The sequence below is a fragment of the Ruditapes philippinarum genome, unplaced genomic scaffold, assembly GCF_026571515.1.
Source record: "Ruditapes philippinarum isolate M1 unplaced genomic scaffold, ASM2657151v2 ctg232_1_1_1_1, whole genome shotgun sequence".
Lineage (NCBI taxonomy): Eukaryota > Metazoa > Mollusca > Bivalvia > Venerida > Veneridae > Ruditapes > Ruditapes philippinarum.
Window position 1 is genome coordinate 52,840 of NW_026854319.1, and position 60,948 is coordinate 113,787.

At 32.8% G+C, this 60,948-nt stretch overlaps 3 protein-coding genes across 3 annotated transcripts; 1 reads left to right on the top strand and 2 right to left on the bottom strand.

Annotated features, from left to right (window-relative positions):
- Nucleotides 1-8,087: 8,087 nt before the first annotated feature.
- LOC132739795 (roundabout homolog 1-like) lies at nt 8,088-16,917 on the bottom strand. Its single transcript, XM_060727589.1, has 7 exons — nt 16,758-16,917; nt 14,837-15,076; nt 14,095-14,358; nt 13,257-13,526; nt 12,932-13,057; nt 11,992-12,147; nt 8,088-9,276 (listed from the first exon to the last, which is right to left on the bottom strand). The coding sequence occupies exons 1-7, from the start codon at nt 16,804-16,806 to the stop codon at nt 9,089-9,091; spliced, it is 1,293 nt and encodes a 430-aa protein (XP_060583572.1). The 5' UTR covers nt 16,807-16,917; the 3' UTR covers nt 8,088-9,088.
- Nucleotides 16,918-17,973: 1,056 nt separating this feature from the next.
- On the top strand, nt 17,974-50,537 carry LOC132739796 (roundabout homolog 3-like). The gene is made up of 10 exons (XM_060727590.1): nt 17,974-18,209; nt 21,543-21,773; nt 22,304-22,576; nt 39,962-40,231; nt 41,058-41,186; nt 42,209-42,367; nt 43,023-43,124; nt 43,573-43,626; nt 49,418-49,486; nt 49,965-50,537. Exons 1-10 carry the CDS (start codon nt 18,134-18,136, stop codon nt 50,042-50,044), a joined length of 1,443 nt encoding a protein of 480 aa, XP_060583573.1. The 5' UTR covers nt 17,974-18,133; the 3' UTR covers nt 50,045-50,537.
- A 4,556-nt stretch (nt 50,538-55,093) lies between these two features.
- On the bottom strand, nt 55,094-60,133 carry LOC132739797 (homeobox protein engrailed-1-B-like). Its single transcript, XM_060727591.1, has 2 exons — nt 59,461-60,133; nt 55,094-56,561 (listed from the first exon to the last, which is right to left on the bottom strand). Exons 1-2 carry the CDS (start codon nt 60,035-60,037, stop codon nt 56,254-56,256), a joined length of 885 nt encoding a protein of 294 aa, XP_060583574.1. The 5' UTR covers nt 60,038-60,133; the 3' UTR covers nt 55,094-56,253.
- Nucleotides 60,134-60,948: the final 815 nt, after the last annotated feature.

The following is a 60,948-nucleotide window of genomic DNA, read 5'->3' on the forward strand; positions in this document are numbered from 1 at the left end:
CAGTTTTTTGCATTAATCATTGGACAATGTGTCATAAAGTTTGTCATTTTTATCTGAAACTTCACTGGAGGATAGATATACCACAAGCAGAATGACAACTTTCCAGTTTTGAGTTATTGCCCTTTGTATTCACTATGATTAGTTTGTAAGGACCATACCTCTAAAGGTATTTTGAGATATAAACTTGAAACTTTATATTGAACAAAACTTCCGTATGATGTTTTTAATTTTAAGAAAACAACACTGAGACAGTGCAGATAGAAGTGAATAGCAGAGCATAAGCCCAGAAGTGTTTCACTTAATGCTTTTTTGTTGTTTTTTTTATTTTGTTTTTTTTTCATGGGAGTGTTATTTTTGTCATGATTTATTATTTCTAGGCTATAACTTTTCATTAATTTTCACGAGTGTCATTACTTTGATTTTTACATATAGGTTACTTCCCCTATGAAATGTATTTCCTCCTTTTCGGCGGGGGATTTTACTGTCTATTATTCCTCCTTGTATGATTGTTATTATTTTAACGTCATTTAAATATCCTGAAATCAATTTTGGTTTTATATCATTAATATAATGCTCAAATGAAGATTTATCAATATTGTATGTTCCAAAAAGCATTATTTGTAAAGATAATACCGAATTAATATTTCATAAAGGGAGGTAATTAGAAATATATTTCTTTTAAGTGTAAGTTGAATTCTTAAATAAGAAATGAATGCATACATGTATATTTTAATGATTACATATAATGTGGACAAGCATTTGCAGTACGCTTATTTCACATATTCCTTAATGTTTTGAAAATTGTTTTAGTTAGCATAATTATATACATATATATAAAATTTCAATTGTAAATACCAGATATGGTTATAAACTGTGATAAAGAAAATAACTGTGATCTTTGTTTCTTATTTATTTAATTTTGCTTATTAAGGTAAAAACACGTACATATGATAACTTTCATACTTAAAAATGTCAAAGTTGTCAATAATTGTGATGCATGCTTTATATGCCATGGTATGGCAGTACATTGACTTTTTAAACAGTTCATGACAAAAATGATTCACATGTTGTTCTTTAATAAACTATTCAAATCAACCGATAGATATTGACTTCTTTATGTTCATAAACGTACCATTATGTTGTTATAAAATCTAAAAAACACGCAAATCATTGTGTTTTAAATTATTAACAAGATATTAAAGTCAGCAATTATTGAATAAATGCAGGCCTCTAATATGTGTACGAGTCCAACAGAAACTTAATCCAGTATGGTACTAAACAATGTATAATGACTTCTTTATAAAGCACCACCATTGTTTTAACATCTCAAAAAAACTTTATTCTTGAGATCCAAACTGTCCATTTAAAGTCTTATATTCCTATCTTTGTTGTTGGCAATAATTTTGAATCATCCCTTCGAATCCAGCACAAGCCAAGTGCACCTTTTTGTAAAGTGATCCTGTCAGTTGAAACGTTGCCATGGCACCGGGTCCTGCCCAACGACGTAAGAAGTGATCTTTGTAAAAAGAAGGTAAAAGTTAATGTCGCCAAACACAGTAGTTATTAAAAAAATGGTTTAAAGATTGTAAAAAAAATCCACATCAATGTGCTTTCATAATGTATATATTTGGGTCCGAGTGGGAGCATCTCTGAAATCGAGTCCAAGTGGGAGCATTTCCATTTTTATAAAAAAAAACAACTTAAAAAACTGACTTTTGAATAGAAATATTTGAAACTAATCTAGAAAAATGTGTAAACATGACTCGGTTTATATTCCGGTACGTTAAAAATAATTTTCAAAAAGGTTTTAAACCTTATTTCTTATATGTTTCGGGAAAAGTCCGAGTGGGAGCATTCAGAGAAAAACACTTATCCCGTTTTCAGGCTTAAACCAGGCAATAAATCTAAAAACTTTTTTTACAATTATCTCAAGTACTATAGCCATTCTTTGGTGCGCTACATGATTTTTTAATACTCTTACGTTTTCTTATAATAAAATTGTATTTTACCTTCGAATCGACGAAAAAATGGTCCAAGTGGGAGCATTCAGCAGGTGCGCGATGACGTAGTATCCTACCATTGTGTTGTGGCCTAGTGGATGTTGTTGATGACTGTCACCCAGGAAATCGGAGTTCAAAAACTCACGTGTGACGTTTATTTTTTGTCTTTTTAATCATTCATAATGTACTGGTAATAAATATCAAAACTAAAATAAACTGGAAAAATAAAATGATTAGATCAAAATATTTTTAATTTGGATTGAAATGTAGATATACTGTGTCTGTATACAGTATGTTATTATACAATTATTGACTAGTGAGCCATTGAATATGATGTGATATTCACCGGCAGATGACATATTGACCGAGGCGATAGCCGAGGTCAATATGACTTTCTGCCGGTGAATATCACATCATATTCAATGGTTCACTAGTCAATAATTGTTTTATTATATGAATAGGCTAAGAAATTAAAAAAAAATCACAAAAGTGCAACCTTATAATTATACATGTACAAATTTTGCCTCGTTGAAGCGCAGGAAGAAAGACGCGCGTGTTAGGCGTGCAACGACTACGCGAACGCTGCGCATACAAAAATAATTCAAGTTTATACTCATTATTGCGGTGTAACCCTATAATAGTAAAGTATTGATATTTTAATCGAGAAATATGCCATAAAGAAAAAAAGCAACAATTATTTTTTAATTAACACGTGTAATTAACAGTCTACGGTGTATGATCATTGAATATGAGTCTCAATCTATTTTTAGACTGGGAAAATCCAATTCAGCCAGTAAATATGATACTACACCCAGTAAATATGATTTTATAAAAAGTTCTGTTGACTACTGTTTGGACCAATGAGATTGCAGCTATATTTAGATCATATAATAAATTTAAATATGAAGTTAATCCATTTATAAATAACAAAGTTATAGCCAGATACAGAAGAAAAAAAAAAGAAATTTTAAATAACTTCACCTTCAAGATCAAGGTCATTTATGATTGAAGGTCAAGGTCTTGTCTAGTTAGCTTGCAATTCTATCCTTAAGGATCGTTTTGTTACGGAATGCCGTTAGGGCCATTGCCTATGAATGACGCGATAGTCGATAGTACGATGGTGAAAACGCGAAATAACGAAACTACGATGGTGAAAATGCGAAAGTACGATGATGAAAACGCGAAAGTACGATGATGAAAACGCGACAGTACGATACTACGATGATGAAAACGCGATAAACTATCGTGTTTTCACCATCGTACTGTCGCGTTTTCACCATCGTAATTTCGTGATTTCGAGTTTTCATCATCGTACTGTCGTGTTTTCATCATCGTGCTATCGCGTTTTCACCATCGTACTATCGCGTTTTCATCATCGTACTGTCGTGTTTTCATCATCGTACTATCGCGTTTTCACCATCGTACTGTCGTGTTTTCATCATCGTACTATCGCGTTTTCATCATCGTACTTTCGCGTTTTCATCATCGTACTATCGTGTTTTCACCATCGTAGTTTCGTGATTTCGTGTTTTCACCATCGTACTATCGACTTTCGCGTTTCAGATTAACACATTGATAGGCGATGGCCCTAACGGCATTCCGGAATGCCGTTAGGGCCATCGCCTATGAATGGTTTGATCTGAAACGCGATACTCGACAGTACGATGATGAAAACGCGAAATCACGAAACTACGATGGTGAAAACGCGACAGTACGATGGTGAAAACACGAAAGTTTATCGCGTTTTCATCATCGTAGTATCGTACTGTCGCGTTTTCATCATCGTACTATCGCGTTTTCATCATCGTACTTTCGCGTTTTCACCATCGTAGTTTCGTGATTTCGCGTTTTCACCATCGTACTATCGACTATCGCGTTTCAGATCAACACATTCATAGGCGATGGCCCTAACGGCATTCCGTATTTTGTTCAAGCTACATTTCATTTAAAATTAACAACGGAATAGCCACTTATCGCAAAAATCAGGAAAAGTAAGCAAAATTTAGACAATTGGCATTGAAGGTCAAGGTCATTTATAAATGAAGAACTTGTTTGCAGTGTCAAAAGATATGAAAATTGTCCAATAATTTTTCGTTTATGAATTCATTTAGTGTTTAAATATCAACTCCAACCTTATAGACAGGACTGATTTTAAGAAAATATGAATGCTAGAGGCATTTAATAGTACAAGTAATATCTTGAGTGTTTTAACCTAATATGGGTATGCTGAAAATGATGAGGGTGGATACCAAGAAAATAAAATTGACATTGACCTTCAAAAGGTCAATTCAAAATGGCCGCTTAAAAATACTAAAATAGGTCATTAAAACTATGATACAATTAATTATTCTTGTCAAAATCAAATGATTATTCAATATGACCAGATTTTAATGAGATTGGCCACCAAATATAAGGATTATAAGCCTAATGGCTCAATTAATAGTTATATACAGTACTGTTTTAAAGCGTGTTAATGTATATGGCTTAGATTGGAAAAAAAACACTTTAAATTTATGTTTTGTTAACTTGACTTATATTTAACAATAAACTTAGTTTTAAATCCGTCTTTATATGTACCAAAGAATAAATATTTCGTAATAACAAAATAGTATTTCGTAATTACGGAATAATATTTCGTAATAACGAATCAATATTTCGTAATTTAGATTTTATATTTCGTTAAAACGAAATAATATTTCTAATTGGGAATTATTATCTCGTAAAATCGAATTCGATTCCGGGAGAAAGTGTGGAAAATGTCACTTCATATGTTCCGTAATTTTCAACATTATATGTAGCTATGATTTTTTAATTTGTTCATTTTGTATTCATATATTGAAATTAATATTAAAATATTATTTTGAAATATCAAAAAAATGTCATTTCAATGCCATAAATACAACACAAACCGAGACAAAAAGTGTTTTAAAATATATACTGCAACCACACACACCCCTCCCAAAAATAAAAAAAAAATAAAAATAGGTCTTTAAAAAAGGCAACAGTAGGAATCGAACCATAGACCTCTCACACATCAGTCAATCACTTTACTTTTCCCCAGAAACTAACTAAAAACATAATAATTACATAATTGCACGTATTTAAAAAAAAATGAATTAAGGCAGTACACAATTCTAAGAATATAAGCTCCTACTTAAAACATTATCAGGATCAAAAACTTCTTTTGTAACCCAAATATCTACGACATTATGGCTCTATCTCAATCTATGAAAGTAGTTTTCTGTCTATTTTCTGTACCTGTTTATATATAAAAATGTATAAATTGAGTGTTGAGCAAACTAGGTAAAAAATGTCCAACTTACAAATTTACAAATCCTACTTTTTAAATGGTTACAACAACATTTCTGTCCCATTCTTTTATAAAATGTGTCACTTGCTGAAATGTTGAACTTAATAAAGAACCGTTTTCAGCATTTGTGAACATTACACATGTATGCTGCATGTAAGTTTTTTGTGTGTTGTTTTGTTTGTATTTGCTGTTTTCTGCCGAAAATAATATCTGCATAATTCATTTATACCTGCATTAAGGTATACGATGGATAATCGATAATATTAAAAAGTCATCTTAAACTTAGAAGTGTATCTTAACGAAAATACAGAAAACAACAAATGTTTACCATCTTGTTTAAAAATAAGTGGCGATTTAATTTGAAATTTAAAGTTAAAGCAAAAACAACAACAACAGCAATAATAACAACAGCATATTTTCATCAAGTCATAAAATGTCTGAAACCGGGAGATTGCTACGTGTGCTTGCTTTACCATGGCAGCTCTCGAAAATTTTGGAATTCAGTCATGATTTGATATACATTAGAATTCCGGTACCCTCGAATAAATTTCCAGGATATCTTAAAGTTACAGCAAAGTTATCTATAAAAATATTACTTGTAATAAATCGAGTAATATTTTCTTTGACCATCTATAAAGTCACGTGGGTTGGCTACATAATAGAGGTGTCAAAATATAATTGTAATATACCCTTTGTTAGCCATTGAAATAGTATTTAATGTATAAAATACTTTCAAAAATGGTTATTATTCAGAGCGGGCGCTATGGTGCAGTGGTAACACTGTCTGCCTACAAATCAAGGGGTCGTGAGTTCGATCCCCCGCTACTCCACTGACCGAATAAACGACTACAAGACTGACAAAACCAGGACATCGACACAGAATGACGACAACGATAGATACAAGAGAAGACCTTAACGGATCAGGAAATAAGTACCGAAAGTACAAGACCGAAGACGACGACCGATAACAGAAGGAAGAACGGAGACAAGAACTGACAACAAGCGAACAGACAAGGACCGCTAACAGAAGAACGGAGACGAGGACCGAAAACAGAAAAACAGAGACAGGGATCGATAACAGAAGAACTGACAACAAACGAACAGACAATAACCGATAACAGAAGCACAAAGACAGTGACCGATAACAGAAGAACTGACAACGAACAGACAAGGACCACTAACAAAAGAACAGAGACAGGGACCAATAACAGAAGAACTAACAACAAACAAACAGACAATAACCGATAACAGAAGAACAGAGACACTGACCGATAACAGAAGAACTGACAACAAACGAACAGACAATAACCGCTTACAGTAGAAAACAAAGGCAGGGACCGATAACAGAATAACTGGCAACAAACAAACAGGGACCGATAACAGAAGAACAGGACAGGAACCGATAACAGAAAAACTGACAACAGAGACAGGGACCGATAACAGAAAAACTGACAACAAGCGAACACAGAACAGACAGGGACCGATAACAAAGAACTGACAACAAACGAACAGACAATAACCGATAACAGAAGAACAGAGACAGGGACCGATAATAGAAGAACTGACCACAAACGAGCAGAGACACCAGAACTGACAACAAGACAACGGATACGAAGATTTATAACAGAAAAATAGAGACGAGGACCGACCGATAACAGAGACAGAAGAATTGACAACAGAAACGAGGACCAGGACAGATTACAGAAGAATGAAGATCACTACCAATAACAGAAGAACCTTATAACAAAAGAACTGCGACGAGGACCAATAACAGAAGAACGAAGACGACGACCGACGACCGATAACAGGAAAATGAACACCAACATCCAATAGTAATCAGAGAAAGGTGCCTTTAATAGGAATCTGAGTAGCCACTCAATATGCTTGCATAGAGTGCCAGATAAAATACATGAAAGCTCTAGTGTAATGTTCGCTGCATAAATGCCTTAAAAGAAAATTTTATCTTTAATTTTATTTGTTACTATTATATTGGCCTATAGAAAATGTCCGCCATCTTGGATTTTTCGGCAATATTAAATTATTTTGTTTAATTCTGTTTTGGTGTCTAATTTGTTTTTACCTGAACATGATTTGTGACAAATTTCAGGCTTTTACATTCCTTAAAAGTTTTATTTGCTATATCATCCATTTATGATAAAGAAATTTGGCGGCCATTTTAGTGGTCAATTTAAATGGCCATTTCAATGGTCAAGATCAAGTTTTTCAATTTGGTATCCACCTTTATCGGATTCAGCATACCTTAAATAGGTAAAATACACCAAGATACCACTTGTACTACAAAAAGCCTCTAGCATCTTATAGGGAGCCAAATTCTCAAAATCAGATCTGTCTATTACAAAAGATGGAAGGAAAATAAGTTGGCGTATTTGAGAATTAAAAAAAACAATATTATGAGACCGAAACAGGTTAAAAACTGAATAAAATGCTGAATTGTGCTTGGTTGCTATGGCAAACAAATAAATTAAATAATCGCCAAGTGTGTTCTTGTTTCTGATTAAACACAAAAACATGAACTTTAACCAACATTTTGATGAATTTCTGACACAGGGCAATTTTTTACTCTTGCTTAGCCTAGCCCTTTAGAATTTCCATTTACGGTTTATTATCCTTAATAAGTTCGAGGTATTTTTGTTCATGATAAACCCTGTATTACATAGCGAGTAGTACAGACCATGATGGAGATCTGGATGTGCCACCAACCAGAAACCTATTTCTAACCCTCCATTTCTCTTTTCTCACACAACAAAACAACCACATGGAAAAGCAACAAACTTTATCCTTACATTTCAAATCTTGTTAAATTCAGCAAATCTTAAAAGATGTATTCTTTATATAACCTACAAATATGATTATTTAACACAACAGACACTTTCTATAAAGACATATTGTTTTGGCGAAATAATTATCACATACATTATCATGACAAAATTACAGACATTTTCTAACTGAAACATGTGTACCAGTCTGTAAATATATTGTATTAAGTTATAGCAATGTAGAAGAAGTAAGCGATAAATCATTTTTTCCATTTTTTTATCTTCTCGGTTTATGGTTCATTAAATATTATCTTCCGAACGTATGAAACATATTTAAGTGTAAATTCAAACAAAAGTTTGTTTGTAATGTTACTTTTTGATATCATTTTGATATTCTCATGAAATATAACTTGAAAAGAAATGATAAAGTTAAAAACGATTCAGTATGAACATTTATATGACGTTTAATAACATTGTGATCTTGAACAATTTATTATCTGCTCTATTAAGGTACGTGTGGTAGATATGCATTTGTCCGTATAGCAATGGGGGAAATTTTAGACTTGATTTTGTGCATTCCTTTTTGTTTTAACAAAATTACATTGTTTTCAAATTTTCTAAGAAAAAAAAGCTATTCTGATGTACAACATGTCACAGAGCTTTAATGGCTTAAAATAAACGTTTAACTGAAGTGATAGTGCCATGTTTGAATATCATATTCTTTTTATAATAACATGTATTTTGTTTTGTTTTTGTTTTTACACAATGTTTTTTTATGATGTTTAGACTTATAATCTAAACACAATACTAATACGTCAAATATATATGACCTCTTTTGTCGAAGAACTACATTTTTGTGGCGTAAACCGGAAGTGCTTTCTTATAAGTTTCGTGACTTCCTTTTGAAACAGTTTCAGATTTCAGGTATTCTTTCAAATTACAATAACATTTACATTCATTCAAATGATAAATGGTTGCCGATTATTCTATCGAGAAAAAAGTTATGTAAATGTGATCAGGAGCAGAAGACACGCGACTAGAAGTTTTGATGCGCGGGTTTTTGGTGCACGTGACGGACCTGGTGTTGGCGGTGGTGTTGGCGGATGTGTCGTTGGCGGATGTGTCGTTGGCGGATCTGTCGTTGGCAGATCTGTCGTTGGCGGTGATGTTGGCGGTGGAGTTGGAGAACCTAAAATAAACACACAAATCATAACACTTAACACAGAAAGAAAACTTTGAATATGTTAAAGTAATAAAAGTAGCGTCTCCATCTCCATTTGCGCCGCGTCATAACAAAACCAACATAGTGTGTTTGCGACCAGCATGGATTCAGACCAGCCTGCGCATCTGATCAGGATCCATGCTGTTCGCTTACCAACTCTATTACAAGTAGAGAATCTGATAGCGAACAGCATGGATCCTGATCAGACTGCGCGGATGCTCAGGCTGGTCTGGATCTATGCTGGTCGCAAACCCACTATGTTAGTTTTGTCGTGACGCGGCTCATTTGTCATTACTGTTTACATCATTACAATTAATACACCATTTATTCTTTTTTTATTATATTTTTTTTTTGTCATACAGATTAGTTGTTTGAATATTAATAGAAGCTTTTGATAATTTAAGGAATAGCAACATAACCAGAATAAATAGAAATGACCTAAAGATTTGTGAGTTAAAGAAATCATTTTCGCAACGCACTTTCGGCCAGCCGCCTTTCAAGGAGTAATTTGCATCCCAAAATAACATAATTATCTAGAGCTACATCATCGCAATTGATATTTTACACACTGCTTTTAATAGATGCCAGTTTACTTCGAATCTGCTCACTCTGCGTGGAAAGAATGACTTCTAGCTTATACACTACACTACACTTAACAAATCTTATAAGTGTGCACCTTTTATGTCCTTATACTGTGCCGCTATGATAATGTGAGAGTGACGTTGCATTTTTTGTGTACACAAAAGTTTACAATCTTTGTCTTAATAGGTAAAACAGGGTATTTAGAAGTGAATATGATTCAAAATCAGAAATAGAATTTGAAAAGTCTCGATGGCAAAGTTGGTTAAGTCACTAGGATGCCATACAAATTAAATTGTATCACGAGTACGAGCACAAGCTGTCAAACCTTTTTTTTTCTTTTTCTTTCCCTATTTTTATTTTTACATGAGATGCAAATTAATTGGAATATAAAGGCAGTTTTGTTATAATTTCGAATAATTTATATATACCGAAAATAATAATTTTTATTCTGTGTAGTGTGTAATATATATTAGTAGTACTTTTGCAGAGCATAAGTTTTTCGTGCTTGTGGTATTTTTAGTTTCAACTTTTCGGCATTTTCTAGTTGGGTGGTTCCAATATTCCTACTTGATTAATGTTGAATCACACTTAGGATATGTTGCCTGCTTTTTAAATTTGACTTTTGACGTCTTATCTGTGATACGCAGGCTTCATAACCTCTGATCCCGTTTCAAAATTCCATTTTATTTAGTTCCACCCATTGTTTTCTCGTTTAGGGCACACGCTTTTTATGACTTGGGGACCATACGCCGCTTTTCATGGAATGGCACGGCAGTGTCACATTGAAGGTTCCATGATAACCGCCGTATGAACACATCTGCGGATGTTACTAAATTCAAATTTTTACTATTTCATGTTTAAATGTTGACTTCTGCTTAAGCCGGTGCTAGGGAGCGTGGATGGTAACTTGCACTTTCCAGTACCGTCCATGAACAGGCTCAATCAAACTGAGCCTGCAACATTTTCAATTTTGCCGTGTTGGGCTTTCTTTAGGGATTCTGTATTTATCTATTTTAACTATAGTTGAAACAATTTATGTACATGTGAGCATTCCGTATCAGGTTGCACCAACTTGCTAGATATAGCAACATTTAAAAACAAAAGTGAAATGAGAAATTAATAGAAAATAACACACCGCTAATAATCTTTACAAGAAAAAAAGAAATTCTTAATCGATTGATAATTATACACAAAAAAAATTGGGACCGAACCTGGCTGTCTTGCATTGATCTGTAACTAAAACTTTACCACACAACTTTACCTACTGCGTTACGCCGACAGTTGGTAAATTTGTCGATATTCTAATTTATATGGCAAGCCTGCTTCACTTAAGATATTAAACACAATATGATAACTGTTATACACCGTTAAAGTGGACATGACCACCGCGTCACTAAATAATTATCCTAAAAGCACAGTAACTTTTTTGTTCATCAATATTTCTTTACAAAATTTTGTGTTCTGACTATTGGCTGCATTTCCACACTTTTCCCGTGCTCAAACTTGTCAAATTTAATTATTCGGCGCGTTCAACCATGAACGTACAAAATTCACACAATGCGCGAAAAAATTGTGTGAATGCGTGAAAGAAAATTGCACATGATATTTTCGAATACAACAGAGATTCACATATCAGAAAAAACATAACATACGGGTACATTATCTATTCAACAGCGTGGCATAGCCCTAGGATTGGTCTACGCTGGAGTACACCAAGCAGAGATTGGTAAAAATAATTTGTTTATATAATTATTTAAACTCCATTGCATTGTAAAAGCTCACATTTTTTAGAAATACATCTTAAAATTTATATTGAATGAAAAAAGAAAACGTATAAAAACAATAGCCTGTCTCTTTTCTGTATTTATTGAAAATTTCAGCATGATCGGGCAAATATTGGTCACCATATGAGACCATTTATCCATGCACACTTATAAGATTTGTTAAGTGTACATTGGTATGCAACTAAAATCTATACCTCTTTAAAAACTTAACGAAAGGGCTGCGATTTTATTTCTTATTTACTAAATATTTTAGTAAAACGTTCATAAACCTTTAATAGATAAATTTAATAACAAATATTTAATTTATTTAACTTACCAGTGGTGAATGTAACCGTATTAGAGGGAGCCGCGGCGTTGCCTTTACTGTTACTTGATTTAACGTCCATGCTATAAGTTGAGCTTTGTTGCAGATTATTTAATGTATAATTTACACGATTTAAACTGTGATCCTTCAGTGTAACCGTGTCAATTTCTGTTGAATGTAAAAAAGAAAGAAAAACAGGCAATCGTTTACTTGAATTCCAGGAAATATTATTAGTCTCGAAGACATTGCGGGACGAATCGAAATAAAGTGACATTGGAACGGTTTCTTTTGGTTTCATGTTCAGAAGTATTCGAGACTATTCCGGATAATTATCAGGGTATAAAGCTATATCTTATGAAATTATTTTATCAAATTTATCAACAATAAATGTTTATTGTTTGGATAATCATACGGTTGATCCTCCAAAGAATTGTAACATAAACTGTCTCTATCATTTAACATACATGTACATAGATACTAGTACTATAGTAAATAGAATAAAATGTTCACCGTACATACAGGTATTTTGGTAGCATTTTTTTTTCAAAATTTAATAATTTTTGAAGTAGATACAGTTAATTTTGAAATACCAGTGTCGGTATAATGATGATATACAATATAATTGTACTTTTCTTGAAATACCACGCATTTACATTTACAAAAAACTTCAAATTTCTCAGATGTGCCAGCAATAAGTGACATTGACGCTGTTATTAAGGATTGCGAACTTTCAAGTAGCGCCTTGAAAATTGGCATGTAAGAAGTTGACCATATTTCAGATTAGATTCCTTGGATTCTATTCCAATATTTCAGCCATTTTTGCACGCATGTCGTCATGATATTACTTTACTAGATAACTGTAGACATAGCTGTTGAAATTTCCTTTTTCCAAGAGTTACATGATACTAGTTAAACGGTTTTTTTATAATTATATTTTAGATGGAGATCTTACCTTGTCCTGAACTTTGCACTGTAAAAGTTTGTATGTTGTCATAGTCAAAACCTGGTTGCCATGACAAGGTAGCACTATTGAGAGTAATGTCCCCTACTTGCAGATCTGTAGCACTGTCAGGTGGTCCTGCAGGTGAAAATTGTTTAAAGTTACATTATACATGTACACTTGTAAGCTGCATATATGCAAAGTTATCTATTTATGATTGATTTGCATATTTTGAGTCGACCCCTAATTAATCTTAGTAACTATGAGTCGCCAAAACACAATTAGAATTAAGTAACTTTGAGATTACCCGTACTGTTCCTATAATATTAATACATACCGTCAGCTTCTATGAAATACACGACAGTATTTTCTCCAGCAGAATTACTCATTGTAAGTGAATAATTTCCAAAGTCTTCAACCTTGACCCCTTGGACGTCAACAGTTGACGTATACCCATCATCCACGTGCTGTACTGGAGCCCCACTATGCGTCCACACAAATGTCGGGGCCGGATAACCAGTCGCAAACATTTCCATCTTCAAAAACTCCCCGACTCTCGGCGTTTGTGTGTAAATGATAGTTTGTCCAGGGTCAGGTCTTGGAATACCTTAGATACATGAATTCAATAAGTTTTTTTAATTCTATTTATAGACAAATGTTCCGATTTTATAAATTCCATACCATTTAAAGTAAATTTAAAGTAAATAAATTCAAAATATACTAAATTACGTGCATAAGCATTAAAAATAACAAAGTTGTTGAGTTATGATGAATTATTTGATCTTCTTATTAATTTATCAGTCACACAGATCTGCCATGAAAAAAATATGTTAAAATGGGCGTGGTCTTAAATGAGATGAGGTATTCCAGATAGATAACAATAATCGGTGGTTTCTTTACAGGTTCGTGCTTCCAAAAGAAGCATTGTTCTAACCTTTGTAAAGTGCTGGTACAATAAAACCCCAATTCTGAAGACCGCTACCTAATCCAACCCTTAGGCAAAGGGATAAAGTGAATAGAAATGAAATAAACGAATTAAAAGAAAAAATAATAGATAATTATCTATTATGGAACAAAGGTCAAGGTTCATTTTTATATAACACTGCAATCTTCGGCAATATTTTGAGAATATACGATTTTAAATATAAGATTGGTTGACCTACATTTGAACTTACATAAAACTGTTAAATTTAGGTAAATTTCGTCATAGTTCAACAAATTTGAACACGTAAGTAGATACGTATCCATGCTACTGCATTTGACTTTAAACGTCGCGTTAAATGTGCCCAGTTCATTTGAATGGAACGCAACGGCGCCGTTACTTTTCTGTGTGAGACGTATTTCCGGTTTAGGGTTCCCTTCAACTGTTAATTTGGCAGAAAATGTCTCATTTTCTTTTAATGTGTCCTGATAGCTGTGGCTTAGAATCTTAGCCGGATCTGAAATTCACAACAACATTATTTTATGAAAGACACTTTAGATATGCCAAACTTTTTCCAAACTTATTTAGAGACTGTTTTCATAAAAAGGGGTTTTCATAAGAATAAATAAAGGCTGAAACCGGTAAACTATATTTAAATTCCGATCCACGATTTAGATTTTAGTATTAATATGTCATTTTTAAAACTGTAATCGCTTTGCTGAGTTTTAGCACAGATTCTGAAAAATGAAATTCGGTTAAAAAATACTATATATATTTTAGGCGGCTAGTAAGCTTTTTATCAAAGACCTTTTTTATCTTTTGCAATAATTGTTGTTGTTGTTGTTGTTGTTAAAAGGTATTAGTTGTTGTTTTTAAAATGTATTATTTTCTTGGAGAAATCTTGACTGCCAAAATTCTCGTTTACATTACGTGTGTTGGAGCATACAGAAGGAAAATATTTAGTGGCGTTTAACCTATAACGTTAATATACTTACAAATTACGTCAACATACGCTGCAAATATCTGTTTCGTGCTATTTTTAGAATGGTCAATATCAAAGCACTCGTAGTACTGGGACTTATCCCGGGTTATCTTAGTGATATTTAAAATTGGCCCATCGTAATGATATTGCAAGTTTGAGTTCTCCCAGTATACTGACCCGCCAGGTGACCTCTCGCCATCACAAAATACAAACAAATCATTGCCTTCCAAAACCGATTGCTTGATGCTTTGGGCTAAAAATTTAATAAAAATTAATAAATGGTTTAATTATAAAGGTAGATAGACAGCTTCTAAATTAAAGGCACATTATGCCTTAGAAATCCATATTTTTATTCTTTTCTTAATTTTCAAATATGTGTTTAATCATGTTTTAATAAAGGATTTAGATATTATAAGATGTGTTGCAAATGTGGCAAAAAGTAAACAAAGTAGTATTTGAACTTCCATACAAAATTTAGTATGATTATGGCCATTGCAAACAGAGCAAAAGAAGTAAAAGATGGTCCATGACAAAAAGGGTATTTTTTGTAAACTGTAACAAGATACCAAAAATTGGACTTTTTGATAGCATTTCTGACTCAGAGGCATTATAAACCTTTAACGAATGTGTATAGAGGAATAAAACGGGTGGCAAAACTTAATAATCAATTCACTGTCAAAGCATTCAACAATCTCAAATACATGTACATGTACTATTTTGTAACTGTTTAGAGTTGTAAAAGAAATCAATTACTGATATGTCGAATTCCAAATCAATTACCAGACGACTTTGATATAGCAATGTTCGAGATATCAGATTTCATTGTTTTCCTTAAGACTCGATATCTATGATTGAAATTCAAAATCTCTCATTGTGGAATTCATCTCGATCAATTGCATTTCAAGCCAGCCACCACCGCATTTTTAATAGGTAACGCGACAAGACATGGTACACAATATAACATTATATTTACATATCATAACGTAATATTAACATTACAAAAATGACATAACATAAATTAATACATTATTGGCATTAAATAACATATAGTAACGTTTTACATTGTATTAAAAAGGAAGATATAATTTACATAATATTAACAAAAAATAATGTTAACATAACAATATTTACATAACATAATATTAGCAAAAAATAATATTAACATAACAATATTAACATAACATAATATCAACATGACTTACATGTATTATTAACAAAACGTAAAACTTACGTTACATAATATTTACATAACATAATATTGACATAGAATAATATTAACATGACGTAATATTGACATAAAATGATATACGATAACGTATCGTTACGCGTCAAACCATTTTTTTACAAGATTTAAATTACATTGACAACGTTCAGAGGAGAATTTTACTACCTGCAAAACCCATGACCCCCGGGACGGGCTATTTTTAACCGCAGGGTAAAATTGTTGCCCAACTAATGTTTTATGCCAAATTACTAAGCTTTAGCCTCTGTGGCCTTTGAGGAGAGGTTTTTCTACATAATTGTCAGAAAAGCCCATGACCCCCAGAGCGGGGTCAATTTTGATTTGGCTAATACCTTGGTTGCAGTCCACTAGAAAATGCTTCATGACAAATATCTAAGGTGTTTTACTATGTATATATATAGTAAAATATCTGAGATCTAGTCGCTGTGGGTTTACCGCCCGTTGTGTTCCGGTGAGCTAAAACTATTTGTAGAATTTGCTACCCTTTATTACTTTAAACAGGTTGTGTGGTATTTAAAGGTAACATTACCTGCACGGTAAATATTACATGCACCGTAGTTAACCGACATTGTAACAATGGACGAACACATTTTCAATGGAAAAGTCTCCCAGCTATGACACGAAGACGAATCATCGCATAAATTATTATTTGTGCATGTACAACACATAATTGTTTTAGTAAATTACTTACCGCTTGCTGAAATAAATACGGTTGTTAAAAAAGCAATTTCCACTTGCATTATTAAATAAGATAATCACAATAGTTATAATATTGGTAATATAAACATGTTTCCGAATAAACTCCGAAATCTAATCACAAATCTACGCATATCTATATCTATTTTGCTTTTCATATACTGGTCATATAAGAAAACGGGACAAGCAATTAATATAGATATATAACAATGAACTGTCTAACACGATAACGACACTCGTAATCGAGTCCAAATATATCCCGTATTGTACAGAACAATGTTAAACAACATATTCATTCTCATCTCTCATCTCCAAATCATAATGAGAAAACGCAAAATGTTACTAGATTAAACATTGTAATAAAAAACCTATATTTGCCATATTTGTTAGTGTATTTTCATGTTTTTTAAACCTTCATATATTCTGGTACCCTGCCTATTATGCTGCAATTGCCTAGTAACAGGGACTAAACTCTATCACAACTATCATTCCATACGGAGCACCTCGTCGATTATTCAAAATCATCTCGGAACTAAAACGGATTTGGAAGTAGTTATACCATGTGATGTTTGATTTGATATAGAATGTATAATCTTTAAATAATGAGTAACGATATCTATAATTTTTATTCGACATACAATGGAAAATAAAGTCTATTTCGGTAATTTATCATTAAAACAATATATGTCAGAATCAATTTAGGAATAACCATTGGCATACATTTATAACCAAATACGATATGTCATAAACAGATACATATTTTGTATTATACATAAGAATTAGTATGAAAATACTTTTTACTATAAAACTATGAATTAAAAACTATGAATTAACTTACTTTTACTTAATTTTTACACATTATAATCACGGAAACCCCAGCATTTTACATACAATTTGTTTAAATGTTTACATTTGGTACTGTAGAATTCGTACGACTGTGCTCGAGATAGTTATCCAAAGAGTGACGGAAAGGGCCGAAAAGATACAACTGGCAGATATGTTAACAACGTAATGTTGTGTCTTTCATTGGAGTATCGGCGTGACGTCAACTGTTAACACAAACGTGGCGTAATGACGTGACGTCTTTTAATGTTAACGGTAGTCAATTCTCTACAAATGCGTAACTTTAGTATTTCAAATTTTCAACATACACAGTTTCGTAATCAAATTCGTGAAGAATATTTTGTCATGGTATCAGGTGACGTATATAATCTACATAAACATTGATAGTTATACAAACAACTAGTAGTTCACTTTCATTTTCGGAAAATAGAAGATAATTAAGTTTATTCAAAATCAGTGAATGTGTTAATAAGACAATTATGGTTAAAAAGACAAATATGGTCACAGTTTTGTAGCGTCTTGTAAAACATGTTTCAAGGAGGAGTTTTAAGATTCATTATCTATATTTGCATCGTGTACAATACAAACTGCTTAAAAGATAAAGGTATGTTCCCTTTATTTAAACATTTAATAGTTTAACTTCATTTATATAATTCAGTATTGTATAATAAGATGTATGCGTGACATATGTAAACATGTACATGTATTTTCTAGCTATGTTTACGGTGGACAGCGTATTTATTGTGGTACAAATCGCACCGTATTACCGGCGCCAGTTATGTCAGATTGCTGAAAAAAGTATTCAATTTTCAAATAGTTTTTTGCCAAATTACTTTTACCTTACATTTTCGTCAAATTAGAACATCTAAATTATATTTTGTTCTGAACTCTATTTCGCACACCATGAATTCTACATGGATAAAAAGACATTAATGAAAATGGAAAGTAAAAAACATGATTTAGCAACTTTTATTTTAAATAGTCCTACGGTTTATGAAGTCCTAATTAGAAGTTAGTTCTACTAACTAGGTCTTTCTAAACAAAGTTCTAATCAAAAGTATTAAATGTCATAATAGAATAAAGAGTGTATGAATTTCTTAATCAAATTTTATTATGTTTTGCACTGATGAAGGCATATAGCCGAAACGTATGCAATAAATAATTACTGTCTGTCTATTTATTTTAATCATATTAAGGAATTTATAAACTCCTACTTATACATTAGTTTCCTAATTAATAGATATAAATTTGTTCTATGAAAAACATAATTTCTAATTAGAAGTTATAAAAGCCTTTGTAACTTCTAATAAATAGCGATAAATAAATTAGTTAAAAAGACGTATTAAGAGAAATTGGGATTTTTAACTTCTTATTACTAAGGAGAAAAAAGCCTAACGAGAAAACAGACTTGTTATTTCTTATTAGGAGAAATAAAATTCTAATGAGCAAAAGCTAATAAGTAGTTACATAGATCAAATTAGGATTTTTTATCTTTTAGTTTCTAATTAGGAATTACAAAAGCGTACTCCCTAATCATGACTTAAAGTACTTAATTTGATAAAGTGTAAATTAAAATTATATTTCTCAAATTCTAATTAGGAGGTACAAAGTCCTAATTTTAATTCTATTTAATTTATCCTAATTACGCTTTTAAATCTTATTATGAGTTGCAAAGTCAACGTTGAAATAATGTGTTTTCCCTTATAGTTGTTACTAGGAGTAACAAAGTTCTATTTAATAACAAAGTCCTAATTAGACTTTTAAAACTCCTAATTAAAAGTAACAAACAGACTGACGGAATTCAGATTTTTCCATAGAAATACTAAAACATTTATGAAAACGCTGTCATTTTTTAGAGATTTTCGACCGTGCGACCACATACACGCATCGAGGACATGTTGGTATGAAAATGACCGTGCGACCTCACACACGCATCACAGGATTCCCTTTCTCGTACGAGAAAGGGACAAAGAATTGTCCGACCCTTTATCAAAGAGCAGACTTAAAAAAAAACATGCCGTTTCCTTATTGTTATTCATAAGGAGGCTAATATCCACATATATGTCTTGAATTAATATATATACAACTATAGTTATGCAAACCAAATGGGTATCAGTTTTCGTCATTTTAAGCTCGTTATAAAGAAATTTAAGCCAGCGTATATAATTTCTTGGAAAATCTTGAGTTGTTCTTTTTCTCTTCTTTTTATTTTATGTATATTAAAGAATTATTTTATTTCTGCAAAACATGAACGTTTCCGAAACGTTTTATATGCGTTAATGGGGGAGATAATTTTCACGCTTTGTCCGCAATATTATTGGTGGGGGACAAATTACGTTGAATTTGTATACTCGACTTGTAATACTTGTAATAAAAAAAGATTAAGTGATGGGCTGCAAGAAAAAATAGATTAAACTTGAGCAGATGACAGTGCTGGCACTGGTAAAAATATATACTAAAATCCTACCCTGCAGAATTTGTGAAATTGACTTTTCAAGCTTACAATTTTTGGATCTGTCCATTATCAGCTAACAGTACATAACCTGACTGCACGGATGTTCACCAAGGCTCGGCTCTATACTGGTTAAATTATTTCGGTTCCAACAGGGTAAAGCTGCAGTGTTGTTTACAGTTGTCATATTTACACACTTACATTTGATCAAACGCGTCGGACAAGTAATCTAAGTATTGCTGGCTGGCTTGGTTCAGGTCCCGTCAGGGGCAATTCGTGGTTACCTTGAGCAAGAAACTTCATACACATGTTACGAAATACCCCACCGTATATTTCAGTTTTCGCTTAAAATATTTCTGTAATCGTATATTAAAGGGACTCCATTGAGTTTTTTTTTTTGACATGATGGGAATGAAAATATTTTTACAGATAAATGTTCCATTTGATGTAGGTTTAGACCACTAATCTTTGTGCAAAATTTTAATTCATTCGCGCACTTCGTTTTTCCAGAATAATTATTCAAATTGTAAAAAAATGACCAAAATTATAAATCGTTTAAACGCTTTTCACTCAAATCTGGCAAAGAAACGCATAAAAATACGATTTTGCAATTTATTTCAAAGTATATGTCTTAACTATCTTTGTATATATTTCTGTTTAAAGAGTCCCAACTCATTTATGTAAGAATTCAAATGTTATGTTCTAGGCTTTTAAACCTCAGTGGAGCCCTTTTAACCTCATTCAAAGTTTAAACAAATTCGAGTATACTATTTCAATATGCTGACACATGTATGTCAAACTGTAGCTTTCATTTGTAATATTTTTAATAAGTGCGTCGAAGAAACACTTTCAATACATGAGAATATTCACTATATACCTATGCCTACGAACACAACAGTAAGAAACATAATTACAGACCAGGCTTATTAACAAACATTGGAAAATTCATGAGAATTGCTATATATTTATAGCCGTAGTAAATCTTGTTTTGTCCAGTAACTGTGTTTTCAATTAAACGCTTTCTCGATGCACCTAACGCATTAATTAATATATTTTCTGTCATGAGAAAACTATACATGTAACAATTAATAGTTTAAAGTCTAGATAGTGAATAAAGATACAATAATGAAATTAATTATAGATTGATCTTGATTTTCTGTCAGAATGTTAGCCACCTTCAGTGCGCTTCTGTCATCATCGGCAGCCTCGTTCGTTAAAAGCTTAAATTCCAATGTCCTTCAGAATGTCCTGTCTGCTGTCCTGCCAGCAGAACATCAAGTAAATTTTGAATGTCTTAATAAATTTCCTGGCAAGTGTCGTGCCAGCAGAACATTGTGTAAAATTTCCTGTCTATTGTCGTGTCAGGCAGACGTTGACAATTCAAAAACACTAAGATGAAAAGAAAGAAAGAAAGAAATGCGAGAATGATATGTCTAAACAGCGATGGCCCTAATAAAATTCTACCTATTGACATCTTTTTTTCAGATCAGGAAACTGTGCAAATTATTGAAGGGGGCTATATTGATATACTCTGTGACAGTACCGGGTACCAGGGAGATCAGATTTACTGGGAAAGTGATAATAGATTATTTCATGTTGACGGGAACCAGCTGTCTTTAAAAGCAATCACACGGAACCAGTCCGGATCATACGGATGTTATTCACAGACTGGGGAACGTTCTGATGTTATAGAAAAGATTTTTCTTGATGTTCTTTGTAAGTAAGGTGAAAAGTTCGTGCCGTATTCCATTTTTCATCTTCGTTCTGTTGTTGTTGTTGTTGTTGTTGTTGTTGTTGTATTTTCGCCTATATTTTAGACCAATCGAGAACATGTGATCAATGAATCACTACAAGACACCAATGATAACGATCGAATTTCTCTTAACCATATACTTATAGACTTCATGTATTTTCAAACCCATTGAGGGGTTGCCTTTAAGGATTGAGGCATCAGAACTGTAGTCACCGTTTATCTCTGAGTGATCGCAGGAGGCGACTAAATGGGTTCGATTTACTGGAGTCTATACATCTCTTAGCTCCAGCTGGTATGGGGTGGTTCTGACCCCTGGTGTTGCTTAAATTTAAGTTTGTTACACCCGAGGCAAAATATCTTTCCTATTTCGGCGCCATATGACCTAAATTGTATCGGTGCGCTGTAAAAACAAACAAAACAAGTCACGTATGTTCATTCAGGCAAATATAAATGCAATATGGTTCTTTTCACTTTTTTCCACATTTTTTTTCAGATCCTTCAAAGATATTAACCTGGGATTCCCCATACAGCAGACTGGTTCAGAATGACAGTTATGACATGGTGGTTTACATACAAGGGAATCCCCCGCCTGACCAAATACTTCTCATATCAAATCAAACAGGAAAAGTCTTGTTCCGAGATAAAGGCGATGGAAGAAGAAATATAACACTGAAGTCAGTGCAATGTGGAGATAGTGGAACGTATCATCTATACGCTGTAAATGACCTCGACACGGACGTGTTCACTAAGGACATAACAGTGTACTGTAATATGGAAGCATAAACCTGCCCTTTTAACTTGTGTCTTATGACTTGCGACTTATGACTTGTGACTTTTGACTTCTGATTTGTGACTTACCTGTTTGACATAAATCGGCGCGTTTTCGAATGAAATATGGCAGACGAAAACGCTTTATATTCTAGAACAATTTTCCCATTTAATTGAGTCGTTTTATAACACAGTCTCTTTATCATCTGGATTAGCTGCAATTTAAAGGCTGCTGAGCATCTCGTATTGTCGACAGTTGTCCTGACTTATTCAAAATGTAAGTGTTATACAAACCTCTCTCACGTGTAGATTCTCTTAAAATTTATTGTTTTAATGACGGTTGTGGAAGCTGTTCATATCCTGTAAATTATAGTATCTGATAAATTCGAGGGTTGATGGATTTTTTAATTTTAAAATATATATTCACATTAATCTATTTGCTAGCTAGCGCATAGTGTCGCTCAGGGTAGCAGGCTGACTGAGTGGTTCACACAATTGACTTATGATAGGAGGATTTGCTGGCAGTCTAGGTTTTAATCCTGCTAGGTTTGTGCTAGCTGGTGCTTCACTGGGCAAAAAAACTAAACAACCATTGCTGAAGTTCCTATAAGAGATTCTAGAGAGTGTCTGTAAGCTCCAACCTTTCTGCACTATCATACTAAAATAAATTATGTTATGTATTATCCAAAGCAAACCCTTGACATGCGAGTTAAAGATTGAAAAAAAAAACAAAAAAAACACGAACAATTCATGCTAGATTTTTCTTTATACTATGCTAGAACATATAATACCAGATATATTGTTGTTATTTGCACTTATCATCCTAACTGTTAACACTATTTTTCATATACTTTACAGATACTGACAGATACTGATATAGATGAACAGAAATAAAATGAAGATTGGGCTCATAATATCAATGATTTTGGCACTTTTTTATGTGGTGATGTGTGTTGTACCAACCTATTTGCCAAAGCAAACTTTGAAACAGATGTCCGAACTTATTATTGAATATTACAAACTTGGTTTTTCGAATACACCGAGATTCTAGGATTTTTATTAAATAGACATAAAATTTTGTTGTCAATGCGGCAATTATATAGATTCCTAAAGAAGTTTAACATAAAACGTCGGGGATTACAACCCCACAGTTATTAATACCATTCACAAAGAGCTGAATACTTGTGGACAAACTATGGGTTATAGGTTTTTGTGGCAACGGCTTCAAATTAATCATAATGTAAAGACAACTCATCAGGAAGTTATGGAGGTAATGAAGATTTTAGATCCTGAGGGCACTCATCTGATCTGAGAAGAACCTATCGTCTCAAAAGGCGTGTTTATTGTGCGAAAGGTCCCAACTATATTTGGCATTTAGATGGTTATTGCAAGTTAAAACCCTTTGGATTTTGTATCCATGGTATTATTGATAGATTAAGTAGAAGACTGATCTGGCTAGAGGTATCGGATACAAACAATAATCCATACCTCATTCCAAAGTATTTTTTTAAATTCCCTGAAGTCAATTGAAAAGACACTCGTATCATACGTTGTGATGCTAGAACAGAAAACTCTGATGTATACCTTTTACAACAGGTCTTTCGGTACAATGCAATTGACGCTTTTGCAAAACACAGAAGTGTTATAATTGGTAAAAGTACTTCCAATCAGCGAGTTGAACGTTGGTTAGGCTCTTTACGACAAAAAGATTTACAGTGGTGGCTCATCTTTTTTAAAGACTTGCGTGATTCTTGACAATATGATAAACTCGACCCAGTCCACTCTGTTAATCTGAAGTTTTGCTTCATGGATCTAATTCAAACACACCTTGATCGAATTGCTCAAAACTGGAATACTCACGCTATTAGACCCCAAAAGAATAACGAGCTCAATATGGAAAACCTGACGTAATGTTCTATTTACCCGAACTATTTGATAGTCTAGATTTCAGTACAAAAGTTGATATACAAGACGTAATTTGTTGTCAACGGATGTATTCAATTTCGAAGAACAGAAATAAAGACTTTAAAGAATTGGCTAAACTCTTGAAACCGGATTTACAAATGGCACATGACGCTGAAACGGCATTGCAATTGTTTTTCGAGCTCAATAAATTGGTATGGTTAACATACAACCTGCTACTAAAACGTCAATGCAACACGACTAAACAGCTGTAAATATATAAATAGCTACTACAAATGTATGTAATTATGTCTCCACAACACTGTCAAACTGGGTTGAAATAGTTCGTCACCGCTTTGTTCTTTGGATGAAGGATTTTGAAATAATTTAGCACAAATGTTCACCATCATAAGATGTGTCCCAGTATAAGACACATTTCCGCACTGAAGGTCAAAGTCACACTTAGAGGTTAAACGTCTACTTCTATATGAATGAGTGGGTTTTGAAATAACTTGGCACAAATGTCCACCATCACGAGACGAGGTGTCGCTATATACAGCCGCAACCCTGAGTTGAAGGTCAAGGTCACTTGGACAGATTATAACTAATCTGTTATATATTCTTTCTTATTTAAGCCAAAGCCTTGATGTTTTGACAAAATTTCATTTGGACAAAAGCAGCCTTCGTCTGAAATGTCAACATTTGGTGTTGACCCATACTTGACATTGACCTTTATTATTAAAGGTTAGAGATGTGTCTGCATACCGGGTACATCTTCTTACGATGGTGAACGTTTGTGCCAAATTATTTCAAAATCCATCCATCTAATGTACATAGATGATACTACTGAACCTATTCCGGTAACTACCGCTATATCGCACTCAGTGGTGCCGCAGATAACTGCACCGAGCGGTCTGCCATCCAGTGGAGAAACCGGTACTCCTACAAGGCTAGGAAGATAAACAGAGACAGCCTTTTTCTGTGGAACATTAATAGACTATCCTCATTGATAATCGACAGTGGTTTCTTTTCTTTTTTGATCAATTATGATATCATTCTTATGTTGATATATACAACTTTTGTTAATGTCCGCACCTCAAATTCAATAAAATGGCTAAACGTCATAGTAGTAGCGTACTTATATATACACTTGTACATGTATTCGCAATAAATATTTCAATCATGACAATAATGAGCTTGGTGTTTTGGATTAATCACAAGAAACTCAAAACTGGAACAGTCAATGACATTTGTGTTTTGCATATAAAAATACGAGAATTGCAGATATGGCTTATTCCGAGGGATCACTTTGTTTCGAGATTTTTATTACCATGGCGCGCCCACGTATGCTGTTGTAAGATTGTTGATGTAATCTATTTAAAAATATATACATGTAATTGGAAATTCATCAATCAATGTGTCCGACCAAATTTGACAGACAAGTCCCAATCCAAACAACATATATCATTTCTAGTTTACCTTACAACATGACGATGACTTTAGGTCAACTGACAAGTTTAATTATAAGTGTATGTCAAGAACAAAGTTCGCCCGTGCCTGCTACTGTTTCATTAGCAAAAGTACAAAGTATCCGAGTCTCTTTAAATTGTTTTCAAACAGATAACATCAACAATATTCAAACTGCAGAGGATGATGCAACATGGTAAGTAATGCCTGCCACACATATTTTAAAGTAACAAAGTCAATGGTGAGTGTCACAGTACCGAACCAAAGTGTGTATATATATATATATTAGAAAGTTTGAATGCTTAAGATCAAAGCACTTAGATTATATGACCATTTAAAGTCTTTGCACTCATGTGGTCATGGTTACCACAATGTGACCTTTTGACCATTAACAGAATAATGGATGTGGTATGTAGAACTCATGAAGGTGCATTTACATATAAAGTTTGAAGGTCCAATGTCAATGGGTCAATGTCACACTTAGAGGTCAAAGGTCACATTGTGATGTAACGTTTCGTGTCTCGAATATAAGTCATTCGCTGATGATTGGATTTTCATATAACCTTGCAAAAATGTTCACTTCTATCACACAGATTCCTCGCTTCAAGGTCAATGTCACACTTAGGGGTCAAAGGTCACATTTTTGTAAAACATTTTGTTTAATGAGTAAATGATGATGGGATGTTCAAATAGCCTAGCCAAATTTCCAATATAAATAGAAATTGTGCTGCACGCCCAGGTCCCTCTTTCTATGGCAAAGGTCTCAGAGGCTAATTCATGAATTGTCAAATTGTGGTGCATTTTTGTGTCATGTTGGCTCGGCATCATTGGCAGTAGTATGTCTCACATTGGCATGCAACTTCCTCAATGAGGTACATGCAAAGGTGTTTTTGGTTGTGACCGTGACCTTTTACTACTCAAAGATTTCACTTTTATTTCTGAAACTGATTGTTTCATTTTCTTAAACTATAGAAGGAACACATAAACAAAGCAACATTGCCACATGACCTTTTTCTGGAAAACCAATAAAGATATTATAAAGATTTGTTTTGCACATTAAAGAATGATCTTTCTGTTGAAGACTACGTATTTTTTTCTTTCTTAAATCTTGCAGATAACCATTCGATTTTTTGCCCAGTATATAAACCATACCCACTACTGATATGTATTGCTGATATGCATCGTGCATTGATTTTCGCAACATTATATGGTTGTAAAGCAGGAAGATAAATGACTAGCAAATACAATAAAACTTTTTATAACATCTCATCCTCTAATAGTTTTCCAGAAAAAAGTCGAGTAACAACACTTTTCGAACTACCCTCGTTTTATTGGACCTTACAACGACCCATACAACTACACCTCCCTTCTTTCCAAAATAAGGACATATACCATTGTCTCTCCTCTTTACTAAGATTTTGCTGATATTTACTCTATTTCACTATCAACATAAAATCCAAAAAGTTATTCAATTATTATTAAACTACATACGATAATCAAACAATGACAAACAACAACGATAACAAATTGAATTACATAAGCTTATGTTACTACATGTAAAATAAATGTTGTTTTAAATAAGTTGTATGCAGTGTGTACGTTTGAAGAAAAAACTACACACCCAAAGCTTAGTTACATGAATATCTATAACTTGGAATGCACATTGTGAAGAAATCTAGTAGTTTACATAAATCTGAATCTGTTTAGCAATAGTTAACTAAAGGTTACACTCTCATAGGTACTTTATAGGAAAGATGATCAGACGCACTGTCACAACATTTAAATTAAACAAACGCAATCTATAACAAATCGAGAAAAGTACTTAAAACGTAGATTATATTAAAATTAACTGATACAATTCAATGAACAAAAATATTCTATGTAAAAACTCGTGTCTGCCATATTTCATTCAAAAACGCGCCGAATTATCATGTTCAACAGACAAGTCAAAAGTCACAAGTCAAAAGTCATAAGACACAAGTAAAAAGGGCAGGTTTATGCTTCCATACTGTAAGCAGTATATTATATTTTTTAAACGTAGATTATTAAGGGGTTGAAAATTACTTTCGCTAAATGTTCCAATAATTACACTATGTATTCAAAAGTCAATACAAAAGGTGAGATTGACGGCGACAGTTTTCACTATATATCCATGAAAATGTAACATTGGAGTCGCGTGGTGGGTAATTATTAGTGTTCGTTTTTATATCTACAGTAGATATTTTAGGTATATTCTACGGAATGCCGTTAGGGCCATCGCCTATGAATGTGTTGATCTGAAACGCGTTTCAGATCAACACATTAATAGACAATGGCCCTAACGGCATTCCGTAATATTCAAGTTCTAAGTGTACATCTAAACGATCCTGCCAACAAGCTGCTGGTCTTGTTAAAGCTTTACTTTACAAAATTTGGATTAAAATAAATGTAAACATAAATTTCGATGAGATGAGGCATTTGACAGAATCAGTGATATAAAATCCGTTTTCTGGTTTTTGCTATATTTCTTTATCTTTATAATTATGCCATCTATTAAGTCAATCTTTGAAAGCATAAACTTGATTTTACGGGAAAAAAATGTATGAAGAAATAAATACCGACTTGCAGTCAATTTGCACTGACGCCAACGCTACTTTGTACAGCTGTTGTCGTCATTTTCAACTGCTGTCATTTTCAACTGTTGTGTCGTATTCCGACTGTATTAAGAGTATTATGGGTAGTATAAATTTTCATACCTATTAGACAGGACTGATTTTGAGAATTTGGCCCTCTATAAGATGCTAGAGGCATTTTGTAGTACAAGTGGTATCTTGGTGTATTCTACCTATTTAAGGTATGCTGAATCCCATAAAGGTGGATACCAAATTGAAAAACTTGTGATCTTGACCATTGCAATGGCCGTTTAAAATGACCACTAAAATGGCCGCCAAATTTCTTTATCATAAATGGATGATAGATCAAATAAAACTTTTACGGAAAGGAACAGCCTGAAATTTGTCACAAAGCAAGTTTAGGTAAAAACAAATTAGACACCAAAACAGAATTAAAAAAAAAACAAAACAATCCAATATGGCCGAAAAATGCAAGATGGCATACATTTTTCTATAGGATAAGATAAAAGTAATAGAAGTAAAATTAAAGATAGTATTGGAATTTTTAAGGCATTTAAACATATTTAGGGGTTTACGAAGCGAACACTACACTCTTTCCTGTCCTATCTGCTAGATTTTATCTGGCACTCTATGCAAGCATATAGAGTGGCTACTCAGATGCCTACTTATATTTGCACAGCGTAAATATGTGTGAGGGGGTTAAAACGTGTGCATGCAAAATATACATTAATTAAAGGCACCTTTTTCTGAGTACTCTTGGGTTTTGGTGTTCGTTTTTCTGTAATCGGTCATCGTCTTCCGGTCGTCGTCTTCGTTCTTTTGTTATCGGTTCTCGTCGCATTTCTCTGCTGTCAGATCTTCTGTTATTTGTCGTCACTTTCGTTCTTCTGTAATCGGTCCTCGTCTCAGTTCTTTTGTTGTTAGATGTTCTGTTATCGGTCGTCGTCTTCGTTCTTCTGTTATCGGTCCTCGTCTCAGTTCTTTTGTTGTTAGATGTTCTGTTATCGGTCGTCGTCTTCGTTCTTCTGTTATCGGTCCTCGTCTCAGTTTTTTTGTTGTTAGATGTTCTGTTATCGGTGCTCGTCTTCGTTCTTCTCCGTTCTTCTGTCATCCGATGTCGTCTCTATTCTTCTGTAATCAGGCCTGGTCTCCGTTTTCTTGTTGTCATCGGTTTCCGTCTCTGTTATTGATCCCCGTCTTCATTCTTCTGTCATCTGTCTATGTTATTGTGTTATCAATCTGCGTCTCGTTGTCTTGTTGTCAGTTCTTCTGTTATCGGTTCTCGTCTTTGTTCTTCTCAGTTCTTCTGTCATCGGTTCTCGTCCCTTTTCTTCTTTAGTCAGTCCTGGTCTCCGTTTTTTCATGTTGTCATCAAGTTCTATGTTATTTTGTTATCGGTCCTCGTCCTATTTTTCTGTTATCAATCTTCGTCTCCGTTGTCTTGTTGTGAGTTTTTCTGTTATCGGTCTCTGTTCTGTTTTGTTATCGGTTCTCGTCTTCGTTCTTCTGTCATCCGTTCTCGTCTCTTTTCTTCTGTAATCAGTCCTGGTCTCCGTTTTCATGTTGTGAATTCTTCTGTCACCGGTTCCCGTCTCTGTTCTCGACCCCTGTCTCCATTTTTCTGTCATCTGTTCTCGTCTACGTTATTCTTTTTCGGTCCTCGTCTCTATTTTTCTGTTATCAACCCTCGTTGTCTTGTTGTCAGTTTTCTGTTATCCGTCCTTGTCTCTGTTTTTCTGTTATCGGTCGACGTCTCTGTTCGCTTGTTGTCAGTACCATTTTTTACAAGTAATATTTGTATAGATAACTTTGCTGTTACTTTAAGATATCCTAGAAATTTATTGGAGGGTACCCGGAATGATGTGATAATCTTCTTGTAGAATTTTCTCCAAACCGTGACTGAATTCCAAAATTTTCGAGAGCTGCCACACGTAACAATCTCCCGGTTTCAGACATTTTATGACTCGATGAATATATGGTGTTGTTATTGTTGTTGTTGTTTTAACTTTAAATTTCAAATTAAATAGTCACTTATTTTTAAACTTAAATATGCCCAAATGTCACCAACAGCAGTTTTGCATGTGGAAGGAATGTATTTTTCAGACTGTAAAAATGAAACAAACAAAAAATTAAGAGACGATATTTTGTGATTGGTAATTTAGATGAATAGAAGTAAGTTTTCTTCTTTTTATTACTTTTGACATTTAAGTTATTTATCAATTTCAACTTTGCTTTTCTCGAAACAGCCTGACATTGTCAGAATTGTCAGCAAAAATAAAATTGAGGTACCACATGGGGAAAATCTTAAGAAAGTAGTTTCGTCATTGAAAAGTGTGAAATTATATTTTGATAATTTTCACTGTGAAATTATCAAATATAATTTTCACGGATAAATCAGTAATCCACTGAAAAGCATAAAATAAAAAAAACTATGAAACTAATGTTAGTTAAAGTCATATCTGCTAAAAATGTAAACGTCATCGTTACTTCCGCAGTAGCACAGCCGGTTAAGTGATTGACTGATGTGTGAGAGGTCTATGGTTCGATTCCTACTGTTGCCATTTTTTAAGACCTGTTGTTTTTTTGTTGTTTTTTTTTTGTGGGGGCGCAGTATATATTTTAAAACACTTTTTGTCTCGGTTTGTGTTGTGTTTATGGCATTGAAATGACACTTTTTGACATTTCAAAATAATTTTTAAATACTCATTTTAAACCATAAATACCATAATAAGTGCAAAATATATGAAAACAAAATGAACAACTTAAAAAAAATCATAGCTACAAATAATGTTGAAAATTACGGAACACCTGAAGTGACATTTTCCACACTTTCTCCCGGAATTGAATTCGTTTTTACGAGATAATAATTCCCAATTAGAAATATTATTTCGTTTTAACGAAATATAAAATCTTAATTACGAAATATTGATTCGTTATTTCGAAATATTATTTCGTTATTACAAAATATTAATTTGTTATTGCGAAATATTTAAAACAGTAAATATAGTAAAACAGTACTGTACATGTATATACTGTTAATTGAGCCATTAGGCTTACATTCGCTATATTTGGTAGCCAATCTCATTAAAATCTGATCATATTGAATAATCATTTGATTTTGACAATAATAATTAATTGCATCATATTGTATCATAGTTTCAATGACCTATTTTAGTATTTTTAAGCGACCATTTTGAATTGACCTTTTGGAGGTCAAGTGTTATAAATTCTTCTCTCTCGTAATTTATAATTTCTACTACTTCCATAATTCCACGTAAAATATACACAATAACTGTTCTTAATTTCATTTCACTGTTTATTTGTTTGAAAGTGTCCTAAATTTCTACTCTACAATTAATAATTAAAGTTACAGAGTTTTTCTTCCTCACACATGGTTGATAAGTCACTGAGAATTAACTCTCAAAAATCCCTATCCCGACTCTAGCTCTTACAATCTCACTCTTGCATTTTGAATATTGTTCTTCAATCTTCAATCTAGAAACTTGAATGTTAACTGCCCCCAGAAAATCTTGTCCCAGTATTTATATGAAATACCTAGTCTCTCCATATTTGGAGGTTACCTTAGTGTTAATTGACAAATTTAAGCCTTCTATATTTATGACGACAAGTGTTGATCAAGTAACTGTACCAGAAACAAACAGACTGATCCCTGGAATATTTATGATGGTAACCAATGATTGAGTTCCCTAAACACAACAATTGCAGACCTCTTGTCCATTATTTATGCAGGTACCCGTTGACAGAGATACCAAACTAAAATCTCCCAGACTGATACACAGTCTAGCCCCAACAGATTTATAGCAATAAATAATGACAACAAATGAGGTCTCAATTCTCATACAAACTCAATCATTAAATCAAACCTAAACCAGGTGCCTTGCTAAAACTACAACACTCCCCCAACCTTAAAAAGCTTAATTGTCCCAATTAAGTTAACAACACCAAACAAAAATATAGAAATGAAACAAAAATCAGTGACTATTCAACCAATCTTACTCCCAAAATGAATAGAAGTTTAACAAGAAAACATTCTCAATTAACATATAAACACTGCATTAACTAAAATAAGCATTATTCAAATACGAAATTCTAAGAAAATACTAAATCTACAGAAATGTTACTTCTGTTAACGACAAAAATTTTTCTGACTACAATTATACATTGAATACTCAAAACAAACTAATTAAAGTTCTCAAACAGTTATTCAACTTTTAACACCGTGTTTTAATATCAAAATGAAACTTATTTTGTCACTCAATTATATAATATAATTGTTCTGTTGTCCTTTTTTTTTACTATTTCACAATAATATATCCTAATTCAATCTTTCACACATTGTCTATTTCTTGCACACAAAGTCCTGGTGCCTATTTATTTCTTAATAAATTTTAACAAATGTGTAAGAATTCTTTAAAGGCACAAACTGAATATAAGATTTGTTTGGTAGTCGTCTCTACCATAAAGTCCTAAGTGCCAAAATATTAAACTTAATATTTATATATATCATAATTAAAATTAAAAAAATGGCACTGATTGTTAAACTGAAAATAAAACACTTTAAAATCCAATTTGAATCAGAATCACACAATAATATTCCAATCGAAAATAACACCAATTAATATTCCAAATTGAAAAGAATCACAAGTTAATATTCCAATTCAGAATGAACAACAATTAATATTCCAATTTGAAATGAATCACAAGGTAATATTCCATTTTGAACAAATCACTTATTAATTCCAATTACGATTTATATCCAATATATATATTTTTGCAAGAAGTAATCATGAAAAATTCATCTTTTCCCCCCTCTTTTCACTTTCATTTTCTTCATTTTTGAAATTCTAGAATTTTGTTTCTTAAACTGTCTAATTCTTCAAGGAGTTCAGTTGGAATTTGTTTCTTCTGGTTATTAATTTTTGCCGAAAGAGAGTCCAGTTTTTCTTCAATGTTAGATAATCTTTGGTTTATTTTATCGAATGCTGTAGATAATTCATTGTTAGAATCTGATCTTAGAATTGTATAAGGTGTTGTACTTGGCAGTCTAGATGCTGGCTCAAGTGGTCTCATTGTTATAGACGATGCACTTCCATAGTAAGGCACATGTGATGTATATATGCCAGGAAATGTAGCTGCTGATGGTGGTGGAGATATTGTTTCATGTCGTCGTTTTGTAGTTTGTTTTTCCATGTCTACTCCTGCGATTCTTTCAAAATAATTGTCGTTCATAGTGAAAATACAATACTTTTCGTGTTTCAAAAGTCCTGACTTATTCGAATATAACTTTTTACAGCTTTTACACTCTTGCATTTATTTTTCTCATAAACCTCCAATAATATAAATTAATTTTAACAAGAGTTAAAAAATCCAATAAAATATGATAATCAATTGTTTTCAGATATTCCAAATTATTATAATTATTTTATCAATTCTGTACACAGTTCTGAACGCTTGAAAACTTGGAAATGACTGCAAAATCTCAGAGTACCCTTATATATCCAACATGTTCTCCTTTGAAATTAAAACTTAATGAAAGATATTTTACATGATGATTCTTTATGATCTTTATGTTCTGTGCTGGTATGGTATGTGTTGAGTCCTATTCCTTTTACCTCTTCTTACTTGTTGAAAATCTGATTCAGATGTCATCTTCTGCATTGTCTTAGTTTCTTTGATTTGTGATTTATTGTTATTCTTGTTGATTCTCGCCATGTTTGATTGCCAATTTGTCATTCGATTTCCATAGTAGTGTTTCAGACGATCATGATGTATGACTTTTGTTTTTGTTGCAGACCCCATTTTGATTTCAAACAGAACATCATTAATTTTCTTTGTTATGATAACTGGTCCTTTCCAGATAAAAGGTTCAATCTTCTTACTCCTACCTTTCACTTTTGATTTGTCCCAGTATAACACTAAATCTCCCTTATTGAATGAAGTTTTATGTGCTCTACTGTCATAATCCTTCTTTTGGCGATTTGCACTTTTCTTGAGAGTTTTCCTAGCAATGGAATATGCCTTTGTCATTCTATCTTCAAGTTCTATTACATAATCCACATGTCTTTGTGCTTGTTTCTCTAATATACACCCCATTGATATTTCAACCGGCAACAATACTTCTCTTCCTAACATAAGCATATTTGGACTAAATCCTGTGCCTGGATGAACAGTACTTCTATAAGCTGCAGTAATCAAATTAAGATTTTTGTCCCAGTTTGTTTGATTTTCATTAACATAGGTTGTAATCATGTTTTGCAAGACTTGGTTAAATTTTTCAGGTCCTCCATTGGCCATTGGTCTGTAACCGGATGTGCGTGTCTGATTTATTTCCAGCAATCTGCAAACTTCATTAAACAATTTTGATTGATAATTAGAGCCCAAGTCTGAATGAATATCTAAACACATGCCGTATCGAGACAAAAACTCGTACACTATTTTCTCGGCCACAGTACTAGCAAGTTGATCTTTAATTGCATAACACTCCACCCATTTTGTAAAATTGCACATTACAACTAGGATATAAACATTGCCATTATCGGTCTTTGTCATAGGTCCCATGATATCAGTACTGACCCTGTCCATTACATGTCCAACAGTGTATTCGGATAGAGGTGATCTTGGAGTTTTGTGAGGTCTTTTCCGAAATGAACATTTCTCACATTGTTTAATATACATTTCCACACTGTGTCTTAATTTATACCAATAGAACTTGCATTTTATTTTCGACAAAGTTTTTGTAATTCCCAAATGAGCGCCTGTAACTGAGTCATGTGTAGATACCAAAATTTCTTTTTGTAAAACCTTTGGAACAACAAGAAGCAAAGTCTCCTCTCTTGTGTTGAGGATATATTTTGTAAACAGCACTCCATCTTTCATCACTAGTAAGTCATAATTTAACCAGTAATTACGTATGCCTGGAGAATATCCAGCTATCTTGTCCCTGGAGGGTCGTTTGTTTTCAATAACCCATGTTATCACAACTCCTAAATCTGGGTCTGCTCTCTGTAATTTTGCCATTCTGACTGGTGAATAATTAATAGTGTTGAACTGCTTAAGACAACCCAAGTTAGATGCCTGAGCTTCATTTTCCGATGAAACAACTTCGCCACCTAGTATGGAATTTACGTCCTTGTCAACCACTTGTGTATTATTTTCACCCATGTTGAGATTGTTTCCACTTCTTTCACCACGCGAATGTAGGCTTTCACGGAAACGAAGTCGACCAATGCGATATCGAAAATACTTCCTTGCCCTTTTTATTCCATGGAAAAGTGATTTTAAACAACTCATCAATTTTATAATTTGCAGCTGCATTAACACGAAAATATAACTCCAAAATGTACATTCATTTTGTGGTTTCACTCGTAACACAACAGGTTTGATACTTTTCCCTTCACCTATGTTCCTATCGAACAAGGGAACAACATTATCAAATTTGGCAAAATCCGACCAAGACTCGTGTTTCTTCATACAGGTTACACATCCTTTGCAAGGTAAATTTTCCAAGATTGTTTTTCCATCATAACAACTACACTCTTCTGGTTCACATGACATTCTAGAGAGACTGTCAACATTTGTATGTTTTTTTCCACTTCTATGTTCAATCCTAAAATTAAACTGTGACAAAACTTCTAACCAGCGAGCCATTTGATCTGTCGGCGACTTGAATGACATTAACCATCGTAGACTCGAACAATCTGTCCTCAAAAGAAATTCTCTCCCTAAAAGGTAGTGTCTGAACTGAGTAATAAAAGTTACAACACCCAAAAGTTCTCTTCTAGTTGCACAATAACGTCTTTGTGTTTTGTCGAAAGACTTACTTGCAAATATTATAGGCTTCTCAACGTAATCTTGTGCTTCCTCTGACCACTGCATTTGTGATAAACATCCACCACATGCAAAATTACTACTATCAGTGTCAACAATAAATAATCCATTGTCTTGCGGGTAAGCTAACACATCTTCACTTGTAAGTGCTGACTTTAAATCCATAAATGAAGCATCTTGTTCTGATCCCCAAATAAACGCTCGACCGGCCTCCATTAAGCGATTAAGAGGAGCTGCCCTCCCACTATATCCTTTAATAAAACGTCTGTAATAACCGCAAAATCCTAAAAAGCTTCTTAAATTTGTCAAATTTTGTGGTACAGGCCATTCCTTTACAGCCTTAAGTTTCTCCTCTGTAGGGCGTATTCCAGAACTATCAATTGTATGACCCAGTATATTTATACTTTTCTGTAATAAAGTGCATTTACTAGCTTTTAATTTCAAACCATTTTTCTCAAGTCTAGATAATATTTCATCTAATCTATTTAATGCTCCATCAAAAGTCTCTGCAAATGTACAAATGTCATCCATATATATTATCATTGTCTTCCACTGTAAATTTTTAAACACTAATTCCATACATCTTTGAAATGTGTGTGGTGACCCTGTCAAACCTTGCGGCATGGTCACATACTGATAAAGTCCACCTCTACTTGTACAAAACGCAGTCTTCTCACGATCCCTTTTATCCAATTCAATCTGGTAAAACCCCGAAAGTAAATCTAATGAACTATAATAATTATTTCCTCCCAAAGATTCAAGACAAGATTCTATTCTTGGTAACGGATAAGCGCATTTTTTGCTTAAATTGTTCAAACCCCTGTAATCCACACAAACTCGTACACCACCCTGAGGTCCCTTTTTCCGTACAAAACATAAAGGTGCAGACCAAGGACTCGTGCTCTCTTCTATAATTCCCATGTCCAATTGCTGCTGAATGATCTTTTCTTCCTGTCCTTCAAAAGCCTTTGGCACACGTCTTGGTGGAATTTTGATTGGCCTGACATTTTCTGGAACTTCAATAGTATGTTTCACAACAGAGGTACGACCTAAATCTGTAGGAGAACTTGAAAATGCATTTTTATGTTTTTCTAATAGATGTTTCAATTTTTCCTTTTGTAAATTATCAAGATTTTCTGAAGATCTCTGATATAACTCTTTTAATTCACTGTTCCATTTTGTGATATCGCACTTAATATTATCCTCATTTATTTCGAAAGTTGCCGACAATTTGCAGTCATCTAAGTTCACATTTTCTTTCAATAAATCTTCTTGATTTAATTCATGCAAATATCCCAATAATGACCCCTTGGTTAATTTCACATTTCTATCAGAGGTATTAACCAGTCTTATAGGAATTGAATTGCCTTGAAGTTCCCTTGGGGATACTAGCACACTTCCCATAAAAACTTTATTCACTGGCCATTTATTTTCCAAAGGGCAGATGATGCCTAATGATGAGTTAATTGTTCCAAGATTTATTGCCTTGCCAGGTATAACAATTTCTGAGTTTGCTGGAATTGATACCTTTGACCGCGTAGTAATTTTCACCGCTCTTAATGGCACTTTCTCCACAAATGTCTTTCATTTTTTCCCATTTAATTTTAATCCTTTTTGAGCACTAAGTTCAAAATTATTTTCATTTAAGAAGTCTAATCCTATTAATCCATCTTCATGATTATGTGCAACAAAAACCGTTTACTCAAAAGTTTGACCTGCATTTGTAAAAGAAAATTCACATTGACCAACTATAGTTAATAATCCATCATTTGCGACTTCAAAGCGCACTGAACGTTCAACATCAGACAAAATAGGTCGAATATCTTCTGGAATTCTATAATAAAATGCAGACGATAATATTGTACAACAAGCTCCAGTGTCTATAACAAAATTTGCATTCACAGTATCAAAAATTTTTACAGGCATAATAAGCGAAACACCATTTGCATTAGCACTCCTACACTTAATTGTCTTATATACAATGTCATTGTTACTGACCAAGTCTGGGCCGTAAGGCTTGGTCTGAGTTAGTTTCCCTGAGAAAGTTGATTTGATGGACAATCCCGAGCATAATGTCCGAGAGTATGGCATTTGTAGCAAGTGACATTCTTGTAGTCCGGTTTATTTGACTGACGCTGAGTAAATTTCTGGTTGTTGTTTGCCTTTAAATTCAATTGATTTGCTAGCTGGTCAATTTTCTTCCCTAATGATGATTTCAGATCCTTACCAAAATCTTGAAGACGGGCTTCTGTGACGTATTCTTCCTTTTTATCAATACTCCTGATCCGAGGGCCTCTTACATCATCCCTTATACTTGTATAGTTGTCTAACAATTCTCTAGCATGGTCTATTGTCTTAGGGTCTTGCATCCCGATGAACAAAGCTGCTTGTGAATCTTGAAGTCCCTTCAAAAAATGACGTAAATTTATGGTTTCTCGAGTGGCATTGTCAGCAGTAGGGTATCCCTTAATCACCAACCTTTTTACGCTTGCAACATACTCAGCCAGAGTTTCCTTCTCGCGAAAATATTTGCGATTTTCCAATTCAGCCAAATACGAAGCAGTAGATCGTTTTTCTTGAAATCTTGTAATAAGTGCAGTTTGAAGAAGATTGTAACTGTTCAATGTGTCTTGTCCCACTTGCTTAAATATGTATTCTGCAGCCTCGCCTCGCAAACTGTTTTTCAGACGGAACAGTCGCTCATTGTTGTCCCAATTGCAAGCTATAGCCATGGCCTCAAATGGATTGATGAAGCTTTCCCATGAATTTTTCCCATCAAAAAGAGTTTGTCTGGGGAGTGGAACGTCATACTTCCTATGTGAAATTCCATTTGAATTTCCAATATTTGACTGTGAACCATTTCTTTGTGAAAGAGCTATATCTGCTTCAAGTTGCCTTATCTGATTATTTTTCTCAATGCTAATGTCATTAATTCTCTGTTGATACTGATTCACAATTTCATCTCTCTGTAACACGGATTCTTGCTCTTTTTTTCTAATAATTTCTTCTAATTTTCTATTTTCTTCTTCTGCAATTCTCAGTTTTTCATGTAACAACTCAGTTTCTGATAAAACGTTGTCACCAAATTGTTCTTCATTTATTGTTCTTTGATTTATAGTAATAAATAATGACAACAAATGAGGTCTCAATTCTCATACAAACTCAATCATTAAATCAAACCTTAACCAGGTGCCTTGCTAAAACTACAACACAAGGTCAATTTTATTTTCTTGGTATCCACCCTCATCGTCTTCAGCATACCCATATTAGGTTAAAACACTCAAGATATTACTTGTACTATAAAATGCCTCTAGCATTCATATTTTCTTAAAATCAGTCCTGTTTACATCTGTCATTTGCTTTCAAAGTTGGTCTGTAAATTCGTCTTTTTCATGTTCAAGCTCGGGTTCCGTTGTCTTACTAATTCCAGTTAAAATATTATTAAAACACGAAACTTAAAATCCATTCACAAATAAAAATGTGAGTTATAATTATCTTTTTGTTTAATTTCTAAAGTAATTGTATTGATTTAAATTCAAATCTGTTTCAAAAAGGCGTACCATACCTTGATCCGGACAAGACGACACAGTTTGAGATGAGACCCCGCCTAGGGGAGACAATCTACCTGGAAATGCACTCCGCTGGCTTTCCACAGCCTAGTTTCACGTGGTCTTTTGGGGGCGCTCCATTAAAGCATACTGACGAGGGTTACACAAGTACGGTGCAGCTGGACAATGTTCACATGCATGACTTCGGGGAATATCGGTTGGATATGGAAAATTCAGTTGGAAAAACAACTTACTTCTTTCACGTGATTCCGTCAGGTATACTAATTTATACCTAAGACGCCTGCAAGAGAAATCACTCCCTATTTCAAAACATATTTGACGCAGATTTTTTGTTGTTGTTTTGTATCATCGCATAACGAGAGTTGTAAATGGGATACAGAACTGGTTTTAGTTTGTCCGTCAGTCCAGCCGTTCAGATGTCTGGCCGTCTATATGTTCATCTTCTTTAAGACCGATGAAACAAATTTTATTTGTCATGTTTACTTGCGCATGTCGTAAAGATTTGACCTTGACTCATAAAATGCCATGACATTCATGGTAAATTCTTATAGTTTTAACATGACTTTAAAATGACCTTGTCATTCATTGTCAAATCTTTTAATTCTGCTAAAAATTGCCATAGCTTTGTTATTAATGCTTGTATTGTTTTCATACTTAGACATAAAAACCCTTTTGCCAACACAATTAAGAAGGTTAAACTTAACTTAAATATAACTTTTACCTTTATAGTAAAATTATTGATTTGTTTTTCTGAAATTGGAAATACCCTTATTATTAATGCTCAACTTTGATTTCTATATGGACAAACTAAAAGTAAGCATAAACCGGGGGGGGTGGCAGTTAAGATATACATTACATGCAGTAAAACATAACCCCATAACGTCACCTCGGGGAGAACGTTCTTCCGTTCGTAGGCAATTGGTTTCCGCAGCATACATTTTTCGTTAATGTGTAATATGATCCATGCTGGTCGCAAACCCATTATGTTGGTTTTGTCATGACGCGGCTCATTTTTTGCCTTTTCAACGGCAAAATTAACTATTGATTCTATCTTATTAAAAACATCTTTTCATCTGAACAGGTCCTCCAGAACCTCCAAGTGACTTGACGTTCATTGATTCAACCACATATAGTGCAACATTGAGCTGGATACCAGGATACGATTACAATAGCACGCAGACGTTCGTAATAGTGGATTCCAAATTTAATGGTACATAGCTTCAATCTATTTATCTATTTACAAGTACAATTAAAATTGCCATCTGTAAATTCGTGCAATGTCACCAGCTGGTGTGCTGTAAAAGTTGTTTACTAAAACTAATATTATAATCTCCGAATATCTAACCAATAAAATCAACCAATATTATAATATCCGTATATCTAAACAATAAGATCTACTAATGTTATAATCTCCGAATATCTTACCAATATGATCAACGAATATCTTACCAATACCATCAACGTATATTTTATTAATATAATAATATTTTATTTTACAATATAATATATAAGTATAATTTTATTGCTTAATATAATTCACTTTATTTTCATTTGTATGTAAAATATATACGTTCGTTACACATTATCAAAGATTATACCCTCTGTTTTTGTTTACATCTAAAACCACGTGGAAAAATTACTTTCAATCCGTATTAAGTCCGAGGTTATTATGAGTAATAGCCGAGATGTTCCGATTGATACAATGTAAACCAAAAAAAAAACGACCAAGTGATGACAATTGAAATGGAAATACTGATGTGTTCAATCTTGAAAATAAATAGCGCGCCTCTGAAATTATTTCCAACATAATATCGTACCAGAGGGAGATAAATGAGTGACATCATATTAAAAAAGACCACGGTTCTTTTCGATTTTTTTTCTGGATATTACATGCAATAACACCCATTTATGGTCGCTGATTTGGTACGCTTTTGTGCGTCGTGTTGGCGATAGCGACAACACGACAAAGAGCCAAACGGCGCGTTGTCGCGCTGTCGTCTTGTCGTCCTGTCTAGCAAAGCACGCCAAACGGCGCGTTGTCGTGCGGCATGTTGTCGCGAGGAAGTAAAAGTAAGGAAAGACCACGAAGTAGAGTTTTGAGGGAAAAAATTTTGATATGTGGGGGTCTTTTTTAAAAAAAATGATTTTATCTACGCTATGATATTAACATTTTTTTCTCCATCAGCAGTGCTTGACAAAATAATATATGTACACATGCTTGTCTCATTTCAGTTTTATACGAATTCACAGAAGATACAAATAATGTTGGAAACATAACAACAAAAACAGTTGACCGTCTTACACCTAATCATCTTTATAACGTCACAATATTTGCCAGAAACAAAAACGGTACATCTCGAGATCTAAATGCCGTCAGTTTCTACACTCAAGGTAAGTTCAAACCAGACCTTGTCGTTTTGGATTTTTCGAAGGCGTATTGCCAATTTCATTTGTTACAGAAACTAAGTCTTCACAAGATTTACTAAATGCGTATTGCCAATTTCATTATCTGACGGAAATTTCCTCTTTTACTACATGCGTATTGCCAATTTCATTATGTGGTGGACATTTTTTCTTTTACTACATGCGTATTGCCAATTTCATTATGTGACGGAAAATTCCTCTTTAACTACATGCGTATTGCCAATTTCATAATGTCAGCGAAACCAAGTTGTTGTTTTTTTTGTTGTTTTTTTTTTTTGGCGAATTGTCAAATTTATTCTACTCAGAAACTAAATCTTCATCTTGGAATGAAATTGCCAATTTCATTGTTTTACAGGTACCAGGTTATCTAATGTTTGTACTATCCCTATTGCCATTTTTCAAAACTGCAAGCTCATTTTGCATGGTTATAGGCAAATTAGCAATGGGTTTCAGTATCAGTTCTCCGTTTAATGCAGTTAGAACTTCACTTTTAAAGGCCGTAATTTCTTATGTTAATTTAAAACATCACGTCTTTCTTTGTGTAATGCCAATTTGAATGCATTACTTAAACTATGCATTCGTACATTTAGGCAAATTTCAATATATTTTTTTTCTTTTCCAGAGAGCTCGGTCCCATTAGGCGTTATTTTAGGTGTAGTTTCGTCGCCTTTTGTAATCGTTGTGCTGTTCAGTTTAGCTATTAAATACTGCCCCAAGAAAAGAGGTAGGTATAAAGAAATTATTTCAAAAATATTCTCTAGCATTTCATAAAATTGTAAAAAAAAAAAAAGAATATTTATAGCTGACATTTCATAAAATTGTAAAAAAAATAATTTTATAGCAACACTTTTTAAGCTAAAAGTAGGGCAAAACACATAACTTAACATCAAGCAGTTGATAAGATAATGGCTTGTATATTTTTATTTTTAATTTTGCTGACCGTATGTCATATTAACATTGACATCCTAAATACCCCTTGGTAACTTAGAAATAAATTTTGATTTGCAGTTAGACAAAACGTGTAACGTCATAAATGACGTCATAGTTATCGGATAACGTAAGGAGTGTGACACGATCATAATTTTTATTTGAACATTTTATATACTAGTATCGTTCGAATATAGTTTTACATGGATACAAACCTTTAATATACATATAATGTATGTTTTCAGTTGTTCAACCCGAAAAGCAACCCCTGCTTGATCCACATAACCATGGTGATCAAGGTATCTTAGTATTAGTCATTTATACTAGAGTCGTATCATTAAACGCACATTATGCCTCAGAAACAATTATGCTTTTCCATTTTTTAGAAAGAGAAAAAATGAGTGTTAGATTATTTGAATAATGCGGTTAGAACATGTTAGATTACTTGTTACCTAAAGAAAGCATCGTTGCATGTGAAATTATTTGCCATAAAAGTAGCAAAATGTAAACAAAGTAGTATTTTGACTTCTCCACAAAATACTAAGTCACTATAACTGTAGTAATTGCCAAAAAGCAACAGAAGCGAAAAAACATGGTTCAGGTAATAGGCTAATTAGGAACTTTTTGGAAACTTTAACAGGACATCAAAAATTAGAAAGATTTTGAGAAATGAAAATAGAAACAATCCTGAGGCATAATGGGCCTTTAAAACATACACCATTTATATGAATTTATTTATTGTTGTCTTTTTAAAGAAAACATTTTTGAATATTTCTTATAAGACATTTATTCGTCTCAAAAGGATACATAGCGTTTTTTTATTTTCAATCTTCTACTATGTATATGTTAGTGTTCATCCGTGCTGTTCTACAGAAATTAGGAACTTCGACGGGAGCGATGGCGACAGGAGAATGTTTCTAATTTCTGATGAATACTTAGTAATATTATTGAAAGTTTGAACAGAGCGCTTGTCACTTTGAACAGAGCGCTGTCTGAATTTAGGTATATTAACGTAGAATTGAAAAGCTTACCACGGTTAAACTAATGAACTCAAAGGTATAAATATATATACTTGTATGTTTCTATAGATAATGCTGGTGAAAGAAAACGTTGGTCCGATTATAACAAGTCTTACACTCGATATTTGGAAAGTGGGGAAAGTGACCAAGGCATTGATACGATTTATTAAAAGATACACATGTTTATCTTAATAATCTAAAATCATTTATAGCTTAATAGACAGGACTGACTTTGAGAATTTGGCTCCCTATAAGATGCTAGAGGCACTTTGTAGTACAAGTGGTATCTTGGTGTATTTTAACTATTTAAGGTATGCTGAATCCGATAAAAGTGAATACCAAATTGAAAAACTTGATCTTGACCATTGAAATGGCCATTTGAAATGACCACTAAAATGGGCGCCAAATTTCTTTAACATGAAATGGATGATATATCAAATAAAACTTTTAAGGAAAGGAAAAGCCTGAAATTTGTCACAAAGCATGTTTAGGTAAAAACAAATTAGACACCAAAACAGAATTAAAAAAACAAAACAATCAAATATGGCCGAATAGTCCAAGATGGTGGACATTTTTCTATAGGCCAATATAATACTAATATAGAAGTAATATTAAAGATAGTACTGAAAATTTTAAGGCATTTAAACATAAGAGACCTGTATTTAGGGTTTACGCAGCGTACACTTCACTCTTCCCTGCCCTATCTGCTTGATATAGGGCTTTTATGTATTTTATCTGGCACTCTATGCAAGCATATAACGTGACTATTCAGATTCCTACTGCGAGGAGGTTAAACATGTGCATGCAAAATATACATTAATTAAACCTTTCTCTGAGTACTCTTGGGTTTTGATGCTCGTTTGTTAGCGGTAGTCGTCTGCGCACTTCTGTTATCGGTCCTGGTCTCAGTTCTTCTGTTGTCAGATGTTCTGTTATCGGTTCACGTCTCTGTTTTCGGTCGTCGTCTTTGTTCTTCTGTTATCGGCCCTGGTCTCAGTTCATTTGTTGTCAGATGTTCTGTTATCGGTCGTCGTCTTTGTTCTTCTGTTATCGGTTATCGGTTCTCGTCTTCGTTCTTCTCCGTTCATCTATCATCGGTTCCCAACTCTATTTTTCTGTAATCAGTCCTGGTTTCCGTTTTCTTGTTAATTCTTCTGTTATCGGTCCTCGTCTCTGTTCGCTTGTTGTCAGTTTTTCTGTTATCGGTTCCTGTCTCTGATCTTCTGTTATCGGTCCTCGTCTCTGTTCGCTTGTTGTCAGTTTTTCTGTTATCGGTTCCTGTCTCTGTTCTTCTGTTATTGGTCGACGTCTCTGTTCGCTTGTTGTCAGATCTTGTGTTCTTGTGTCCATGTCTCTCTTCTTCTGTTTTCAGTCCTCGTCACTGTCCTTCTGTTATCGGTCCTCGTCTCCGTTCGCTTGTTGTCAGTTTTTCTTTTTTTTATCGGTTCCTGTCTCTGTTCATCTGTTATTGGTCGACGTCTCTGTTCGCTTGTTGTCAGTTCTTGTGTTCACGGTCCCTGTCTCTCTTCTTCTGTTTTCAGTCCTCGTCACTGTCCTTCTGTTATCGGTCCTCGTCTCCGTTCGCTTGTTGTCAGTTTTTCTGTTATCGGTTCCTGTCTCTGTTCTTCTGTTATCGGTCCTCGTCTCCGTTCACTTGTTGTCGGTTTTTCTGTTGTCAGTTTTTCTGTTGTCAGTTTTTCTGTTGTCGGTCCCTGTCTCTGTTCTTCTGTTATCGGTCCTCGTCTCTGTTCGCTTGTTGTCAGTTCTTGTCTCCGTTCTTCCTTCTGTCATCGGTCGTCGTCTTCGGTCTTGTACTTTCGGTACTTATTTCCTGTTCCGTTAAGGTCTTCTCTTGTATACTATGGTTGCCGTCATTCTGTGTCGATGTCCTGGTTTTGTCAGTCTTGTTGTCATTTATTCGTTCAGTGGAGTAGCGGGGGATCGAACTCACGACCCCTTGATTTGTAGGCAGACAGTGTTACCACTGCACCATAGCGCCCGCTCTGAATAATAACCATTTTTGAAAGTCCTTTATACTTTAAATACTATTTCAATGGCTAACAAAGGGTGTATTACAATTATATTTTAACACCTCTACTATGTAATCAACCCACGTGACTTTTATATATGGTCAAAGTAAATATTACTCGATTTATTACAAGTAATATTTTTATAGATAACTTTGCTGTTACTTTAAGATATCCTGGATTTATTGGAGGGTACCCGGAATTCTAATGTATATCAAATGATGTGATAATCTTCTTGTAGAATTTTCTCAAAACCGTGACTGAATTCCAAAATTTTCGAGAGCTGCCATGGTAAAGCAAGCACACATAGCAATCTCCCAGTTTCAGACAATTTATGACTCTATGAAAATATGGTGTTGTTATTGTTGTTGTTGTTTTTAACTTTAACTTTAAATTTCAAATTAAATAGTCACTTATTTTTAAACAAGATGGTAAACATTTGGTGTTTTCTGTAATTTTTGTTAAGAATGTGATGAAGTATACACTTCTAAGTTTAAGATGACTTTTTATCCATCGTATACCTTAATGCAGTTATAATTGAATCTAAAAAATGAATTATGCAGACATTATTTTCAGCAGAAAACAACAAATACAAAAAAAACCACACACAAAAAACTTACATGCAGCATACATGTGTAATGTTCACAATGTGCTGAAAAACGGCTCTTTATTAATTTCAATATTTCAGCAAGTTACACATTTTATAAATGAATGGGACAGAAATGTTGTTGTAACCTTTAAAAAGTAGGATTTGTAAAAATTTGTAAGTTGGCTATTTTTTACCTAGTTTGCTCAACACTCAAATAACACATTTTTATATATAAAACAACTTTCATAGATTGAGATAGATCCATAATGTCGTAGATATTTGGGTTACAACAGGAGTTTTTGATCCTGATAATGTTTTAAGTAGGAGAAACATATTCTTAAAATTTTGTACTGCCTTAATTCATTTTTTTAAATACATGCAATTATGTTATTATTATGTCTTTAGTTAATAGTTTCTAGAGAAAAGCCTTAACAAAGGTGGTATCTTTTATTTTATATATAAATTTTATAATGTGTCACATGTCGCCTTTAAAAAGATTTTGTGGTGATTTTGCGCATACTTAATCCCGCTTTTGCATGTTGGAACAACAATATTTTATTTGTTTGTATACACAGGCTAATTGCTTATTTTGTATAATCTTATTTTATTGACCTGTAAATTATGAATACATTACAGCACTCATTGAAATATTAGATTCCACTTCGATTTCGTTAGTAAAGTTTACGCGAATTAATAGAGGATATTTGTTTGTTTGTGTGTAAGATGAAATTTTATTTCATCGGGTGGGCTTTAAACAAGTGGCGTAGCCACGAGTGAGAATACTGTTCTTAAAGTTCACGAGTATAGTAAACTATAAAACTAATGTTAGTGAAAGTCATATCTGCTAAAAATGTAAACGTTATCGTTACTACCGCAGTAGCATTGCCGGTTAAGTGATTGACTGATATGTGAGAGGTCTATGGTTCGATTCCTACTGTTTCCCTTTTTTAAGACCTACTGTTTTTTTTTTTGTTGTTTTTTTTTTTTTTTTTTTTTTTGGGGGGGGGGGGGCGTCGGGGTTGGTGGTAGGGGTGGGGTGGGGTAGTATATATTTTAAAACACTTTTGTCTCGGTCTGTGTTGTGTTTATGGCATTGAAATGACATTTTTTGACATTTCAAAATAATTAAATTAAATATTAATTTTAAACCATAAATACTTTAATAAGTGCAAAATAAATGAAAACAAAATGAACAACTTAAAAAAAATCATAGCTACAAATAATGTTGAAAATAACGGAACACCTGAAGTGACATTTTCCACACTTTCTCCCGGAATTGAAATCGTTTTTACGAGATAATAATTCCCAATTAGAAATATTATTTCGTTTTAACGAAATATAAAATCTTAATTACGAAATATTGATTCCTTATTACGAAATATTATTTCGTAATTACGAAATATTAATTCGTTATTACGAAATATTAAGTTACGATATATTAATTTGTTATTATGAAATATTCATTCTTTGGTAAAATTTATAAAGAAGGATTTGAAACTAAGTTTATTGTTTAAAAAATATAAGTCAAGTAAACAAAACATAAAAAGTGATTTTTTTTTCAATCTTAGTCTTATACCGTAACGCGCTAGTAAAACAGTACTGTATATTACTGTTTATTGAGCCATTGGGCTTATTATCGTTATATTTGGTGGCTAATCTCATTAAAATCTGATCATATTGAATAATCATTTGATTTTGACAAGAATAATTAATTGCATCATATTGTATCATAGTTTTAATGACCTATTTAAGTATTTTTAAGCGGCCATTTTGAATTGACCTTTTGAAGGTCAAGGTCAATTTTATTATCTTGGTATCCACCCTCATCGTCTTCAGCATACCCATATTAGGTTAAAACTCTCAAGATATTACTTGTACTATAAAATGCCTCTAGCATTCATATTTTCTTAAAATCAGTCCTGTCTATAACATAATGTTTAAAGTTTTGTTAACAAAATTGACTCTTACTGCGTCAATAGTACAATTTTACCAAATGAGCGCTAGCGGTAAAAAAAAAACTTTGGCCTGGACATAGGCACTCGATGGCAAATTTTTATTTTGATCTACTACCCGTTGTGACCGACTATCCGTCGTGAATTTTATAAACTTTTATTAATAATCAAACACTTATCAAATCAATAAAAATCTACTATAAATGTAATTTATATACATAGTAGATATATCTTTTCTTTTTTTAAAGACGTTTTGGCGATATATTTTTATTGATTTGATAAAAAGATTAATAGATCAAAATAAAATTTTGCCATCGAGTGCCTATGGGCCTGAAATCAGTATCGGGTCAGGTCAGTAATTTGATTGGTAGTCTGGTTCCCTTCCTGCGTATAAACGTGGTGTAAGGGGAAAGAACTCCAGACTACACTGTTGGTAATTGGGTTTGATTGTTTGTTGCTTTTTTTTTGTTTTAAATGATATAAATATATATGTATATATATAGATATTGGAGATGAAACTGAAAGAAAACGCAGGTCCGACGACGACACATCGAGTGAGGAAAATGATCAAGGTAAATTGATAAGATTTATTAAAGTGACATTAAGCTCATCTTTTTTATTGATAATGAAAAATGTTCAGGACAAAATTATACTGTTGGTAGTCTGCCTACATTTACTGAAGTGTAAGGGGAGGGAACTCCATACTATACTGTTAGTAACTGGGTTGGTTGGTTGGTTTGTTTGTTTGTTTGTTTGTTTGGTGTTGTTTTTTGTGTCTTTTGGTGGAATAGTTTTTGGTATTTTGATATTGAAATCCCTAACACTTCTCAATTCAATGCATGGCTGATCCATAACACAAATTTGGTACGTTCAGGGTTAACACAACTTTGTCACTTATGTAAAATCAGGCCAGCATTGTTAATGTGTAAAGGGCGTTTTGATTACACGAAAAAAATTTTTTTTATATGAAATTCATATTTATGTACTGTCAAATTGTTAACATCTGCATGTACACTGCGTTTATCACTCACTGTTTTTATTTACTTATAGTGGATGATGGGAATAGAGAGACAAATACTCGCGGTGTTCATAAAAATCAACAAAAGAAACGGAGAATTATTTGGTCATGAAGCACAAAAAAACTATCTCAGATTAATTAAATCTGGTTATATTATGGTAATATCACATTTAGTGAATTCGTTCATGATGTTGTAAAAATGTTAATCAAAGTGTCTACAAAAAGAACGAAAATCAAAGAAAGACTATGTATATGAATCGCGACAATTTGTAATTTATTGAAAATATTATACTGTGTACAGATTTTGTTAGGGAACAATGTTTTTAATATTAACAAAATGTTTATTTCTAACACATTTTGTAAATAATTTTTATACATAACCACTTTTGTATATAAGTATTCTGTATCAATGTATAGTGTCAGACTCGAATCTTTCATGGGTGGAGGCGACCAGCCAAGCTTACGGAACCAGGTGGTGTTACTTAGGTGCTCGCCCCTGCCTAATATAACACAAAAATGATATCAGTGGTCTTCTTCGCCCATTGAAGCCGAAAAGGTCATAGTTCACTGAACAAGTTCCATTTCAGTGGAAGTGTAGCGTAAAACACACCCCTGAAATAGAACATTTTGTCTGAAATAGAAGTGGGTGCTTTTCAATTATCTGTATTCTATTTGTTCTACAAACATATAACTTACCATGTTATCTAATATTACAATAGCTGGAAAACATTTGTGTAAGTTTAACGCAAAACGAAAACGCCTGATAGTCATTTAAATCTAAAAAAAAAAGGCATTGCCGACAAATTCAAGGCCGTAATCTGATATTTTATGTAATATTAATGTAAAACTTGGTATAACATCGTCATAATACATAACTCGTAAGAAATGTGTTGCTATTGTAATACTAAAAGTTGTTTGTTTAAATTTGCATGATTTTCTCGTGCTCATAGATCTTTTCAGATAATTATTTGGCTTTTCACTACATGTTTTAAGTAGACCAATACACACGCGTAGTCAAGATGGTATAGGGAGTTAAATATAGAAATTCAAACCTATTATTAAAGTTGGATTTACCTCCCTTCGGTATCCGGAAAAAAAGTCATATTAGTAATGTATTTTACAGATTTTTTCAAATCAGAACATGAAAAGATGATTTTTTTTTTTGCTAAAGTATACAATACTATCCAAGCATACGAGATATATTTCAACATCTTCATAAGTAATGAATATTTTACCCCCAAGATTTTTTATATTATTATATAATACAAGCTTATAGTATATTATTTGCATAAATTAGTTTTTATTAATTATCTGTTTAGATATTTTATATCTTAATATCGGACCGCGATATGATGACATTTTTTCTTCTTCTTTAATCAAGCCATGCTATTAAAAAAATTGTCTTGACAATGCCCGACATCATTTTGATACCCGAACAAATGTATATAAACAAATCTTGTATTAAAATGCTGTCGAATTTGGCGACGACGATTATATATATTTATATATAATAAAACGTACTAGAAGTAGATCAGATTCAACTTTAATATATCTTGGTATGCAAATTGTAAAATGCGCGTTTTCGTTGCAATATTTTTATCTAAAAAAACGTAAACATAGAAGAAAATATTTGAATAAATAACAAACGTTAAAGATTTGATTTAATAAAATCCTAAAATTCTATTCTGTTTTATTCTAATAAAAGGAATAAAAGTAAAAGTAGATTTCTTATGGTGATCCATAAAGCAGGTACATGTATTCCGCACTCTGATAATGCTTGAATTCCTCTTCTATATCACAAAAACATCTTTGCGTGTTTAAAAACGATATCAATATTGTTTAACAAAGATTTATTGCCGTTTGACCATAGGTTATACCTATCAGCACATGGAAACTATCTAAACAAAGGAACAATTCATTTTGTATTTGATATAAGTAGGTAAAATGAAATCTGCTTCAATTTTGCTCTTTTTTCTGTTTTAATTTTACAGAAAACATGATTATTTTCTATCACCACCCTATTACATTAATCAAAGCACAGAAGGCGCTGAATTTGTTTGGGTCTTAGAATGTCAGAAAGGTGAAGGTTGTGAGATTATAAACCAATTTGATTTTGTATAGTGCCATCAATGCTGTTTCCAGCGTTTTAATTGCAGTAAATTGGCTATAAGACTAATTGCAACAACGTTATTCAATTCAATGTTTATTTGACTTAAACAATTAAAAAAAATGAGTGGCTTTGACTGGGATTTGAACTCCAGACCTCTCGCTTCCTAAGTGAGCGTGCAAACCCCTCGCCCATGGTGAAGTCTTATGAACACGGCCTGAAGAAAACGACATTATTCTAAATTAGGGTTTGTAACCCTTATTATTTTGAAACAGATGTAAATAATCATGGAGCTTACTATAAGCATGTATATCTATAAAGAATAAAACAATATCAAAATTCTTCGACCATTCGGAAACTATTTTGCTTGAAAATTAATGCGCCTGTCATTTGACAATCTTTACGCATTGATCTCCCCTGAATTTTTTTGGCGTTAGTGTACATATAAAGGGAAGTAACCGCTTCAGAAAAGTGGACTACTTTCGGCATTTGCAATTAACAGCATCAGGGTCTGAAAATTCGCTACCATTATTTGTTTGGTCTGACGACCCAAACAAATAAAAATTGCACATTTCATGTTTCGTGCCGTGTGGGAGGAGAGCAGAAATACGAAGGTTTGAAAACACTGTTTGCCGTGTTGACAGCTTCCTTCACTGCTTAGGTTTGGTTTGAAACGCGAAAACGCGGCCAAAAAGCTTTTTGCTTTTCCGCCTTGAAAACACGCACATACAAAATGGAGCGAATCAGACACCATAGTTTCATGTTTAAATCTATAAACCACGTTATTATTTTTAGAAAACAATTTAATTCCTTTATTTTTGAAGTGACAATGGCATTAAATCATGAAATATAAACTTAATTAAATCATTCTCGAACTTAACCACACTGGTGTCGCGTGAGCAAAATATATTCATGGTTTGGGTAGAGCTACCATATCCCTTGTTTTGGCTGATATCACAAGGTCATCTCTTCTATAAAAGCTCAAAAGTGTCCAATATTATCTATCAAATCCGAAGAAACATTTACAAAACTGTATGGTTACTATTAAGTACAAAGTATATTTTCATCATAATCTATGTTGCATCATCAATAAATCTTTGACTTAATTGACAGGCAATGTTCATGTCACACGTTTATTGTGTAAATAAAACTGGATTATCACGTAAAGAAATTCAATATTTGCAACATTTGTTCTATGAAAAGTTTAATAATTAATTTACTTTTAAAATGTTCGGAAAATCTGAATTGATTGAACATCAGTATATGCTACAATGCCTTTTTACAAACATTAATTAATCATTTATTACAAAGGGAACAATAGCTTGTTGATGATACAGTATTTGTCGTTTTTGTGTTTATCAATTTTATTTAATGATAAACTGTTAAGAATGAAAACATTTTAAATGATATGTTAAGTTCAGAATTCAAGACATTTAAAATGAAATGGTTTTGTATAAGTATTCGGTATATTTCATTTTAAAGTACTTTTCTAATTATTCAGCTAGAAGTTGTTGTTTTTGTTGTTGTTTGTTTTGTTGTTGTTGTTGTTGTTGTTCTTTTTTATATAAAATTGTTCTTGTATGGCCTGATGTACGCTACATTTATAGTTTAACATTTATTTGCAACATTATTCATTGTTTGGGCTGTTATACACGTATATACATGTATATACCAAAAAATACAAAATCAGATTATTGAACGCGGACAATCTTGTGCGGCCGGACATTTTGTCTGACAAATATGTATTTTATATGCTAATACATGATATTTGAGACACCTCGGGAGATATGAGAGGATGGTATATGTATTATATCAGCTGAAATAATTTATATACTAGATTTAAATTAAAACATTTTAAAGTCATTCCGAAAGGTATAATTAAACATGAAGTGACAAAATCGGATATCTTAACTAATATGAGAAAAATGGATAGAAAAAAGGACAATATAAATGTAATACGACTCCGCCTTACTTAATATACTTGTAGTCATTTTAATGTGTTTGAATATATTTGATATTCGAGTTTTTATGTTTTGAAAACAAGGCTTTTTTCCGATCCATTATTTGCATCAACATCTTTTAACGGTAATAGTTGATGCAACAAATAAATTAAAAAAATATGTTTGTTTGGTTTTTTTATTGTTTTTTTTTCTTTTTTATTGTTTTTTCTCTTGAAATGGTTATGTACAACTCCCAGCACTACATAAAAAACTATAGTAAATACTAAACATTCTAAAGTCTAACGTTTGCCCTCTGCACATAGAATGTCTTAACACTGTATCAAAACCATGACTTATTTGTAATGTAAATTTTTATTCAAGCAGAATGCAGGTTTTGCAAACTGTTTCAAGCCATTTTGAATAAATTCATCTAAAAAAAACTACTTATTTTGTTTCACCGCCATTTTACTACCCGGTGATAGCGTACAATGAACCAAGTTGTCATTTTTACAAGACCCAGCAGGGTGAGTCTATCGGTTTCAAACTGTCAAAAGAACAGAGTTAAAATCGTGTGTTATTATTTTGTCACCTAACTTGATGGCTTTATTCAAAACTAAGCGTTACCATGGCGGAAGGAAATACTTTAAGTCTTCTCCAGACATCCGATTTAAATGACTTGTATTGGGTATGATATTTTCGTGAATAATTTGAACATGTGCTTCAAATTCCTACAATAAGCCAAAGTTTGTCATATTATATAATAAACCAACAGTTTTGCCACCTTTGTCTTGCTGGCAAGGTGTATGGAAAGTCAATGTTCCATTCTCTAAAGTCTGTATGTGTGTACAACATGGTTATGTTAGACTGCCAATTGATTATGCAAGACATTGCATAGTACGTTTTTGGTTACTGTAAGTCCACTAAATTCATTGTAAGTGGCTTTTCCATTAAAAGTTACTACATAAATAACATAGTAACTCAAACAAGTTAGAACAAAATGGGGAAAAGTTTGCATGATTTGATGACTGGGATTTGTGAAACTCAACAGCAAATCTTCATAACAATATTATTTGATATGAATCGCATTTTCAAAAAGAAAAGTCAAAACACAAAGTTCGGGTTTTAGCACTTTTATTGTCGGGGACTGTTACTCGCCTGATTCCAGAAATAAACAAAGGATGCAATACAAAAGACGATGACAAAAATAGATATGTTATCAATGTTGTTCTGTTCTAATTAACACAAATATTTGCCATATTTTGAATAAAGAAATGCTAAAGTATATGTTACATAATAATTTAACAAGATGTTGTGTTTGTTTAATCTCATTTATACTGGGGGTAAAGATATATCTATTTTAAATAAACTCCCTATGTTTGATGCAATGTTATTTTTCACTTCTTAAATACAAAAAAGTATATAATAAGAAAGGAAAACGGATATTTTTCACAGCAGTCAAGACTTAAAGCAAAATTGTAGTGATCAAATGCCTTTAAAATTAAAATAAATGCTACTTTTTTTATAAAAATGAAAATGATGCTTTTCAAAAAAGTTCATTAGAAAATGTAATTTTTTTTGTTGAAAAATAACTGAGAAATCTGAAAAGTCCTGTACATTAAATAATTAGATTTCTGTTGGCCGAGGCAATTACTGTCTTTCAATCATTTCACAACAATTATAAAAAAAATGGATGCCATCTTTTTTTGTAGATAATAAAAAGTACCGTCTGCTGAATCAGAGAGTCTGGAAACGATGTCGTTCAGAAATCAAACGTGTGTACTTTTAGTGTCTTTTACTATGAACTAGAAGACTTAAAAGAGTAACATATAAATATATTCTAGAACGTAGGAACTACATAAATAAATTACAGAGAAATGTTGCAAGTTACTGGGTCAATATTATTTGGAATTCGTAGTCCGTGAATATTTACATTTTACACGTGTTATTTGGATACTTCAAGCGTAAAGATGTGAAATTTATACAAACGGAAAATATTTTACAAATCGAAATTCTTTGGACAAGTGTTGTCATAGGATAGTAATGCGTAGCATTTTCGTTATGAGACATGTGACGTCATTGGTTACCATGACTACGCATCTATATCCGGGTAAGTGCCGGCATGAATTGTCATGAAATCAGACCTTTGCACTTTTTCATGTTCAACTAACATTCAATTAAAACATTTCGTAGTTAATTAATTGATTATTCCATCCGCTGTACATGATACGATGATCAATGTCACAAGTGTCACGTGATGTGACGTCATCTGAAACGTCATGCTTCAAGTTTGACCGGAACTGTTTTGTGATTGTATAGTCCTTGTGCAATAAGCTCCATTGCAAGTCCGTTCTTGTCTCCGGTACATTTCTTTATCTTTGCTCTCTTATTTTGGAACCAGATCTTTATCTGTGATTCATTTAAGTTTAATTCACGTGCAAGCTGTTGTCGTCTGCTCTCAGACAAATATTTATTAGCCTCAAATTCATCTTTAAGTTTTCGGAGCTGTTCGGTTGTGAACGCTGTTCTTGGTCTTTTTTCGTCGACTGTCTTCTCTTTTCGCTTAAGCTTTCTTGAACGTGGACCTGAAATGATAAAAAAAATTGTTTGAATCTAACTGCTTTTTCTTGTTCATCTATTTTAACTATATCAAATGGACTTTTCGTAATGTAGATGTAAATACATGACATAATTTTTAACATCTGTTCATTAGTGCAACCACACATGTTTGCACTTATTTAAAATAAACTTTTGATTAATTAAATTTGTCGATTTGCAAATTTTGGTCTACCGAAAATCGTTGAACTTTTCATTGGATAAAAAATGCAGAAGTTTTATTTGATCTTAAAATGACCAAACCGCATCAAAAGAGATACATAGACTTAAAAATGATAATCGATAAGGTGATTAATTAATTGAAACGCTTTTAATTTCACGATTAAAGCAATTAAATGACGGAAGTCAACTTGGCAATAAAATCCTGACGTATACATGTAAATATAGACCTCAAAATTGACTGTCGATCGTACCGAAGAATTACCCTGACAAATATATGTGTGTGTTACTTGTTAACAAGCTAGGGCAGTCAACAAAGTAATAAAAAAGAGAACTTTTTCGTCGGCTAACAGGCGAACTAATTTGCGAACTATCCATCAAATCGCGATACAAATATTTTTCCGGAAAGGTCTTAATTCTCTAAATCGTTAAATGACAGAAAACATTATTCAAGAGCATATTTTATGTCTAACTAGCCTTACTTGTAATATATCTGTAAGATTTTCACACAAGATTCCCCCTGTAAATTGACTCGATCCCTGACCTTATGACACGGGTCTGCACGGGGTTTAGAGAGGGCGCTTTTTATTTTCCCCTATTCACATCGATTGCAATCTTATATTTTTTTGTCTTCTTTATGAAGTAAATTCTTTATAAACTATAAAACTGTAAATTACAAACGCACGTTAAAATGAGATAAATCTGTTGATAGGTGCAAGATGCTTGCCCTGAAATATGACACCCCCACATCAGTCCCTTTTGCTTCGCGATAATAAATTTTTATGAGGTACCAAAACGAAAAAAGAAGATTTAAGTTTTCTTGAAACCAAAGAAAACAAAGCCCATCATGATATTTACATGATGCAAATAATAATGTAAGCAATTAATATTATTAATATTATCTATATACAACTGCGCGCATTTTAAAGAAGTTAATATCAAAAATATGAAATATGACTCTTTCTAAAATATTTTCTAAAAAAATGGCTAACTATTTCTCTTTTATTTAACGGCAATGTTTTGAGTTTGAATCATCGGTCTGCACATAATCATTTACTTTTTAACCAAAAAAATCAAAGCCGAAATAGTTCACATAATTATACGCTTTTATTTCGCTTCATTTTTTATATTATAAGTAAGTTCCGACTAGCCACCATAACATTATTTTTCGTATGTAAATTGAATTTGCTCTTAAGCTTTCTTATGCTCATATCCAAAACAAAGATAATTTATTTGACACATATATATGTTGCCTAGATTTTCATTAAAATAATAATAGTTATAATTATAAATTTTAACATTTTTTTGTCCTTTTTATTAATTTTTAGCTTCATTATTTGAAAGAAAACCCTGAAAATCGAAGACAATATCATAGTTCCTTATATATTCTTTTTTTTTTTTTTGCATTTTACGTTACAATTAAACGTAGGTTGCAATGATAATATACAACTAACATATTATAAATAATATAGATTTATTAGCAAAAATGTATATATTTCCTTATTTTTTTATATACATAATATATAAATTTCGAACGGTTGTACAAACTTCAACGCTTAATTTAAACAGTAGAGTTAACTTAACAGTTCTTGAAAACTCAACCGATTATTTTATAGATTTCTTTCGATAATTTTGAAACAAAGTCGATCTAATATCGATACAATATCGATACAAATATCTAATATATTACAACGATATGTTTCCTAATCATAGTACTTGATCTTTATTAAAATCTCAAAGTTATATTTCAAGATTTGCGCTAAGATAGTGTGGGTTTTTTATGAAAGAAAATGATAAAAATTGTAATGTCTTCCAAATTTCCTGGAAAAGTCTACTTTTTGAAAGTTTGGTGCTAGAAGATCCGCTTAGAACTTAAGATTTCATGGAAAACGGTTTCACAATAAAGATAAGTTCAGATCAAGAATAATCAAGTTCAATATTGCATTTTCTCGATGAAGCCACTGAATTTTATTTAAATATATTAAGATTCGTGGCTTCATATATATTCCAATAAACCTTTGCAAATGTTATCCATTGGATATTACAATTTTAAAATAACCACTACAATGTACAACTTAATTGTTCTCGTGTAAATCATACAGAAATACCCCTTTAATTGTTCACCACAGAATGCTGTCTTTAACCATAGTGACATAGGAATGCTACTAATTAAAGAGAAACTCTCTGTTTAACAATTTGTTCAACCTTTTGTCAGAAACATACAATTATACCCATAAAGCATTTCTAACATATCTTTATATGACACAAACTAGATATGTTCTGTTAATCTTTATCTCTGTTGCAAATACAAATAATTTCCATGTAACGCTATTTGCCAAACATTTATATATATAGAATTCATTCGGATTTTTTTTTGAGAAGTGATTGTGTGATGGGGTTTTGTTTTTGATTTCAAACAAGATTTCATAACAATGAAAAGAAGATAACAAAATAGCGTTACACCCGATGCTTGTAATAATGCAATACGTGCTCAATAATCTTCTTTATCAAAAAAATAATGATGATGCTTTTGATCTAATATTGATAAAGAACAATCGAACTATATGTAGACAGTTCCTTTACTAATAGGTAGGCAAAGTATTTTTGAAAACAATTTTAACGTACAAAAGTTTGATTTAAGATATTAGAAAAGATGCAAGCAGAACATGTGTAAGATTTTATCTGTTAAAAATCTTTAAATTTAATTACCTGCAGAAGGTCTGTCGGAATATCTTGTACAGTATACCCAAGCCGGCCATAACTTTTCATCTTGTTGTTTTTGCCCAGACTCTGAGTTTGGACTCGAGCCCGGACTGCCGGCTGGGCTGGTCGCCGGACTGCTTTTAATACTTTCTCCGTCGGAACCACATGATTCCCGCCGGGAATCAGAACTTGTATTATGAATGTCTTTATTTTTCACTTCTAAATTGAGTCCATAACTTGTAGTTTGTTTCAATAAACTGTTTGGACTGTGAAGTCCTTTATCTTGGAGACTAGTGCAATGTTTGTTTAACACAAAATTATGACAAGTTTTTGGTGAAAAAGCACTGAACTGTAATCCTAGATGATGTAATGACTGCGCAGTCCACGTGTGTAAATCTGCTAAATGTAAACTGTTCGTTTGTCCGTATGTATTTTTGTCTTTCGATAGATTTAAAACACCTGTGGTCAATTGTTTATTTCCAAACCCCGGTTTCAGAATTTCTGAAATACTGAAGTTAGTAAAATTTTCATCCTGCTCGTGCGATTCCATATTTCTCGAAGAATTTATCTCTTCCTCTTTCATCAATTATTTTATGAACACTATATTTTATAACTTTCGTAACATTCAAGCTGAAGAGGCGTAAGTTAAGTGATCTAAAATTGAAAAGTCAACCGATGATATTTAATCCATAGAGACTATCGTTTAGTTTGATTAACCGCATCTACGCTTAAGGCGGAGTTACACATGCGAGGGGCGTGTCATTCTGTTATAATGTAGCCAATGGGAATTTCGATATACTCAATTAACTTCTCCGCCTCTTCATCAACTGATAGATCTAAAACATGATAACATGCTCGACCTAAATTGATATCATTACCTTATTTTTAATGTTCATGAAATGTGTGTAATTAACTGATTGAATTTTAGAATTTAATTTATAGGCAATTTCTAATTAAATACGTATTTTACGTAATTATTAAAGTTGCTACACTGAGCTGTATGTATTTATGTCGGAGTGTCCATTCGATTCCACGAGTAATCTTAGAACATTCGTTCTTGCATGTACCAACAATTAGCAAATTTTATACAGTATGTTTGTTTGTTGTTGTTTTTCTTCAACAACAACAAAATATTGTTCTGAGTCACGTTTCTTCATTAAAAATATGTTTTCTTGATTTATAAACTTTGATAGTTTTTTTTTATTATTTCACATGTAAAATACATGTGCAGCAAAATTATTTAGGCTTGTAAGCATTTTCTATATAAGATCGTTGTTTGATTGTATTATATCCAACATCTTTTCCAAGAAATTTGTCATCATCGACATCATAAACATGCATATGATTATATTCATTGATATTAACGCTCATTTAATTATTATTATTTTACTTCACAGTAAATGAAATATTAAAAACAATGTGTTTTACATGGTAAATTCTCTCTAGAAACATAAATTATATATTGTTGCGTTTTTGTTTCTTTGTTGTTGTTTT

What these genes read in the sequence shown, in the direction of transcription:
- LOC132739797 (XM_060727591.1), bottom strand. Translation starts at nt 60,037, where the DNA reads ATGAAAGAGGAAGAGATAAATTCTTCGAGAAATATGGAATCGCACGAG. An exon ending in TTCCGACAGACCTTCTGCAG is followed by an intron (nt 56,562 to 59,460) that starts GTAATTAAATTT and finishes TTATCATTTCAG; the next exon opens with GTCCACGTTCAAGAAAGCTT.
- LOC132739796 (XM_060727590.1), top strand. Translation starts at nt 18,134, where the DNA reads ATGTTTCAAGGAGGAGTTTTAAGATTCATTATCTATATTTGCATCGTG. An exon ending in AAACTGCTTAAAAGATAAAG is followed by an intron (nt 18,210 to 21,542) that starts GTATGTTCCCTT and finishes TCTTTTTTTCAG; the next exon opens with ATCAGGAAACTGTGCAAATT. An exon ending in CGTCAGTTTCTACACTCAAG is followed by an intron (nt 42,368 to 43,022) that starts GTAAGTTCAAAC and finishes TTTCTTTTCCAG; the next exon opens with AGAGCTCGGTCCCATTAGGC.
- LOC132739795 (XM_060727589.1), bottom strand. Translation starts at nt 16,806, where the DNA reads ATGCAAGTGGAAATTGCTTTTTTAACAACCGTATTTATTTCAGCAAGC. An exon ending in AGCGTATGTTGACGTAATTT is followed by an intron (nt 14,359 to 14,836) that starts GTAAGTATATTA and finishes TGTGAATTTCAG; the next exon opens with ATCCGGCTAAGATTCTAAGC. An exon ending in TACGGTTACATTCACCACTG is followed by an intron (nt 9,277 to 11,991) that starts GTAAGTTAAATA and finishes TGTTTATTTTAG; the next exon opens with GTTCTCCAACTCCACCGCCA.